This window comes from Pseudopodoces humilis, chromosome 2 (genome assembly GCF_049639895.1).
Source record: "Pseudopodoces humilis isolate 2021_Gansu_Grassland_sample_001 chromosome 2, ASM4963989v1, whole genome shotgun sequence".
Lineage (NCBI taxonomy): Eukaryota > Metazoa > Chordata > Aves > Passeriformes > Paridae > Pseudopodoces > Pseudopodoces humilis.
Genome location: NC_142201.1, coordinates 102614887 through 102686975, shown reverse-complemented (window position 1 = coordinate 102686975; position 72089 = coordinate 102614887). Strand labels below are relative to the sequence as shown.

General features: G+C 43.4%; 1 protein-coding gene across 5 annotated transcripts; it reads left to right on the top strand.

Moving 5' to 3' along the window:
- Positions 1 to 40243: 40243 nt before the first annotated feature.
- On the top strand, positions 40244 to 58683 carry LOC102102817 (transforming growth factor beta activator LRRC32-like). 5 transcript variants are annotated; one of them, XM_014253637.2, is made up of 4 exons: positions 44110 to 44152; positions 47106 to 47374; positions 47527 to 47617; positions 51318 to 58683. In XM_014253637.2, exons 3-4 carry the CDS (start codon positions 47531 to 47533, stop codon positions 53256 to 53258), a joined length of 2028 nt encoding a protein of 675 aa, XP_014109112.1. In that variant the 5' UTR covers positions 44110 to 44152; positions 47106 to 47374; positions 47527 to 47530; the 3' UTR covers positions 53259 to 58683. The 5 variants fall into 5 exon arrangements, with proteins under 5 accessions (XP_014109114.1, XP_014109111.1, XP_014109113.1 ...); XM_014253639.2 differs by lacking the exons at positions 44110 to 44152; positions 47106 to 47374 and adding an exon at positions 40244 to 40347; XM_014253636.2 differs by lacking the exons at positions 44110 to 44152; positions 47106 to 47374 and adding an exon at positions 40361 to 40629.
- Positions 58684 to 72089: the final 13406 nt, after the last annotated feature.

Genomic DNA, 72089 nt, shown 5'->3' with positions numbered 1-72089 from the left:
GCCGCTTGTCCCTTCTCTCTTTTCCCATAGGCTGAGGTACTTGAGAGGTACAGGATTCCCGGAGCGCCTGATACCTGGGATAGCTTTTCCCCCCACCCCATGCATAATCCCTTCTTAATTCTTAACTTTTGTGGAATTGATGGTGCTCTTTCAGTGCCTCTTTGATCTTTTAGTGGAATCCATCCCATTGTTTCTGTTGTCTCTCACTGATAGCTGCATCTTATCAGCAGACCCACAACTTGTTTGTAAAGACAAACCCGTCATTCCTCTCAACGTGTTAGTCCTAAACATAAGACCTGCTTTCCACCTTGTTCTGTTGTTCCAGGCCCTCATCAAGCTCTCTCCTTTTTGTTCCTCTTCCATTCGGTCTGTTTTCTTTTGCAGACATGACCCAAGCCTATGATCAAACAACTGCAGGATGTTCTCTGTCAGCAGTCACAGCCAGAAACATGGGTAAAATCACATCTCTCATTTTCCAGATCCTTTGGAGTCATTGGATGCTGGCGTGTCTTTGAGTGGCTGCTCACCTGCCTCTGGCCTCAGGCACCTGCCATTTCCCACCACACGGAACTCCACCTGCAGCTTGCACACTGAGCTACCTGTGCCAAATGTATTCCTTAACAGTTAATTTCCTAGTCTGGGATTTTGAACATTCTCCCAGTCTACAGCCACATTTCCATATTCTTTCAGTTAAGCTGATAAACCCATTTGACCTGCCAAAAATGCATAAAATGGTAAGAGGATAAGAGAGAATTTATCCTCCACACACTACTTTATTTTTTTTTTTTCAATATTCATTTGCGTTTCTCAGTGAGTGATAGAGTGGAAATCAAATGAGTGCCACTAGGGCTCCCTCCCAAGGGAACAGAGAGATGAAATGTCACCATGGGTTGATAATTGAAACATGATTGATTGGATCTTTAAATTTAATTTAAAATTTAAATTGTTATCTGCCCAAAATAGTTGTCATTCTGCAGTGCCACAGGGCCTCTTCCTGTCTGAGCAACTGGCCATTTGCCTGGCCAAATAAACAGCAGAAAGGTCTAATTGTTCTTTGTCAGTAGATGAATTAAGGAACAGAAGGTTAAGGAAGAGGTGGAAGGATGTCAGCTGTTGTGTGCAATGGGTTTCCGGAGCACTGCCGAGTGACTTAGAACACTCTATCTATATGTCCTGGCATCTCAGGATTGGAGCTCAGCTGCATATCCATGTTAAGAGAAGAGGAGGATTTTCCAAAGAGGATTTTGATGAGCTCAGAACAACACTCCTCATAAAGCATCTTAATGAACTATTTACTGGCTGCTTGGCCTCTGTGCTTAATTCAATTGATCTGCATCTGGGACAGTAGTCTGGTAGGCAAGAAAAGCACAACTGGAGTGATAAAAAAGGCAAGAGAAGACAAAATAAATAACCTGACATGGCTAAACAGCAAGGGACTGAACAAAGCCTAAAGTGGTCCAAAAGTGTAGATGGGAAACTTGTTGGAAAAATGAAGCTGAGACAGGCAGTGTGATAAGCAGAGAAGTGTGGGGGACATTGAGCCAGCCCACAGTACACCCATCCCTCCATGGAGGGAAGAGAGCTTTCCCCAGTGTTTCATGTTAATTTTATGTTTCTCATTGGTTATCTCCTTGGAACTGCCCTGACCTACAGGGCATAAAAGATCAGCTTCTCTGTAAGCCCCTTGGCATTCATTCCCAGATTTCTTGGTGCAAAGAGCTGGATTAAAAGCCTCCAAGAGATCAGATGCAAAGCCCTGTCTCTCTTTCTCCTGCATCATTCTGACGAGCTGATTTTCATGCAAACAGCCTTGTTAAAGGCTCAGAGCAGAAATCACAGTCGCAGCTAGGCAGAGGTGCAGGATCTCTGCATCCCACTGACCCCCAGCCATTACAGAGAGGTACCACCAAATTGTGCTGACTCTGCAAAAGAGGAGGTGCCCCACTCTCAGCATTCCCTTCAAATTCTTCCAGTCTGGAGGGGCCATCCAAAATCACAGTGACAGTCCTTATGGTCACACTCCTAAAAGAAAACACACGCTTTACAGTGTGAAAAATAAATTGTGAGGTGGGCCTGTATTCATCTGGGGAATAGCACAGCAGAGACAGGCTGGGTGAAATCCATCTAAGATAAATTTGTTACTTTGCTTTAGCTGCCACTCTAGTAATGTTCAACCTGTTGGGTTGAACACAAAGGTGACAGTCTGATGCCCCTGGTCACAGGCTGCTGTGGGCAGCAGCTGGTACTGATCCATTGGTGTTTGCTCTGTTGGTGAGAGGAGGGAAGTGGGAATTCACAATCCATCAGTGAGGTCATGGTCATGTTGGAAAGTGCTACAAAGGCAGCAGGGAAGAGACGACAGCACACAGAAGGTGAAATATGCTTGTATTTGTCTTTTTGCAGCTTAATATGAGTGTGTTTTGCATTTCTCTAGCCATTTTCACCTTGAAGTTGAAAAACTCTTTTGTAGTCTTTAATAATAGCAGAGCAACCATGCTCTTGTAAATGTTCTGTTTCTGCCATGACAATATTCACAAGTATGTTCAAAATGAAATTGTCACCTTCAGTTTCAAAATTACAGGTTCTCCTGCAAGATAGTCTCATGACTGCCTCAGTTGCACATTTATTTTCCCTGTCCAGGCTTGGCTACTCAGCTCCTGTGTTCATTGGTTCTCATTCATGGTCTGTAACAGCTAAGAACTTCTCATGGGGTGCAGTGAGGGTGTGGCCCATAAAACCACTCTATCACTCCCCTTCCAGAGTGGTAGAGAAAGGGCAGAGCAGGGGAGAGAAAATCTGCCAAAACAGTCATGGATCAAGATAAGGGTAGAGAGACATCACTCACTCATTACCATATCTGGCAAAACAGACCTGATTTGGTTTAATTTATTATCAATCAAATCAGAGTAGGATAATGAGGAATAAAACCCAAAAACACTTGCCCTTTATTCCTCTCTTCTTCTACTCTTCCTGAGTTCAGTCAAGGATCAACTTGACTGGCATAGAGTCTTCCAGCTGCAGCAGGTGGATCTCTGCTCCTCCATGCCCTCCACGAGCTGCAGGAGCACAACTGCCTAACCATGAGCTGAGCTATCGGCTGCCAGGGAATCTCAGCTCTGGCACCTGGAGCACCTCTTTCCCCTCCTTCTGCACTGATCTTAGACATTGCAGGGCTGTTGCACTCACATATTCTCACTCCTCTGTCCGGCTGAGGTTGCCCAGTATTCTTTACTTTCTTGAATGCTTTGTCTGAGAGATGCTGCCAGGGTTGCTGATGGGCTTGACCTTGGCCAGTGATGGATCTGCCTTCAAGCTATCTGGAAGTTTCTGGCCTCTTCTCACAAAAGCAACCCCTGTAGCCTCCCCAGTATCAAAATCTGTCCACAAAACCCAATACAGAGGAGTTGTCAAAGAGTCTGAAAATCCATAGAGCAGAGGGAAGACTTCCCCCTAGGACAACTGCCCTGATTTTGGGTCATGCTGCTTTGTGGGTCTGCACTCAGCCTGTGCCTGTGCTGCACCTGAGGTGCTGCAGAAGTGAGCCTCTAACCCTCTTGTTGCAAGTTAGTTTGGGTTTAGAACCCTTCTCTCTGGGAGAGAGCAAAAAGCCAGCATTACTCCAACAACTTTGAGTACACTGATGCCAAGAACATAACTTCTGTTGACTGAACAGAAGGAAAGCGGATCTCAGATCCTTCCAATTACAGCTCAACAGACTACCAGTAATTTTTCTTACTGGCCCTCACAGTGATAAAGGACAGATGGTTGCTGATCTTCCCACTATTCTGCCTTAGCATTCACACTAACACCCAGACATATCTGGTCATCTACAATAATACTTGTCTGGGAGGGGGCAGGTACCTTGGAAGTGATGTCAGAAAAAAAATCCACCCGTGAAACAGTTTTCCCAGTGTTAATGTCTGAAAAGTAGGATTTATATAAGACTAAGAGCAGCCTGTGTTGTACAAAATGTGCCATTTCCATCACATTTGTCAGAAAAGCAAAGTGAAGGACCCGAGCATGCATTTTGTATAAGATCTCTCTGACTCTACCTAATGTAAATTCAGTAGCCATGATGGACACAAGGAAGGATGAAGTGTTATATTGTGAAAGGTGGTTTTCACAGTATTTGAGGGAACAAGGAAGAAAAATGGCACAAGTAAGCAACAAACACTGCTATGAAGAGCTGAGGGTGGCGAGAGCAGGATCTGTAAGGACAGCCATGGTTGAAAACCAAGAGGGTCCATGTACTGCTGACCCAAGAATAGTTCTTGACTTCTGAGACTGCTTTTGAGAGACAAATTTTCACTTTGTACACTCTGGTAGTCAAAGGATATGTAGGTGTGTTTGACTTAGCCGTTTGCTATTGCACTTGTTTCTCGCTACAGTTGTCTATAAGAGCTGCCCTGCTATGCATCCTTTTCCTACAAATCTGCAGAAAGAAGCAGATGATTTATATTAATGAAATTATTCCATGACAGATGCTATGAAAGGACATTGACTGGACAAAACTAGTGAGAAACAGTGGGCCGAGTGTCTTTAGTCATTCATTTAATTAATTTCATTTAAGACTTTTCTTTCTTCAAATAAGCATGTCTTGGTTTGAAAGACAGGTGTCTACCAAGGGAGGTGGGAATGTCCTTTGAAATGGAGAATATGACCCCCTTCCCTCTCTATTATTACAACTTTGAAATTAAGGGGCTTTCAGGCAAAGATACAAGAAAAGGAGTAACATACTAGTATGTCTATGTATAACAAGGCAACAACATGTATAACAAACAACAACAACAACGGTAACAACGACAAAATGTGAACTGTCTCTGCTCGCTCTTCCAGCACTTCTCCCTTGGGTGCAGTTCCGGGCACAGCCGGCAGGGGCGCTGCTGGCTCCCGTCCGGGCAGGGCAGGCGCGATGATTCCCCCGCGGCTGCAGGGGGAGCTGTGGCGTGAGCTCGGTCACCTCTCTGCACACGGACAATGGCAGATGGGCCTGGAAGAGGGGATGGGAAAGGGGCTTCCTTTACAAACCCCTACAGGCAGCTGATCCGGTGCCCCCTCTGGAAAGCAAAGAGAGCTGTAGCAGGAGCCTCACAAGCAGCAAGCTGGATTGGCAGGGTGGGTAACCTCACCCAGGGCAGCCAGCAAGAGGCAGCAGAAACACTGCAGCTGTACCTGGAACCCTGGGGCTTCCCAGAAGGCAGGGGATGAAGAGGAACAGTGGGGACTGGGCAGCGGCAGCCTGGCTCCAGAGCACGGCAGGGAGAGACTGCCTGGGAGAGGAAAAGGGCTTGGGATCCCCAGTTTTCCCCTAAGACACCATAGTAGATGGTGAAAGTCTTTTTTTGGTGAGGTAAAAGCAAAGGCTCAACCACAGCAGGGGACCAACAGGGAAGGGCTGGGCTCCGGTATCAGCAGCGAATTCCAACCCCCTGTTCCCCCAAGCAGCAGCTCAACTGTCCTCCTCTGAAGCCAAGAGAGCAAGAAGAGCCAGCAGCTGCCCCAGCCCCCTTTTCCCCAGCCCAATTCTCGAGGTATCTCTGCTCCTCTGAGAGAAACCCTCAGATAAGAGTAGCCATCCACACTGTTCCCAAGGCAACTTCTTTTTGTTGCTCTTAGGTACCCAGTTATTCTCTCTTAGCAACAAAATAGGAGAAACTTCCCTAAGGGAAAGAAAATAAAAGGAAAAACCCTAACCTCCAATAAAGCATAACATGATGATCTTATGTGCCAGGTTCAAGACAAATCAAAGGAGAGACTGAACCAGATTACAAAATGCATAGAAACCACTTCTCCCTTGGGAACTGAGTAATTCAGAGTTGAAAATAATTGAAAATAGTGTCAATATTAGTAAAAAGTACCCTATGTTCCTGCTCTATTCATATTCTTCTTGAGATACTTGTCTGAGACTGGTGGGGGACTGGGGCTGGGTAGACTCTTGGACTGACCGTGCATAACCATGCTGATCTTGGTACAGAAATACAACATAGTTTCCCCAGCTCCCACCTATGTGTGGGTCTGAAACTCTGTTATTGTCCTGCCCAGATCACAATGTGAACAAGACCTTGGAAGTACAGATATTTGATGTGTGCAGTGAATAACTTGGGGTCTGGGAGACCCAAATACATCTCCTCTGTGCTGCAGGAGAGTGAAGGAAAGAGATTTTCAACTTTTTGCCTTGCAAATTAGTCATTTTTGTAATTAATGTTTGCATTTAGTTTTGTGAAATCCATGTCTCCTGAAAGGAGAACTCTACTAAAACCACTACTGATCAACTCCTTCCATTTTGGTAGAACTCAGCATCTCTGTTTTCCTTAGAAATCATCTCCCTGCCGTATACAAGCAGGAAAGTCATCCTTAAGTAGGTCACTGGCTTGTCAGGAACTTGGTCCTCTGTGTAGGTTAAAGGGAAGAAGTTAGTCCCATTCCTGGGACTATACCTCAAATTTGTTTGAATGTACAATAAATAAACTTCAACTTGGTTACCTCAAAATAAGAGCACAACCTTTTTCTTTTCCCTTCTAATGGAAAAGAAAATTAGCAGCAGGAATATTTCAACATAAAAGAAATGCAGAACAAGTTTTTCTTAATAATGTTAAGCCTCACCTAAATTACAGCTGGAAAATAAAGGGTTTGGGTAACAAGGAGAGCCTTTCTTGGGGAAAAACCCAGTCATCATCCATTTCTCTTCTGGGAGCAGCCAGGCAGGTGCCCACAGGCCAAGTGTGCAAGCAGCAGCAGTGCATCGTGCTAGCACGGATGTTAAGGGATATCACCGGCCCTCTCTCTACTTAAAAGAGTGTCCTTATAGGATATTCAGTAAAATACAATTACACAAAATGCTTTCAAAAAAGATTTTACAAATTCAATAAAATAGAATTATTCAAAAGTATTTTTAGAAGATTTTGCAATATAATACATTGAATTTGAAAAAAACAAATGTTCAATAAATTCTGAGTTATTTTACTATGTAGAAAGTTTATTTCCCCCAAAATGAAGGAAGAAGGAACAGAAAAAAAATTCCCAAACTAGAAACAAGCTGCTAGGTCCTAAAAAAGTAAGTGAGTGAAATAAGTGATTGAACACAGAATCTTGGAAGGGTTAAGGTTGGAAGGTTTAAAGATCATCTCATTCCATCCCTGCTGCTATGGGCAGGGACACCTTCCACTGGACTAAGTTGCTCCAAGCCCTGTCCAACCCGGTCTTATCCTATCAAAAAGGTTTAATTGAAATCTCAAAGTGTAAAACACATATATAAATTATTATGTCCTAAAACCAACCAACCAAACAAACAAACCCAGTGGCTTGTATATATGAAAATGAATAAAGCTAAAAATTAGATGGAAATTATTCCACTACATACAGCTGTATCAAAATCAGAAATGACCTCTGCCCTCTGTGTTTGTTCATGAGTGGAAAAATACAAGAGAGGACTCTGAAAGGGAAAAATGAATTCTTGTAACAATTTACATGACAATTCTGTGCTATTAGTACATGGACTGATTAAACTGTTACATTTCTTCTTGCACACATTAGTAGAAGAAGCAGATGAAAATATTCTTGCTCCATGCTTATCTCCCCAGAGCTGGGGTGTGAGTTGATAGATTAACATGAAGGACTCTTACAGCATGAACTGTTCATTGTTGTCATTGGTCCAAGAGAATGACCGAGCCACAGGAGCTGGTGGCAGAGTTGATCCAGAAAGCCAGGACCCAGAGCTGGGAGTTGGCGGCATGTGACTTTGAGTGCATTCACCTTCCAGTTGAGATAAACTTACAAATTACAAAAATAATGTTGGAGCACCTGCTTCAGGAAAATGAACCACTGCAGTTTGCCCTGGACAGCTACACACGTGAAATTTAAATTCATCGGCTGGCCCACAAAATTTTCGGAGAAAACGTTCAATTCATCCTTTCCTTAAAAAGTGTTCAAAGTAGAAAGCCTTTGAAAGCTCTAACCATTTTTACAGACGTGTCTGGAGCATCCCAGAAGTCAGTAATGACTTGGAAGGATCCTCAGACTCAGTGGTAGGAGACAGATGTGGCCAAGGTAGAAGGTAGAAGGATAGCCTCGAGTAGCTGAGCTGGCCACAGTTGTTAGAGCCTTTGAGAGGTTTCCTGAACCTTTCAGTTTGATTACCGATTCGGCTGATGTAGCAGATGTAGTGTCCAGAGCTGAGCAAGCTGTTCTAAAGGAGGTCTCCAACATTGCATTATATGACTTGCTCTCAAAATTGGTTAATTTAGTCTCCCACCGAGAACAACCGTTCTATGTGATGCACATCAGGTCACACACTGATCTGCTGGCGTTCCCGAGGTCAACAGGAGGGCTGATGCTCTTGCTGCACCCGCAGAGATGGCCCCACTCCCAAATATCTTCGAGGAAGCAAAGATCAGTCATCAGCTCTTCCACCAGAACACACCCGGCCTAGTTCGCCAATTCCGTCTCACCTGGGAACAGGCTCGGGCGATAGTGGCTACATGTCCATCCTGTCAGCAACACGCACTCCCATCCCTGAGCACGGGAGTGAACCCCAGGGGATTAAACAGATGCGAGGTGTGGCAGACGGATGTCACTCACATCATGTCCTTTGGCAGGCAAAGGTATGTCCATGTGTCGGTGGACACCTTTTCTGGTGCTGTCTATGCCTCTGCCCACACAGGGGAGAAATCTGCAGATGCCATGAAACACCTGGTGCAGGCTTTCTCCTTCCTGGGTATCCCCAAGGCACTCAAAACAGATAACGGACCCATGTACAAATCCATGTATGTGTACCTCTGACACCCAGAGCTCTTTAATAAAAGCACCTTCATATAATCATTTAGTGTTTATGTGTTCCTGAATGCTGGTACTGCCTCCTCCATTGTCAGGATAGTCTCTTCCGATAAGCTGCTCCTCTGATTCTGAAGATTCGGAGAGGTGTCCCCCCACAGGTCAGCGGTGTCTCAAGTGGGTGGAGTGATAACGCCTAGAGGGACACTGCGACAGGTTATGGTGTCAATTAATGTGACTGACAGCATTCTGGCACCCGGCGAGCAAGGCCTGTTGGGTCCAGGCCAGGCGGGGAGCAGATGACAGCTGCCCTGTCCCGGTCCTTGTCTTGGTGTCCTGACCACAGTCTGCAGCTTCACGCACTTGCACACCTGGAAAGACCCCACCTTGCAGAGCTGGCTCCAGCTCCAGGGCCTCCAACACAAGAAGAACATGGATTACTGGAACAAGTCCAGAGGTCAGAAAGATGGTCTGAGGGCTGGAGCCACTCTGCTCTGAATCCAGGCTAGAAGAGCTGTGGGTGCTCAGCCTGGAGAATAGAAGGCTCCAGGGAGACCTTGGAGCCTTTCCCAGGGCATAAAGGAGCTCCAAGAGAGATGGAGAGGGACTTTGGGCAAACACCTCAAGCGACAGGACAAGGGGGAATGGCTTCACACTGCCAAAGGACAGGGCTAGATGGGATATTGGGAAGGAATTCTTGTCTGTGAGGGTGGGAAGGCCCTGCACAGGTTGTCCATAGAAGCTGTGGCTGCCTCATCCCTTGGAAGTGTTCAAGGGTAGGTTGGTCGGGACTTAGAGCAACCTGGTCTAGTGGAAAATGTCCCTGCCCATGGCAGGGGGAATGGAACTGGATAAGCTTTGAGATCCCTTCCAACCCAAACCCTTCTGTTATTCTTTGATTTTATGAAGACTGTGAGAGCTGGCATCCCTGGCAGCCCATGGGGTGTGCAGCAGCCCAGGCCTCCATGCTTATCCCTGCTTTGTTCATGCAAAAAACAGTTTATTGCTTAAGCTGAAAGAACTGAGCATGTAACTTATTTTCATGCATTCCAGTAATTTAACTGAGCTTTCTTTGTCAGTCATTTTTGAGTACTTCGTGGCTGATGCACCAGCATTTTATTGGTGCTTTTACCAAGAAACAGCAGAAGATGGAAAGTCATGTGGTGCTTTGGAGGACTCGGAGCAAGAGGGAGGTGAAGAGACAGATCAGTCACAATTAGCTACCAGAAAGCATTTAGTAACAATAGTGTGTATTCCCAAGCAAGTGTTTTAAAGGTGTGGTGTCAAAATTATCTTTACGCTTACTTCAGTCATATTTTAAGCAACTGAACCATTGGAGTGAGTATTATAGCATTGAGGAACACATTGGTGTCGAGTTTCAACGGGGATTCTGATATTTCCAGGTCTCAAAGAGACATGAGCAGTTGCTGTTTGCTAGAAAAGTTTATATTGTATAAAAGCATCAGTCTCAAAGGCAAAGACTTAAGAGGGTTAAAGTATTTGCTAAAAGCTTTTGGCATAAAGTCCTGAGTTCTGAGCAGCAGCTCTGTGGTATAAGGTCCTGATGTTTGGGGCAGCAGCTTCTCAGTGTGGAGTTATGTTGCCCTGGGCTGCAAAAGCAGTTGGTGATGATGATGTCTTCTTCGGATGTTTCTCTCTGATCCCCAATACAGGGAATTAAATTAATAAATCATCCAATCAGCTAAATACATGATTCTAAAACAATACTTTCTACACCAATCTGAACGTAATTTTAACATGCGAAAACAAATGTTCTTTTTACCTTAATCTTACGTATAGGGTATTATTTGTTTACGTGAGTAATTCTATCTGTCCTTATCTCAGAATGCAAACTATATTTTCATTATGTCTAGAGCTAAGTTGGATTTGTGAAGGGTATTATCACTGAACTTTAAACTGGATAATAACACTTTTCACTAGCTAACAAAGACTCTTAGGACACTTAAGCTATATTTTTACTTACTTAAAACTAAAACTTACACTTTTACTCTATATCTATGGCTTAATATATTTTTAATTATTTTCTGTCTCTGTGGAGCTCAGAGAGGCTTTTATTTTAGATTCCAACACATTGGTTCCTGGTGAAGTGGCTTCAGTCAGGAACAGATCATTCCTCCTTTTCCCAGGGCAATGGCTAGGACCACCAGCCAGTGGTGCAGAATGGTAATTTTTATTACCACATCATTAAAACTTGCTGTGTTCAGGAGGTTTTTTATGGACATGAGCTGATGTATCATCATGAATTTGTTGCAGGTATTAGCTTTATAATGAGAGGGGATAGGGCTACATTACGATAGTGTCTGGTGGGCACAGGCAAGCTCTGGAGATCAGAAACCTCCTGGAAGTGAACAAATGATTCTGCAGTTATTGACGTAGGTTCAGAAGCTTTAAAGCTTGCACCACATTGCAAAAGTCCAAAGTGGTGTTACTCAAACTAATCCAGAATTTCCCTTAAGTACAGGAACACAGAGCTATTATGCATTAGAGAGGGATTAATGAATATAATGGGTAATCAGGATGAAAGCGGAGAGATCCAGAGACAGAGCACAGTTGTAGGTGGAGTTTTCTTGGCAGCTGGGGGATTACCTATCACTGCCCATGCTAAATCAGCTTACTGCTTCAGGCTCTTGCATGTGCTTAGACTATTTTTTAATCATTACATTTGACGCCACAAAAACTGCGTCAAAGGGAGAAATGAGTGGAGCCAAGTATTTCTTATTTGTGTCCTTAGCACATTTATCTACTCATAAGCAGGTCCATGGTTAAAATTTGCTCCTAAGTTTGACAGGCCTGAGCTGGGTAGAGGCCTGGGCTGGGTAGAGCTGATTGACTTCTACAGTTTGTACATCCAGCATGTTAATTGCTGGTAGCAGTTGGTTAATGGGCAATATGGGGAGGGTATTTCCAAAATCACAGAATCACAGAAGAGTTTGGGTTGGAAGGGGCCTTTAAAAGGTCATCCAGTCCAACACCCCTGCCATGGTGTCTTGGCTCAGAGACAAATTTGAGTAAAAACCTGCCCTGGGATGAGCATTTCACCTAAAGAGAAGGGCTCCAGTAATCCCTTTTTGCTGATGAGAGGACTGAATACCCGTGGGTGAAAGTGAAAGAAAAAGTAAAGCTGTTTATTAACAAAGCAAGATACCTGCAAAGCACAGGAAAAAATAATTGAACCTTACATCCCATCCCTACCTCACTGTGTGGCTGGGAGGCAAAGATGGCAGCTACCCTTATTTGTCTCAGGGAAGGGAAGAGAAAAAAGAGTTCATGCAGCATCTGGGAACCTGTCGGATTTCTGGTGTGGGTCTTCTCCTCACAGCAGGCAAAGTTGGTGGAGTTTTGTGTCCCTTCTTTCACTGTCTCAGTCTTTTCCAGGGTTTGGACCATCCGTGGCCACCCCCACAAGCCCCTTGGATCAAAGAACCAAGGCAGTTCAAGGAAAAAAACCCTGAATACCAGAACCTTCTTGCCTAAATTGGCGAAATTGATCCAGGAAAGGCAACGAAGTAACAATCTGTGTAGCTACCAACTTCAGCAGAGCAAGAAATTGAGCCAAGCCCCCGCCCAGGGTTCTCAGGCTCTGGGCTGGGCCCCTGGTTCATCTTAAAGATACCACAGCCATTTCTGGGCATAAAATATGATTAGGGAATAAAGTGTCATCATAAAATCACCTCAAGACACATGGGCAGAGATACTCTCAACTAGACCAGGTTGCTCCAAGATACATCCAGCCTTGAACACTTCCAGGGCTGTGACAGCCACAGCTTCTATGGACAACCTGTTCCATTGTCTCTCCACCCTCATGGTGAAGAATTTCCATTCAATATCCCATCTAACCATGCCCTCTGTCAGTGTGAAGCCATTCCCGCTTGTCCTGTCACTTGAGTCCCTTGCCCAAAGTCTCCCTCCAGATCTCTTGCAGCCCCTTGATGCCTTGGCAGGGACTCTAAAGTCTCTCTGGAGCCTTCTGTTCTCCAGGCTGAACACCCCCAACTCTTCTAGCTTGGATACAGAGCAGAGGGGCTCCAGCCCTCAAAGGTTCTCTTTGGCCTCCACTGGACTTACTCCAGTAGCTCCATGTCCTTCTTGTGTTGGGGACCCTGGAGCTGGATGCTTTCTTTTCCTCTCAGCATGGTGTGGCAGCATTGTCCCCTCTCTGATAAGGATGAGTGTACAGTAAGACTCCAGGTGGCATTCGTGATCTGCAGATTTGGTCAAGCAATGAGGAGAATAAGAATCACAGAATTACTAGGTCTGAAGAGACCTTCAAGATCATCGAGTCCAACCCATGCCCCATGTTGGGCGTTAGGTGTCCATCCTTTTGTCCCTTCTCTTCTATGGAATTTTTACCCATTAGTTGCAGGAAAACCTTATGGCTGGTACTTAGTGGATGCTTGAAAAATACAGAGTTTGACTGGGCCTGGGGTGGGGGGTGGGGGCAGGTAAAAGAGAGGGTGGGGGCAGCTGCAGAGGTGCTGGTTTCTTTGGCTTCAGAGCAGGACACACACTCAGAGCAGTTGTTGCTGGCAGAAAGGATTTCACCATAACCCAGGTGGAGCTGCTGCTGCTTTGTCTTCTCCTTCTCCTTCTCCTTCTCCTTCTCCTTCTCCTTCTCCTTCTCCTTCTCCTTCTCCTTCTCCTTCTCCTTCTCCTTCTCCTTCTCCTTCTCCTTCTCCTTCTCCTTCTCCTTCTCCTTCTCCTTCTCCTTCTCCTTCTCCTTCTCCTTCTCCTTCTCCTTCTCCTTCTCCTTCTCCTTCTCCTTCTCCTTCTCCTTCTCCTTCTCCTTCTCCTTCTCCTTCTCCTTCTCCTTCTCCTTCTCCTTCTCCTTCTCCTTCTCCTTCTCCTTCTTCTCCTCCCTGTTAATGTAATTGTTATTATTGTTATAAATTATTCTCTTGCCCTGGTAGGTTCTCAGTAAATTCAGTGAAATGGTCGCAATTTATGAAGCTGTGTGAGTGCTGATTGTAGCAGTTGGGAAAAATGGATAGTGTTTCTGCTACCACTCCAAAGTGTCTCTTGAGGAAACCCCTCTGGTGGGCACATACAGTCACTGTGTCCAGAAGTCAGACACCCCAGGGATAGGTCAGCAAAGAAAGACGGAAAGGGTCTCCTGCATAGTATTCCAGAGAGGTTTATTGCAAACCCCACCAAAGGGTTCCAGTGAAAGAAAGACCAAGACTTCCTACAGGCTTTCAGGTTAAGTATGGGGTCAGGAGCCAATAGTCTAGGGGCACAGGGGTGGCAGAGGGGCAAGGCAAAGGTCACTGAACTATAGGAAAAGAGATAAATCTACCTAGTGTGGTGTAGCACCATGGGGAAGCCTTTTTGTCTCATCCTAAGCAATCAGGCTTCCTTCAAGCCTGTGGCAGATTCTTCCAGGGCATCTGCCCAGAAATTCCTTTATTAGGCTCAAGGGCTTCCTCAGCTGATAAGTAATTTTTTTTCATCTGAATGCTTCATACTGTTATCAGGAGGCAGCATCTCTGAATGTCACTCCTTATTTTGCGCACCTAATGCAATCACAGTGCACTGGCATAGGCCAGGCTGTTGCTATAAATATTCCACACTCAAAGGTACAAAAATAACATTTTATCTCAGCTCTGTTGAAAGCAGGAACAGCAATGACAAAAGTTCTCACAAACTTCAAAAGCATTCATATAAATCAAAGCAAGTATACTTTTTTTTAAACCAAGGTGTTTCTTAAAACAACCATATCAGTCATATCCAATATTAAATTATGTCAGAGCAAATTAATTTCCTTTGAAAACATGGAAAACCTGAGTTTTTCAACAGAAAAGAAACAGCAGAGATGTGTATTTTGGCATTGCTAAAGGTTTTTGGTTTTTCATGTCATTTAAGCAAATTGTGGCAGTAGAATTTAGATTGGCCATAGAATTTAGATTCACTATAAGGTGAATACTAAACAGAGCCAGAGAGAGCAGTTGTTGATCTTTATGTCAAGATACAAAAATGCATTAAATGAAGTCCCAAGGGAGTCAGACCGAGAGCAGGACTGTACAGTGTCTATCCCATTAGCTTGCAGCTAACACAGCCTGCTGGATTTGCAGAGAAGTCCAGCAAAGAAGCATGATATGTGGTAAGGAGACTTGAAATTCTTCTGCTGTTCAATGAGGGAAAAGAAAAGCAGGACATAGAAGCAGGAGTCGCTGATGTCAGTAAGAGAAGCAATGTAACCTTCCCCCATACTCATTGATCACAGGACTTCAGAGCAGAGGCACCCAGCCATAGTCCCAAGGACTGGCACCTCCCAGGTGTTTCAGGAGGGAAAGGAAAGGCAGAGCACTGAAAGGTGCCCAGATGTTTTTCTAAATGAGGGAGATTGCATGTTCAGAACATCTATTTCTGACATGCTAATAAGGAAGATTCAACTCACTGCAGGAGGTTGCCCTGAGATGTTGTCTCCATCTTTGGAGGTCTTCAAGATCCAGATGGATAAAGCACTGAGTAAACTGGTTTGACCAGGTCAGACAGATTCTGTGTGGATGGGGAGGCTGAACCTGAGACCTCCTGAGTTCCCTTACACCTGGGTCATCCTATAGGCCTATGAGATGGAGCTCAAAACTGTTGTTCTGTTTCAAGCTGCCACTGTCCCTCCCTCACCTGCCACCCATCCTCTCCCATCTTTTCTTGCCCTATTCCACCTCCACTTATCACCTGGGCTCTCTCCTCTGAACTCGCACTGGTTACCAGCCACCCTCAGACCTCAGCTTCTGCTGTTCCCAGCAGCACATAACTAAATTCCACAAATCAGGGCTCTGTTAATGCTGAAATCATCCTTCTTCCCATCAGAGTATTTAAATGGAAACTGCTGTATCCCATGTGCTTGCCATCTCTCCTCTCCCTCAGGGGCCTGGTGCTGCACCAAGCTCAGCCCATCTTCTGCCCATGGCATGAGGCTTCTTCCCTGGACAGACCACCTGGCAGGAAGGCTCCCAGCTTCCTGGGTCACCTGTGACTCCTCAGGTAACAGCCTTGAAGGAGTAGTGTTGAGAGCATGGTTGTGAAACAGAGGGAAAACAAAAATTGCAGGGTGACATCAGCCTTTTAGGAACCCTTCAGTGACACCCAGCAGAAAAGACAAAGCACAATGGTCATGGCATGGGGCTGCAGGAGCAAAATTGGAGCAACATGTGAAGAGCCAGCCGGGGCCAGAGAAAAGCTTCTGTAGGTGAGTTCATGGCAGGGGTAACACCAAATAATCAGTTTTTGAGGTGGATGAAGTGATAAAATCATTGGTGTATTTGGGGATTCAGGTCACTGTGTGAGATAATGATGCTTTTGCTTTGACTCTGCTTCTCAGTGCTGGTAGCACTGCTCCATTTTGGGGGCAGTTAATGGTGCTGGGCACATGTTTTCAGAGAGCTCCCATGGTTGTCTTCATGCCTTTTCCCAAGCATTAACACTTAATTTCCAACTTGTTAGTGCATTCCCTGCATAATTCCAGCACACAACAGCTCTATAGTGCAGGATCACAACAGCTCTTCGCAAATCAATTTGGTTACCTTTCATATTTGCGTCATGGGAAATTTTCCCCCTTTTTCCTTTTCCTTCTTTGCCAGAAGCATGACAAACTACATGGGATTCAAACCAGATCCAAACTGTCTTCCATTTATTTTCTGTCCTTATGAACAGTATCTCTATTAACCAGGTACTGAGAAGAGACCTTTTTTTTTAACCCATAGTAGCTTTGTTCCTTTTTGGGTTTTTCCCAAAAAGGATATGGGTAAGAGTCAGTAAGTAAGGATTATTCAAGGAGGAATAGCACACAGAGATGTCTGAAGTGGATGGAGTAAAGTCAACAGACTTCTGTATACTCTCTGTCTTGGTTTAAAAGAGAGGTGTCTGCCAAGGAAGGAATGGAATGGAAAAGATTACCCCCTTCTCTCCAGATTATTATAACTTTGAAATTATGGGGCTTTCAGGCAAAGATATGGGAAAAGGAATAACAGTACTTTACTAGAATATAAATAACAAGACAAATAAACAACAGCAGCAACAACAAACAGAACCAGAATCCCAACCACAGCTGTCTCTCGGCTGCCAGGCGCTTCTCCCTTGGGTGCAGTTCCAGGCACAGCCGGCAGGGGCGCTGCTGGCTCCCGTCCGGGCAGGGCAGGCGCGATGATTCCCCCGCGGCTGCAGGGGGAGCTGTGGCGCGAGCTCGGTCACCTCTCTGCACACGGACAATGGCAGATGGGCCTGGAAGAGGGGATGGGAAAGGGGCTTCCTTTACAAACTCACCCTGGGAGGGAAGCTGTGCATCCAGTGCCACTCCGGATGGTGAGATGGCTGTGGCAGGCACCTCCGAGCGGTGGCTGGAACAGCAGAGGTGAGCAGACAAAGTGTAAAAAACCTCCACAGCTGTGCCAGAAGCTGTGGGGAGTGGGTCAGACATGGAGTATCAGGTTAAAGTGTATCAAAAAGCCAGAAGCAGAAAACAGCGGGGCTGGGCAGTGGCAGCTGGGCTCCCACAAGCAGCTGGGAGAGCTTGGAGGGGGCAGGTGTCCTGGGCTTTCCCATGGGGTCCCTGAGCAGGTGGTGAGGGTGCTTTTCCAGTGAGGTTGGGTGTTAATAAGGTCCCGGTTCAACAGTTGGTCTAATGAACAAAGGCTTACCCACAGGAGGAGAAGCACTGGGGGAACAAAAGCTCCACAGAGGCAGCGAATCCTCAGGGCAGCAATGGTCCACCACCAAACTCCACCAGTCTCTGCTCCAGTCCCCAGACAGAGAGAGAAGCCAAGCCCAGTCTCTCACTCCCCAGCCAAAATCTTGAGGTATCTGCACTTCCCGAGAGAAAGCCTCTCAGCTACAAGAGTGCAGTCAGCTGCATCCCTCCTCCTCCTCCTCAACTACATCTTTTGTCTCTCTTAAGTACTGTTGTTATCATCTCTTAGGCAACAGATGGGATAAAAGAAGAAAAATCCTGGCTTCCAACATGGTACAATGGCACAAAACAATCCGGCTTTGCTTCATACCCATGTATACATAATTCACATTATGTGGTAGTTTGTGGCATAGGAAGGGAGTCTCAGGCACAAAGACGCAGCAGCAAGCTGAGGCGAGGGCTCTCATGATGGGAGACCTTCAGATAAATGTGGACACTGATAAGCCCCTTGGCATGCAAATATTTCTATATGGATGCAAAACTAGACATACATTGATCTGATTTTTGGATTTTTCTTTCATTTTCAAATGAGAACAAAAAAAAAATCAAACCATGGTTTTCCTGCAAAACAATAATAGAATTATAGAATCACAGGATAGTTTGGGTTGTAAGGCACCTTCAAGATCATGAAGTCCATCCCCCTGCCATGGGCAGAACACCTTCCAGGTTACACCTACACCAGGTTGCTCCAAGCCCTGTCCAGCCTGCCTTTGAACACTTCCAGGGATGGGGCTGATCGGCTCCAATGCTGAGCTAAACATCACCTCAGAGACTGATTCAGTGAGGTGGGTGTTATAGATGACAATATAATATTGGCTTTCATGTTCATAGATTAACTTTTTGTATCACAAGTATTTTGATATAATACTTATTTTATACTTAATTTATACTTACTTCTAACTGCTTTTGTGTAGTATAATCTGCCAGTTTACATATACACTGTATAGTTTATATGAATGGTAATGTAGTAAATAAGAGGCTTTATAATAAAGACTTTAGCACACTCTTAAAAATAGAGACTAAAAATATCTCTGTGTAACTAACTTAAAAATTGGTGTAAAAAATTAATTTTCCTTACATCTGTGGACTGATGTCTCCAAGTGATAAGGATGATGAAAACCAGAGCATAAGCATCCAGGAAGGTTTTATCAATACTCACACTTGGGAAGTGTGAAACAATAGGATGAGAACACGGGAAGACCTAATCTATAGAATATCCTGTAGGCAGGTCAGAGGTTAAAAAACAAACAACAAGGGATCCTGAAAATATCAAGGAAGTTTGAATAATAAAACATATGAATATGCATGAGCCTCAGGAATGTCACAGTATAAAGAGAACACTGTTTCTAATCTACATGGTGCTCTCTGGCTAACGGGCCAAAGACACCCCAGCACTGGATATTTTTGTCCCTTCTTTTATCCCTTATTAAACTTTTTAAAAATTCTAAAGTGTGAACTTTGTTCTTCACATGGGTACTTGCTTTATTCAGCTCTGAGTACATGGGGGATCACTTCTCCTAACACAAACACCCAGCACTTTTACACAGTACAATACATGGTTAAATTCATGCATGTTCATTACATTCCTTGGTATAGGCATGGTTATACAAATTAATTCCCATAAATCATTAATATCATTAGCATATGCAATGTGCAGGTGCAGTGTACCCTGGTGATCGCACTGAGGAAGGCTCCGAGTCTTCCTCAGGGGTCGTTCTGATGAAGGCTGGCAGTCTTCCTCACTTTGCACTGTTCACCTTTCTGAAGCATGTGCTTCAACATTTTCTGCTGACAATAAGTTTTGTTCCTCTTGGCAAGATGCATTCTGTTTCTCTTATCTTGACAAAGCTAAGGTGCATCCTGCTTCTTAGGCTTGTGATTAATATTTGCTGACTCTTAATAGTTAACTCATGCTTACATGTTCTGTCACTCCAATGCCTTGTAAATTGTCTCTCTTCATCTTTTTGTAGGCTCCACTGAAGAAGCCTGAGCTGATGGAATGAGGAGGAGCTTCAGAAGCGGGGCTGACATCCCCAAAAATGAGGTGTTGTAATTTAAGGGCAATAAGAAGTAACAGGTAAGAAAATTTGTTGCTTGAATAGAGAATAAGATATTTTGCAGTGCTGTTCTGGCTAGCATAATATTTGGGTATTGTAAGTATTTGGGGGTTTGTCAGCAGAATGTCTTCATTCATCAGCAGAGTGCCTCTTATGGTTCAGTTATGCCTGGAAAAACCAGTGCTCAGAGCCTTCAGCTTCCTCTGCTCAATGTAATTATTATTTTTGTTTCATGTATAACTGAGATGGAGGTGTGGAGCAGAAAATGCATTATGGGAATGCAATGTCTTGTTCAGGGCAGTTGCATGACCCTGTGGATATTAGGATAATGTCATTGCTGCAGATAACAAATAATATTAGTTGGAAATGGTTTCCAGCTGTTAGGCAAAGTTATTATATTGTCAGATATGATGAATGAGGAAAGTAGAAAAGTATTTAGCATCCCATCTTGGGAGTTATATTCAGTGATGATATTCTTCATTTGTTGCAGGCCTCTCAGACATTTGAACAATGCTCTCAGGCTCAGGGTTTGACTCTTGGTGTGGGGTGCTGTGCAGGGCCAGGAGTCAGACTCAGTGATCCTTATGGCTTCCTTCCAACTCAATGTTTTATGATTCTGTGAAGATGCCAGTTGTTTCTGCAGGGGTTGAATCTGGACTGCATCATCATCTCAGGGAATGAGCCATGAGATAGCACAAGGCTGCCCCCATATCTCTGTTGCACACCCCAATGCCTTTAATGAGCTTTGAAAGGTTCTGTTAGACAGGTCCTGTGGGAAAGACATAGATTTCAGTCTGCTAGTCTCAGAAAAATCCAAGCGTGTCTCAAAAGGGCAGAGATTTGCACTAGACTAACAACCTGCTCTGGAGGAAAAAGAAACTGAATAAACTTTAGAAGAACAATCACAATTTCTGATGCTTGATAGCATTGCCAATTGGCAGTTCATGGTGGTTTATTGTCTGTTGCTTCATATTGTTGCTTGTTGTTTTATATCTGTTGCTTCCCTAGTGCAGGAGCTGTGAATCAGGCTGTTGGATGTAAGAAGGGGTTGATAGCACTGCATTGCACACAGACATGGTTTCATCCAGCTTTAAATTAAAAAAAAATTAAATTTTTTAAATTTAAAAATCCTTTTAAATTATATTTTACTTTCCCTGCAGGTCTGCAGTCCTGTGAAGTGATTTTGTAGTTTCCTTGACAGGGAACAGTGAGGTCCAGGGTCACCTCTGTCATTTGTAGGAAAAATAACTTTTGTCACCCAGGAAAGTCTTAAATGGAGGAATTAAAAGGTTGCATCTTTCATGGTGGAGAAAAGTGTAAAGAAACATGGTAATGCTCTACTTCAGCTTTATTTAGTGCATTCATGGCTTTATTTAGTGCATTGGTGATTTAGTCACTGACAGATAGAGGACAAACTAGAAAATTATAAATATAATAGCAAGTTGACTAAAAGAATCATGGGAATAGTCTGAAATATATTAACAGTGTATGTCCTAGTTCAGAGAACCCACAACAGAATGCCTAAGGCGATGACGCGTTAATTAATCAGAGGAGTAAAATAATAAATAGAATAAAGGTTTCATTCCTCCTTTGGAGTTTATCTGTAGTATTGAGGGGATGATGTGGACAAATGACAGTGTGATGAGGCCAGAGGGATGACCAACACTTCCACAGCAATAGGGTACCCCAATGTCTGGAAATTGGCACTGAAGTCTAAGCATGTGGCTTGTCCAGATGCCAGGCAGTCACAAAAGCAGTGGTGTCCCATGTTTTTGTGTCTGTAAGCCAGTGAAGAGGTCAGTGGGATGATGGGCCCAGGCGTTCGCAGTGCAGGGATCCAGGTGCTCACTGCTAGCTGGATGCTCACTCTTCTTGTCACCTTGGCTGGGTAATGGGGGAGGTTTTAGGTGGCAGGGTAATGGTCATAAGTATTCCAGTGCTTAAAGGGGCTCTGAGAGAGCTGGACAGGGACTTTGGACAAGGGTCTGGAGTGACAGGACAAGGAGAATGGCTTCATGCTGGCAGAGGGCAGGTTAAATTGGATACTGCGAATAAATTTTTTCCTGTGAGGGTGGTGAGGCCCTGGCACAGGTTGCTCAGAGCAGCTGTGGCTTTTCTATACCTGGAAGTGTTCAAGGCCACTTGGATGGGTCTTGGAGCAACTTAGTCTAGTGGTCTGTGTTCCCGTCCATGGCAGTTTGGTGGAATTGGATGATCTTAAATCTCTCTCCCAAACCAAATCATTCTGTGACTCAACGATGATTCCATAAAACAGGCTGATGTTCAAGATATTTTCCTAAAGAAATTTGCAGAGCTTCAGTGAGGAAAACCCTTATTGGACCAAGGCTCATAGAGCTGAGCACTTTTCAAGATACAGCTCAGCCCCTCTTGTCTCTAACTCATAATTAAGATGATTTGGATTCTCTGTTGGAGATGTGGAGTTTGTCTGTAGATAGTATGGTCTTCAGCTCTGGGCACAAAAGCCAAGGATTTGACACACCTTGCTTTGGGTGTTCACCATTCCGAGTCTCCCCATATGGACTGGTCATTTGGGATCCATTTTCTGGTGTATGGGGAAAAGGCACATTTAGGGCCATGCATGTCCTTTGCCCCATTCTGCACTGAGGAGAAGATGAGCCATGATATGGAAATGCCCACTTCTTCAAGGGAATTCAGGGAATTGGCTCAGGAGCAGTCCATCAGCCTTCTTTTTTTTGCAAGATTCCAATCTTTGATGCTCAAAGCCCTCCTCACTGTTTTTCATACTCAAGCTGTCGCTGGCTGGATACTTGAAGTATTTCCCATGTCTGTTGCAGTAGTGTTCTGCTGTAATTGCTGAATTTCAGAGGAAAACGAAGAATTTCTTTTGACTTCCATGTTGTTTCCTGGTACATAAAATACAAAAGACAATAATTTTCACTGTAATTCTTTTGGCTGATGGAGGTCATCCTAATGTCTTTTACCATAGGAAGAAATGTTTCATGACATCCAAAGACACTGTAACAAAAAAGTAGGAATGAGCTAGTGACTCCAGCTCAGATAGACAGACCCTGGCACCTTACAGCCCTTACACATCTTTATTTTACACAATGTAGCTCTACAGTTGTATTATTCATATAAACTCGTGGTGCTTTTTGGATTTGTCCAGAAAGCTTAAGACACTGTGTACAACTCTTTCCCATTTATTTTGCATTACGAGTTTTTAAAATTCTGGAGGTGCAAAGACTTTCTTCCTTGTCAACAGAAATACTTTATTTGTTGCTTATAAAGATTTAATGCAGAAAGGACTATTCTCCCAAAACCTATGGAATATGCTTATTTGCTGCAGAAAAAAAATAGCAACATTTTGGAAACTTCCAACAACTTTGATTCAAGCCACAAAAGAGCTGCTGCACTTTCATGGGATCAAATTCCCTGGGAATTTGTCTCTTTTCTCTAAGTGTGTAAATTGTTACTAAGATAATGTTTGTAAGAAAAAAACACCCCTGTATTTGTTAGGTTTAAGCTAAAAAAAAAAGGAGAAATTAGAACTAATTAAGGTTTTATGCCTTTCCTTGGTTTCCTTATCCTGGTTTAAGAGGGAAATAAAGTGCACTTGGAAATGTTTTGTGCATGGCCATGAGTAGTTCAGAGTAATGGTTGATCTCATGCAATTTCCAAAATTTATTAAATCTCTAATTTCCAGATAGTTTTACCTTTCACCTAGAAACTCATGTCCATAACCATATAGGAGGGATCCATTTAATATTACAAGTAAATAGATTTTCTGCCACTCCAAGATTTAAATGCAACTGATATTTTCTTTACTCTCTACCTCTCATCTAATCTAACCTTCTCCACTTCTCATCCTTGTTTTCTTGGGTTTTTTTGGTTTCTTTTTCCCCAAACTGGTAAGCTTTGAGGATGTAATTCATATAAAAAATTCTGTGCTATTAAAGAACTCAAGATACTTTATTGTACTGAAATAAAATTCCCAGCATGTGAAGTCCTTATAATTAGCATTGATTTGAAGTTATTTGCAGACATATTAGATCAAATTCTCATCCCTTGGAGCCTGTTGACATGGATTACAAGCATATTTTTCCATCCCGGACCCCAATAGAAAAAATAAATGAAAATGAAACACTTAATTAGTCTGAAAAATATTTTCCTATTAACTGAATAGTTGCAGCAATAACTCACTTGTAACTTGGAGTTAACATAGTTTTCTCTTTCCTTAGTGTTATCCTTAGTGGGAAATGCATAACTCCTGCAATAAATCAACGGGTACAGCTACTGCTGATACTGATCATGTTTGAGCATGCTGCCCTGCTCCCCAGAGATGGTCTCTGGGAAGTTTTCTTGGCTTGATTCCTCACATTTATTTAACCCACATGTAATTCTCCCAAAGGAGCATCTCAACAGTTCTGAATCCCTCTCACAGCAGATGGAAATGGTACAACCATATACTCAGGAGCAGCAAAAGAGGAATTTCCACTACCCAGAATTTGTCATATGGTGGAAGTGGGCTGTTGTGTCAAGGCCAATGGGAAACTCTGAAGGAAGATTGGTCGTTTCTTCCCACCTGATATTTTTTATATAAACCTGCCCTCTCTCTTACCCCTTGTCCTGTCACTCCAGGCCCTTGTCTAAAGTCCCTCTCCGGCTCTTTTGGAGCTCCTTTAGGCACTGTCAGGGGCTCTAAGGTCTCCCTGAAGCCTTCTCTCTCCGCACTGAACATCTCCAGCTCTCCCAACCTGTATCTGGAGCAGAGCTGCTCCGACCCTCAGGATACCTTTGTGACCTACTCTAGACCTGATCCAATAGGTCCGTGTTCTTCTGACGTAGTCAGGTGGGGATCAGTCTTTTCTCCCAAGTAACATGCAACAGGACAAGAGGAAAGAGCCTCAAGTTGTGCCAAGGCTTGGGTTGGATATTGGGGAAAATTTCTGCTTGGAAGGGGGTGTTCACCTTATCTTCTTCCCCTCCATCCTGCTCCCTACTAGAACTGGCCATGATCCCACACAGGACTAAACAAATGCCTCAGGAATAATTATCCCAGCTTTCCCCAGTTAAAAAACTTACTTAGCACACCATTGATTTGGAATTTCGAAAGTTCTGTGTAGGAAAATGCTAATTTCTTTTTATGGAGATAAAACCCTTGGTATCACTCTTCAGGTCCCCTGTTTTACCAAGCATGCACAACCAGTTCTTAATAAAATAGTGGAATAAGGGCAGACTAATAAATGGATATGCTGTGAATATGGTGAGTGACATACCTGAATTTTGGTGCCATAAAAATGCATTCCCCTACAGCATGTGAATTTTATATAAATCGCGCCCAGAACTCAAATTGTAAGGACAAGAACAGAGAGGTACAGGGGCAGGGGGACAGTGACACCCTCTTTCCCCCACTGTCTTTGTGTTTTACCTGTGCACCAAGCATGTACCATCCTGTTATAAAGGTGTGAAGGACTCGGTGATTCCCAAACACAGAGTCAGTCTCATGCAGCTCATGCCACACAGCCTCCAGGATGCTGTTCAGGTGAGCAGCTCCAAATTTATAGGCAGAGATGTGAGTCTTCTGGGGAGTGGGTTTAGAGGTGGGTGTCAGTGGGTTGATTCATGGGGCAACTCATCTGAACAGCCCAGACTGGGCAGATAGGGAAACTGAGGCTGGTGAAAAGCCATAGGATCCACTCAAGGTGCAGGTGTGGGTGATCCCAGCTCATACAAATCTGTGAGCAGTGGGAACCTGGAAGTTGCTGTTTCATTTTTTATTTTGCTTAGCTAAAATTTTTCAGTTAACGTCATTATTTTTAATTTCCTCACTTTGTCCAGAGATGTGCATAGAAATAAATTTCAACTGCAGGCACAGGACTCTCTGGAGAGCTGCTGGTCTGCAGGATACAGGATGTTCACATCTTCTGGCATTCTAGCTCCAGGATTTCACAGGCTTCCCTACTGGCATGGAGGAGGCTCCTCCTTCTGTGCTCTAACACTGCCACCCCCCTGGCACATCAATATTCCAGGGATGGGGAAGCCACAGCTTCTCTGGAAAACCTGTGCTGGTGTGTCACCAGCACATTTAGAAATTAGGAATTTCTTCCCAATACCTAATGTAAATCAGAGAATCATAGCATGGTTTGGGTTGGGTTGGGAACAGCTTTTAAGGCTCATCCCAAGTCTCATCCCAAGACTCCTGCCATGAGCAGGAACACTTTCCATAGGGACACTTTCCACTAGACCAAGGTTGCCACAGTGGCTGAGATGGTAGGAATGCTGTGAGCTTCCTGAAGAAGCAACCTGAGAAGGATGGCTCTCAGAGGCACAGGCACATTCCTCTCCTGGCCCGGCGAGCAGTGTCCGGCTCGGCAGCAGCTTCTCCCAGGCCACACAGGGAGGAAAGGACTGGAGCTCTGGCTAGTGATTCCACAGAGAAATCAGCCTTTATTACAGAGCAGAGCCCTCTGTGAAGGGAACCAGCACAGAAGCATTCCAAACAATAAAACTGGGGTTTAGATAGGGAAAGAGAGGGCCAGGAAGAAACTAGTAACAAATAGGATACAAGTAACTTGGTAGAGTGACAGGGAGAAAACCAATGAGATACAACAAATCAACATACAGATTGCAAAGGTCTCTGGGTGCGACACTTTCTCATTATGAGCAGTATCCTGTTCAAAGGTTGGCTCTCCAAGGGAGCACCACAACTCCTTTGCTGGCCAATTCTTTGGCCCACACACAAGGTGTTCCAAGTCTTATGCAAACTGGCCTTGAATATTTCCAGGGATGGGTATCTACCACCTCTCTGAACAACCTAAATTCCCAAATTTTGTGCTGTGACTCCAGGGACATCCAATGAAGCCACCAGGGCTCAAAACAAACAAGACAAAGTGGCTCTTCATGTGATGTCCTTGGGTTCTGCAGCCACCCATGGCCTTGAGGCCTTTGGCTGCCCATGACCCCTGAATGCTCAGCCACCTTTGACCACTGAGTCCCGTGGCCTCAGGATCCCTTGGCCTCCCATGATTCCAGAGTCCTCAGCCACCCTTGACCAATGAGTTCTGCCATTGCCCTGACCCTGGTATGCCCTCAATCCCCAGGTCCCTAGGTCGCCTATGGCCTGCATTCTTTGGTTGCTCTCAACCTCCAGGTCTGACATCCAGCCTCAAACTCTGGCCCCCCTGGGCCCCTCTGTGCCACACTTGAGCTCAGGTCCCAGGTGCCCTTGATCCCAAGATCCTCAGCCACCCTCCATAACCCTTGACATTTGTGTCCCATGTCCTCTCTGGACTCTGGGGTCCCCAGCTGCCCTCAACTCTGGGGTCCCCAGTTGCCCTTGGCTTCCCTCAACTGCAAGATACCCAGTCTGCACTCAACTTCTGGGTCCCCTGTCATGATCCACTAACACAAGTGGGAATCATGAGGGGTTCGTTTGATCTCAGAGGGCAAAAAGGACACAAAGGGATTTCAGTTTAAATCATAACAGCAACAATACATCTTTATTTTAGTGCTAACAACATGGGTTATGCAATAGATGAGAGGGAGAGAAGGGGGGGGATGGGGGGGAGAGAGAGAGAGGGATAAAGAGGCAAAGTAAAGAGAGAGAAAAGGACGGGAGTTTAGCTACCAACGGATGAGATGGGCTCACCGGTGTCTTCTTCCGTGGGGAGATCTCTCTGCAAGAAAATAACTTAGAAAGTCACTTTTATAGTCTGTTTCAAAGTGAGGGGCAGTTGTCCAAGAGGTGGGGAGATTCACAAGCCATTGTTATAAGATGAATTTGGGTGGCTTTTTGCTTATGTCATATCTTGGTGCCAGATAAAAATCCAGAGCCTCAACAGAACTATTGCTAAAACCCAGACAGAAAAGAGATCCTAGAGGTGTGCGTGTACAACAATCACTGCATTGCTATGATTGGTGAATGAACTCCGGCTCCTTGGGCTTGTGCCACATCCCCAGCCCCAGGGCCTCAATGCTCCCACCAAGTACCAAATCTCCATGGGCTCCTGAAGAGGATGAAAAGCTGGAGGCAGGCCAAGTTTTGGGCATCTTGCAGGAGTTTTCTGAGGGCTGTTCCAAAACAGGGGGCTGGGCTAAATCACAGTGCTGAAACTGTGCGGACAGTTGCCATCAGAAGCCATTTTCAGATGGCTTCAGGGAGGGGTCATTTTTCAAGGCTAAGGGAGTGCAACTGCAGAATGAAAATCTACTGTTGCTCCCTTAGTGGAGCCAAAATAGGGTATCCTTCCCCACTGAAGTCCACAGCATCAGCCAGGCAGACTTCCTCTCCTCATCCTTAAACCTCTTGTTTCCAAGTCAGTCCCAGGGAGAAGCTGGGAGACTGGGTTCTGTCCAATGATTAGGCAGGTCCCATGACAATGAAGGGCTGCTGGGCCTGGCAAGAGTGCTCAAGGTGCCAGATTGGATGTGTGAACTGATGTGAGTTGGTCATGGCAGGTACCTTGAATGGTCCATGAGGAGAAGCAGGAGCTTCCATGAGTTCATTCAGTCAAAGCAGATACAGGGCCGAGGACCAATTCTGACATATCCACATAGGCCTGATGCCCAAATGAAGGTCACAATATGATGCTTAAAATTCCAGTTGGTCTTCAATAGTTTTTGAAAAATAAATTGTTAAAGCTTTTTCTGGTACTGTTTGAAATTGCCAAGCTGCAGACATTCTGCAGTTTTCAAATGGAAAATGGTCTGGTTTTCAAAGTCTGTTTGCCAGACACCTCAGCTACCTGTCTTCGGGGCTGTCACAGTCACTGATTCCAAAGCAACCCTGGAGACAGTTTGCTTAGATCCAACCTCCATATCTGATTTCCTCACTTATTTTTTGTTCAAAAGCTTGAACTGAAATAACATTTTGAAATCTTGAAATGCTTCAGGAAACCAACTAAATTTTCTCCACTCTAGTCAGAAAAGTGTGGGTAGGAAGAGAAGGCAGCAAACTGACTCTGCATAGCTGAAGCTCCAGACTTGAGGCCTTCACTCACCAGGAGCAATGTCTGAGCATTGCAGAATATCTGATTGCAAATGTGCTGAAACTGACATCTTTAGTAACCATGGTTTATTGAATATTTCTTCTGCTGTAGTACCAGATGGCTTAAACCATGGAATATGAGCCTGGTTCTGTAAATCATAGAATCACAGAATATCCTCAGTTAGAAAGAACCCACTCAAGTCCAACTCCCAACCCTGTGCAGGACACCCCAAAAACTGCACCATGTGCCTGAGAGTGTTGTCCAAAGAGTCCTTGAGCTCTGACAGCTTTGGGACCATGACCATTACTTGGGAAGCCTGTTCACCTGACCTGGGTGCCTGACCACCCTGAGTGAAAAACATTTTCCTGATATCCAAATTAAACCTCTTGTGACTCAGCTCCGTGCCATTCCCTGGAGTCTTGTCACTAGTCACAAGAAGGAGGAGATTGACACCTGTCCCTCTGCTGCCCTTCATGATGATGCTGAAGATTGTAATGTGGTCACTCCTCAATCTCCTCCAGGCTGAACAGACCAAGAGACCTCAGCTGTTCCTCATACGGAGCCTTAAGGCCCTTCACCATCCTTGTTGCCCTCCTTCAGGTGCTCTCTAATGACGATTTTACTTCATAATGCCCAAAATTGCCTCCAGCACTCGAGGTGAGGCTGCCCCAGTGCAGAGCAGAATGGGACAATCCCCTCCCTCACCCAGCTGGCGATGCTGTGCCTGATGGTCCCCCAGGACATGGTTGGCCCTCCTGGCTGCCAGGGCACTGCTGACTCATGTTCAAGTGGCCATGGACCAGGACCCACAGGTCCCTTTCTGCAGCACTGCTCTACAGCCTCTTGTTCCCCAATCCATATACACAGCCCTGTCCCAGCTGCAGAATTTGCAGAATCACAGCATGGGCCAGGTTGGAAGGCACCACAGTGGGCCATCTGGTCCAACTTTTCTCCTCAAGCAGTGTCATAATAGGGTTTTGTCCAGACAGTTCTGGAATATCTCAAGTGAGGGAGACTCCACACCCTCTCTGGATGATCTGTTCCAGTGCTTGGTCACTGCACAGGAAAGAAGTTCTTCTTCATATTCAGGTGGAACTTCCTGGGCATCAGTTTCTGCCTGTGGCATCTTGTCCCATTGCTGGGCACCACTGAGCAAAGCCTGGTCCATGCTCTGACCCCTCCCTGCAGACACTGACAGACATTGATGTGGTTCCCTCTCACTCGTCTCCTCTCAAGGCTGAACAGCCCCAGCTCCCTCAGCCTTTCCTCGTAAGAGAGATGCTCCAGTCCCCTCCTCATCTCTGCAGCCTCTGGTGGACCTGCTCCAAGGAGCTCCATGTCTCTCTTGTCCACAGGAGCCCAAAACTGGACACAGCACTCCAGATATGCCTCACCAGGGCTGAGCAGAGAGGCAGGATCACCTCTCTTGACCTGCTGTCAATACTTTCTCTTCTTCATGCCCACTGGGATTGCCCCATTGGCCCATTGGCGAGTGGATGCCAAGGCACCCACTGGCCTCCTTGGTCCCCAGGGCACTTCTGGCTCAGGAACAGCATGTTGTCCACCAGGACCTCGGGGTCCTTCTCCACAGAGCTATATACTCCTGTGCATTTGAACTCTGCTTTGGTACATTGTTACTTTAAAAAACAAACCTGAAAACTGTTAGTCTAAGCAGTTCTGATTTTAAAGGAAGTTCAGTCTTGGCTCTGAACATGCATTTTGTGACTTGTGGCTGTTTGCGAAAAGGAGCATCACAGGAGCACAGCACTCCTTGCCAATCCTTGTTTTGAGCTGTCTGGGAAATCTTGGCACCATGTCCCAAGAACACAGTATGGAAATAAAGCTTTTGTTTAACCTACTTATGTGGACTCCCCATGGAAGTGATTGTCTGCCTGGCCAGATCTGTAACTGTGACTGCCTAAACACTGTCATCACATAGAAAGCACTGGGGGGAATAACTGCAGGCTGTTCTGAACATAAGGTGCTGGAGTTTATTCATGGAGAGATGTCATTGAGGTTGCTCTGATTGACTGAAACACAGCCAGGACAAGAGGGAAGTATGACCCTCTCCTCATGGTGGGTTCAAGCCTCAGGTCTTGTTTGTAGGCTAACCCCAGGAACCCCATTTCTCACACAATGGAGGGGAGAGATTAGCCCAAAAGCCCTCTTCTCTTTACTCCTGCTGCTGTAGCTTTGTCCTTGTGGCTGATATTATGAAGACTACAGACTGTGCACACTGGGGTCTGTGTGTGTGGAGAGGAACAGGAAACATGAGAATAATGCCCTGACTGGGTAAGGTTAGAAGACAAAAAGTTCTTCATTTAGTTAGGATGAATCTGCCTTTGTTGCCCACCCGTTGTTGTCCACATGTGCCCAGCCAGCAGAGAATGGGCAGGTGGAAAGAAAATTAGTGAAGAATCTCTCCAGTCAGGAAGTCCTCCAGCCGTAATGAGACAGTAGGTTTCTCATCCTGAGAGGTCTTTAGCAGATCACTCCCCCTATTTGGAACAACAGGAGGCCCTAAGCAATGAGAGGAGCAGCAAGCCTTGCATGTTACTTCTGTGGACTCAGAAAAGGAAAGGCACGAATGGATGCTGCTCAGAAAGCATTGGAGATGCCTTTGTGATTAAATGGCATCTGCTTGATACCTTTCCCTGGCACTGGAGCCAGCTAATAGACTGCCTTCCCCTTCCAAACACCCAAATTACATGTTCGGAGTATCCGTGTCCCCGGACATGCCCCAAGTTTCAAAAAGATTGTTTAGGGTGGTGTTTGTTGGGCTAGGGACCACTGGTGGTAGCAATTTAACAGGTGAATCCAGCACTCAGGGACTGGTGACCTGTTCAGACAGGGTCACCACAGAAAGGAAAAAAAGCACTGCCCCAGTCACTGGACAATGTGCAATAAATGGTGTGTTTGGACAATGTGGAATCACAGATTAGAATCACAGAATATCCTCAGTTGGGAGGGACCCACATGGATCATCAAGTCCATCTCCTAGCCCTTCAAAGGACCATCCCAAGAATTCCACCACGTACCTGAGAGTGTTGTCCAGACACTTCTCCAACTCCAGCAGGGTTCATGTTGTGACTATGTCCCTGGGGAGTTTGTGACTTTGGGCATAATCTCTACATTGCCTAAAGCTGTGCAAGTCCAGAGACACAGTGTGCTGATCCCTTTACACAGCTTCAAAACAAAAAACAAGTAAATATGTAATCAGGATGATAATACATTCACTGAGTGGTGAATTAACGTGTTGTTGAGAAGTTACTTTTGTTCACTTTCCTCTGGACATAGACAAGGCCCATCAATATGAACATCACCTTTGCTGTCCTTCTCACTTTAATAGGTCATCCGAAGAGAAAAGGCTGGAACACCATGTTTAGGCAATACCTCTGATATTTATGTAAGTCATAGGAGGTTCAGTGTTGAACACATTTGCCCTCAGTACCTCACACCCCATGCTGGACACATTTCTAGGAGGTGTGACAGACTACATGGCAAATCCCTCTGCTCTTTGCAACTACAAGGGGAAATGAGTTTAAAATTACTTGAAAATAAACCCCACCAAGGGTGAATGAATATATTTTCTCCAAATTTTCACCTTCTGTGCCTCTCTGCTGTTACATACTGGCTTGGACATCCATGCTGCGGCAATTGTTTTTGTGCTGCCCTGTATTTGCCATAAGAAGTGGTCCTAGAAAAACATTTTGCTCTTGATTTTGTACAACTCACCGAGTTTCAGCAGTTTATAGAGAGGAAAGGGACACATGGAGGCACTTCTGGTCTCTCCAAGGTGGAAAATTATTTCATTATAATCTTATTATTTTCATGCCAAAGTATTTTTTCTGAACTAAATTTTGACCAATCACAGGAAAATCTTCAGCATTAAAAAGACCAGATAAAGCCAATGGAACAATTAACTACTGCTTGCTTCTGTAACATCAAACACAAGGTACAAATCTGATTAAAGTGTTTTCTGCAGTGTATGTGACTGCATACATATATGTACATATACACTCAAATGTGTGTATAGAAATAGATTTGCATGCATACACTTAATCAGCACCCATTCACCACGAGAGGGCAGGCAAAGAATATGAAAATAATTTTGCTATGTGTTCCCTGCACATGCCAATAAGCAAATCATTCAGTGGCCAGAAAATGTCACCACTGTTTTCTTTAATCATCTCTAATGACTTTCTTATTATAGAATCACAGAATAAGTTGGTTTGAAAGGAACCGAAATAATCTAGTTCACCCCCCCGAAATGAGAAGGGACATCTTTAATGAGACCAGGTTGGTCAGAGCCCTGTCTAGCCTGGCCTTGAACACTTCCCAGGATGTGACAACCACAGCTACTCTGGGAAATCTGTGCCAGTGTTTCACCACCCTCACAAAAAATGTTTTCTTAATGTCTAAACTAAATCATCCATATTTTAACTTAAAATGATTACCCCTTTTTCTAGTGCAACAAGTCCTTCTAAAAAGTTTTTTATCCTGAATCTCCACCCTTAAAACAACCTCGTAGAGCACAGTTTGATGGCTATTTTTTGTTTTGTTTATTTGTTTAGAAATTCTCTGCATTTTTCAAGGATGAAATGGTCTGAGCTAAGAGTGGTTCATCATGGTTAACCCTAAGAAATGGCACAGGCGAAAGGTGAGAAACTTTTTCAGTGCTGTGCCTAAAACCTCTTTCATGGATGGCATGGGTGTTGGCATGTGTGTTGGCATCTGGAGAAAGGGAGAGGTCAGTAGGAGCTGTATGTCTGCCCACTTTTCATTGGGCATAAGTGGGTATTCTCTTGTGTATGGTAAAAGAACTGGTCCCTTATTAAGTATGTCTTACCTGAGAGCTGAAATGACTGAGATCTAAACTTAGCATGTATAGGTTTGTCCATTCTCATAGTCCTGAGTCCTGGGAACAGCTGATTTCATCCATTAAGTTGTGAAGTGTGCTATCAGCAAGAGGGACCTTTTGAAAATGTCCAGTGAGCAAAGAAGAGCTTCTCTTCTTTTCAGTCATGATATGGAGAGGATAGAAGTACAGTAATGTTGATGCCAGAGAGCAAATCCAAAGAAGCACACCCCTTCATCCAGGAGATACTTATAATATGGCATAGACAGACCTTCGAGATGGGCCGTGACATCTGTAATGATCACTGTCTAAAACATAGTGCCTTTCAACTGAGGAGGAAAAGGGGTGTACAATCTAACCCCAGATTAAGCTGCATCCCAATTTCTTAACAAAGATCTTTACATTTTTATATGACTTATAGGGGTACTGAGACTCTTCATGGAGGAATCCTATTCAGGGCTTTGCTCAGTGGGATGATGGATGTCAAACCCTCAAAGCAACAACAGAATGGCAGACTCACTTAAAACACTTTTAACACATCCAGAGATACCATCCCCAACTGGCTTCTCTCAAGGAAACCTCTTAAGGAATTGATATATTCAACCTAGGCCAAAAGGCTGAGATTTACACCAGCAAGAGGTATACCCACAACCAAAAAAAAAAAAAAGCCAAACCCAAATTCTCTCTTTCCTGACTACAGGAGGGACTAATTTCCCTGAATCTATGTCTGTGTTAGTCATTCACCACTCCCTTGTTCACAGGAGAAAGTTGGAGCTCCTTGTGGGTGACTCAGCTGCTAGAGAATGAGATGAATCACAAGCAAGAAGTGCTTCTATTTCCCTCCATGAGCTGTGGAGGTTATCAGAATCAGTGTCCTTTGATAGGTACTAACCTTGTGCATGTATACATTTGATCAGAGATATCACATCTTTTTCATCTATGACATAATTCTGGGGTTACAATTTTCTATGAGAAAAAGGAGACCAGGAGTTGACTCAGCTCTTCAAACCTTCTGCCATCACTTCTACCCATCAGGGAGCTGGTGATACATTTTTGAGCATAATTATCTGTGCTTCTGTGTTGCTCCTATTTCACCGTTCCAGTGCACTAAACTTCCTAGTGGAAAAGTAGCCTGTGCACTGGCTCTGAAGTTTTTGCTGAGTGCATCCCACCTCTGAAATCTGGAAGATGTTCAGCAGCAAATTAGGTTTCAGTGTTTGGAAAAATCAGATAGATGAGCAGGATTGTTTCCTTCATATTGTTGCCCTGTGCCTGCTTTCTCAGTCCATTGAAATAACTCCAACATTTCCCTATGTCTCCCAGTGTGTTCCCAGCTTCATTCTTTGGTCCAAAGGGGTTGTTATGATGCCTTAGGATTTTAGTCTTTATATTTTTTAAATCCTGTACTGTATTAGTGCATAACTCTAAACTCCATATAAAGTGTTAGCTAACTGTCTTCACATTTTGGTCAGACAAAAGAATCCCTCCAGGTCTGAAATTCAAGGACACCCTAGTCTCAGGCTCTGAAAAATATAGACAGAATTGAGTTGCAGGGGGAGCAAACTGGGGGTATATAATTTCTTTACCTGAATCTGTAATTGGGGGATTAACCCCTGCTATGCAAATGGACCAAATTTATAATTAAAAAACTTGTGACTGTTGTTCATCTTGGGTGTAGCCTCTCTTGGAGGCTTTTGACTGCCCCAGGTGTACCTATTTACAGCCAAAGTGTGCCTTTAATAAATACCTACTTTTCATTCTTTTAGTCTTGTCTAGCTTCTGTTCCAGGTAACCACTCCAAGGCAACAGTTAGATGGTGCAGATACTTTTCTCCTTCTACAGTATGTTCTACCTGAAGCAGTGCACACAAGGACTATCATGACAGACTGTCTGCACAGCAAGGACCATGCACAGGGTTTGAGTCGGGGTTTCAATAATTTTCCTTCATGGAAAAAAAAATTCCAAAATATGTCATTGGGGGTGGAAGTTATATTATTCAAGAAAAGTTAACACACTGTACAGGAAGCAGAGGCATTTTGGAAATAACACACCTATGAGCTATAAAAAAAATGTTGATACAGTGGTAGAACAAGGGCTTGTTACAAGAAGGATCAAAGGGTTTAAGGAACATGACAAAAATAGAGCATTTCCAATCAATTTCTTCTCTCCCTAGGATTATGATTGAAAATTTATTTTCTTTTCAACGCTTGTCTAAAAAAAACAACATGGAAGGAGCAAAATCATGCTCTCATCCAACTGAGGTGATATCCTGTTCTGCATGATCTGAAAATTACCTATGTCATCATCAGCTTCAAGGCCTTGTACTTAGAATGACAGTAATCCTTTCACTATAGCCTCCCTCCAGTAATATATCACCTAGCCAAAATAAAGAGATGGGAAGGATGGGGACGAACAAAAGGAAGCAACAAAAAGGGGAAATTGATTACTTCAATGTTGTTTGATAGTTTAAACTGATTTTCATAAGGTCTGAGTCAGTAGCAGGGACTGAAAATGCCAGGCATGAATGACATTCATTCCCTCACCCAAAAAGAAACCAAGTGAAGGAAGAATGGATGAAATGTCACTCTTTAAATGTAGCAGGAGGTTTATGAAACACAATCTTTAACCCCATTAGCACACACAACAGAGAAAACTCTTCTGCTGCTTGTTTGGCACCACCTAATTCATAGATCCTCCTGCTATTGCAGTGGTAGAGCAGAGTTATGAGAAATATTTGCAATAGAAACTACATCAGTCTCTTTTGATGTGCATTTCAAGATAAACCAGGTTTGTCCCATGGAGCACAGTTTCCCAAATCTGCTCACTAAGCTTTGGGATGTTCAAATACAGCCCTGCAGGCAAGTGCAAACAAGGCAGGAGCTCTCTGTCCTTATTTCCATCTTCTTGAGACATTCAGCTGGCAACTCTGCTTGCAAACCATACCTCAAAGTCTTGCTGCGCAGTGGTATATGTCTGAGGTGCACAGGGGATGAAAAATAAAACCAGAGGGCCCTGGAGACAGTTTTGGCCCCTCATAATTCACATGCAAATTCCATTTTCCCCATTTCAACCCTTCAAAAATTATGGGACTGAAACTCCTGTGATACGAGTTTACTTGTCTGGAAGTTTTGCCCACGTGTTTTCCCTCTCTGTTTTTCCTTACTGCCTCACTGCTGCATGCCCCAGCAATCCCTACATCTGGGGAGATGTTTCTGTCACAGCTTATTTTTATTATCTTCTGTGGTCTCTCAGTCTGAAGAAGACATCACCAAAGCCACCTCATCTTTATCCTGCAGTAGTACCGACTTACACCCGGAGTTACCACAATATCTGCCACACCAAGTGATGCACAACATTCCAAAACACCCCACAAATGTCTTGATCACTGTGAACTTTACGTTCTTGCTCAATTTTTTGTCATTGCCCACAAAGGTATCAAGCAGTGCCTGGGGACTCTGTCGCCTAAGAGTGACAAGATGAGCCAGGACTACGCCCAAGACTGTGCTCATCCTTCAAATCACTGATTTATAACATGGGTGCAACTGACTGCTTCACAGCTGGTCATATCTGTCTGGGTGAGTGTGAAGGGTCCCAGGAGAACTGGACATGCATCTTTTACCATGCTTTTGGGATGAATTTCAGAGGTCGCTGGTAGCTGATTTGGAGCTAGCTAAGGTATTGTCTCTTTTGCAGTTGTACATGGAGCTGTCTGCATCTTGCAAGGCCAATGTCTTCATGGCCTGAGGTGAGGTGGACCTGAGGAAAATTATGTCTGGGACCACAGGGAACTGAGCCAAGCCTAGTCCAGGGAGATGCCAAGAGCAGCTTCATCTTTGAGTTCAGCTGAAGACAGTACCCGAGGGCTGTAGGCACCATATGATGACACTGATATGGGACAGGAATCACAGCTGACCAGGACAACTTCCCTGTTCTGCTCACCATCAGCATCAGCACCAAGACAAGCCAAAATTCCAGCATGTGACGCATCATCACATTCCCAGTGTCAAACTTGCCTTAATACCAACTGGAATACAAAATGGGGCCAAAGCAAAGCCCTTGGACCTCTTGTTCCTCATGTTTGTTTTTTTTTTTAACAACAAGCTATAAGCAGAGTAGGAGGAAATGGAGCATAAATATTATACTTTGTTTAGTCTTGGGAAATATAATTTATAATTAGAGTTGGGCATCCTGTTGACATGACAGAATCTATTTCAAGAGTGAGGTGAGCACATGGTCAAACTCTAATCTTTTGTAAATGATTAAAAACTGCCAGTTCTTTTCTTCTTGTCTTCTTTCTTTGGTCTTATTTTTATTTTTTTTTTCTTTTTAATGTAATTTCTAGAAAGCAAGTGGGTTAACATCAGTTCAAGATAATGATACTTATAGGGGCAGTGATGTCTTGAAGTATCTCAGCAGCTGGAAATTTTGTTTTCTCTTCATGCACTTCTGCTTGCCTTCATGCCATCCCCACCAACCAAGCCTATTCACTTCTACTATGGAAGAGTGGGAATCCATGAGACTTGGAGGGTGAGGAGAAGGTAAAGATTGACTTTGTGTGACCAGCACTGGCCTGTGTGCTTTTTGTTTTGAAGTGGTGTTTGCCAATTGCCACATCCTCCTGTCCTAGTACAGAAGAATGTAGGATTTTTGCATGGCAGGTACCAGCAGAAATTATTGCAGGACTGTTGCTTCCAAGCAGTTTTGGGGGCAAGATCCTACAAGTCTGCAGGGTGTGGTGTCCCTCTTAGAGTCCTCAGGTTCTTTCATGGGGTATGCATGGGTACATCAATCCTGTCAGATAACCCAGCTCCTCACATCAACCACATTGAGGGTGAGGTCTCTCATGGGCACCCTTCCCCACCAAACCAGATTGTTCCCTTCAAGCTGTGTGTAGTCCTTGGGTTTTCTTTAGGGCCTGGATGATGCTGGCTGCTTCTGCTCTGAACAGTCCTCCCACACTGTTCTAGAGCAGCTTTGCACACTGTTCCCACCTCACTCAGGGCACTCTAAAAGAAAGTGAAACAATGATCTCAGGGTAGTGGGGTCGCCATCCAGAGGTAGATAACTGAGTTACATACCTGGAAATGTCCAACTTCCCTTAGAGAAGGGCTAAGTTTGTGTGGGTCAGGCCAGGGATCACTCCCTGGGAGAGATATCTTTAGTGGGAGAGATGTAACTGGAAAAGCCACTTAGGTGTCACTGGAAATAAACCATAGACTGACCCAAGTTTCTGCTGCCCACACCCCAGAGATGGAGTCTAACAGCAGCAGGATCTGTGGGAATTATTCCTGCTACTTCCATTTAGTCTGAAATTTCATGTTGGGAGACTTCCTGTCCTTTCTGTGATGGAGTATTTTCCTATTAGCTAGCCATGCATCACTTGGGAAATACAACTGGATCTCCATCTCTAAGCAGCAGGTCCACAGTGATCCTCCAGGCTTGGCTACTGAGACATCAAGATGGCCATCAGGTTGTCCTGTGGTGACAGAAGGGGGTACAATATGTGCTTGTTCCATGGTGAAATTCCTTTGTCAATCCATCCAAATAAGCTATTGTGGGCTATGAGGTGAGTTTAGGTCCATAATTATAATAGTAACAACAACAATGCAAATACAGGTGTAGCTGTATATAGGCAATAGCCAAGGCAGTAATAAAACCATTGTTGTTTCATTTGTTACCATTATGTACATGTTGCTATTAAATTGATTAGTCTTATTACAATCTTATGGCAACAACATGAGCAAACTGTATTTACTGAGATATTTAACAAACCATATTTTTCACATCTGTAGATGTTTTCATCTTGAATCTCCCAGTATGGTGCATTTCTGAAGTAACTCTGACTCAGAGGGCCTGGTGTGCTACAAAGAATGAACCTGTCCCAGAGAAGTAAAAGCTGAAGCCTGCAAATGTTTATCAGAATTCACAGAGCTGTTTGGCACATGGTATAAAAGGACATAGTTTTCAGCTGATTTTAATAAGCATATCTGGGAGATCAGGACAGAATTGATGCTGTCTGGGAGAAGGGAGTCAGCACCTCATTTTTTTTGGGGTGAAAATTCTTGGCCATTGTTGCATATCTAAGTGAAAAGGGGATAAAACACATGATGCTGAAGGAAAACCTCTCCTCTGAGGGAGATCACTCAGTTGAGCTGTTCCCTGCACATGCAAGGGAGAAGGTAGGAGGTTTGCAGCAGTCCCTGGTTTGTTTTCTTTGATCCTTGGTGCCTGTGGGAGCTCCCCAGCTGGGTGGCCCAGGGGAGGTCTTAGCCTGGCTGGTGAAGCCAAGGCTCAGTTTGGTCCCAGGACATCCACTGAAGAGCTGGCAAAACCCTGACAGAGGTTTACAGTGCTGCAAACAAACATGCAGAGCCCAGATATCAGGGCACATGTAAGCAGATGAAGACAACACAGACAATGTGCATGTCCCCCACCAACTTACACAAAAGCATCTGAAATAAAAGAGAGCTTCACACACAAAGTAAAGAAAGCGAAATTCATCCCACAGCCCTTCTTAGAAGGTATTTATGTTATTACCCATTCAAGCATTAAATTGAATTTATCCTTTCCCCCAAGGCTGTGTTCAGCCATCCCACTGCTGTGCCATGAAGACACAAATGACCTGTTAGGACACCAAACATGATGTGCTCGCCCTACTCCCAAACACCCTTTTCCTACACACCCCATCCTGCATGGACTTGAAATGTAAGGTTTGCATCCAGCTCAGTGCCCCTGATTTACTCCAACCCCTGGGAATCTCCAGACTGACAGCAGTGGGACAGGCACGAATGACTTCAGAGAAAAGCACGTGTCCCCAAAGCGTGTGGAGGGGATTTTTTGTGGCATTCACAGACTGTTTCATATGTCAATACGAGAGGACAATAATTACCAGCTGAGAAACTGCAGGAAATAAGCCAAGGCTGAATGAACAAAATGGAAAATAAAGAGAAGCACAGAGGACACAGATATTTTAAAAGTATTACAGAGGTATGTATTCATGTGCTCTGGGGTGCCTGGGAATATATAAGAGCTTATGACTGCAAAGGAATGAATTCAAGGACTAGTCTATGGGGAGTATTTTTTTTTCCCTGTGACTTCAAACTTCTCTCAGTGCTCGCAGAGTTTTAGTCAGCTGGCATGCAACAGAGGTACGACTTCCCCAAGGAAACTCTTCCTCGGCTTGCGCTGGAAAGGCTGCTGGGAGAGTCAGGGGAAAAAAAAGCTGCAAGCAGAGAAAAACTTCCTCCTCCTCCTCCAGCCAGAAAGCAGGTATGTGGAGATGTGTGTGAACCCAGGAGCCTGCTGGAAACTTGCACTTTTAACTGTGGGAGAGATGAGGGCTCTGGTGACTGGGCTACAGCCTTTAAAACTAACACAGATGAGGAAGGTACTGTATAAATAAAATGTTCTGTGTTTATGAATGGGCTGAGGAACTGGCTAAACATGCTGTGTAGATGGCTCTATCCACCCAGTTGTATATTTAATCCATCAGGGACTTGCACTATATAAGTTAGATCATTTATATTAAGGAGGCGCCAGTTTATAAAAGTACAGTTTTCATGTACTGTATTTGTTGCTGCTCTGCATGTTTGCAGGAATAGAAAATGGGGAGATGATTGTTATTTTTTCTTCACAGGACCTCGGTCTATTTATGGTGTTACTGCATTATAGCCTTCTGAACTAGTCGTGCTGCAGAGATCAGCATTGTACACTAATTAAATGCCACTCACCCATCTTTCCAACACTGAATCCTAATATAGCCTTGGGAAAATCACACAGTCCCTGGGTAAAATAGGCAAAATGCTGTTTGGCTTGTCTGTTCTTCCTCCTGTCAGTACTGTCATTGAGCTCTCCCTGTTGGAGCACGAGGTATGAGATGGCAGGGTTATTTTGCTGCTCTTAAGATGCTGACAGCTTGAATGTCACCTTGGGTGAACGATGATTTACTGAGATGGCATGGCTGCATCTGGACTGTTATCAAGAGAATGAATGTTTGGGCAATATTTGGAAGTAGTAAAGTTTTAGAAAATCGTTTGTATAAAAATCACAGGAAGTTTTCTAAGGCTAAGCCCAGTTGTAATTTGGATAAAAATATTTTTGATAAAAGACAAATATGCTTCCCTTAAATAGAAGCAATAATTTGGCTTTGCAGTGATAATTTGGGGTTTTTACTAAGATATATTAATTTATACTTAAAAATAAACATCTTAGTGACTGTATCAGTGCTTGGCCTATTACTAATACAATTATGGGTGGATTCAAGGATTGATATCAGTATTATGTAAATAAAATCTATCAGAAATCATTTTCCTCACCTCATTTTGTCTCCTACTGGATCTTATAAAATGAGTGCACTTTTTCCCAAATACTGACCACACTGTCTATAAAAAATAATATTGCTGAATTAAAAGCAGATTTTATGAACTGGTAAGAAAATAGTCTGGTTTGGTTCCTGAATCTGAATTTTGTTCTCCAGGAAGAGTATTTCTTCCTTAGGTAGTTTAATCTGGAAATGCCAGTACATGTCACTTTTTGCTGATATAAGAGTTTTCATTTTTCCATCTTCCTCTGTCCCTTTGCCCATCCCCTCTCACACAAATTCTCCAGGCTTGTGGGTTTCATTCAGTTCTTGTTCATTTACATTTTCTTTCCTGGAGAGAGTAGGGTGAAAAAGGGTGAATAAAATAGGGAATCTGGATAAAACCTCAATAATTGGAAATGTTAATTTTTGGTGGGGAAATGCTGTTGGCTGAACATCTGATAAAGATTCCTATGGGGAGAGGACAGAAAGAGAAAGAAGGAAGGCAGCAGCTTCAAAAGACAGGAGAAAAGCCTTGTTGGGTTTACAAGAGATGGAGGAATCTCTATTTTGATCTGTGGACTTGACACCAGAAAGACTAGGGGCTGCATCTGTGTGTGAGATGCCAAGTGCAGTGCAGATTGTAGGAGCAAAATAAACCAGGATAATCAGTTTCTGGATATGTTGTAGAGTGCCAGAAGCTGGAGCTGTGCCTCCTTCTCAAAGTCTGTGGTTCAGGATGGCATTGGCTATTCTTTTTAATAGGGTTAATATTAATGCTGTCTGCAGCTCCCCTGTGGGATGAATCACCAGAGAGTTATTCCAGCCAAAAGGGAGCAAGACTTGTTCTACTCCTGCATTTACAGTTCAGATCCCCTTTCTAAGGCAGGAACTTGCTTTATTTACTTCTCTAGAGAGTTTGATTCATAGAGGACACAGGATTCAAACAAAATCCGTGCTTTAGAAAGCAGCAGCATTATGGATGGACAGACTCCCAAAGGTCTGGAGACTCAAGACACAAACAAGATATTATCTTGTTCCTCTGAAACCCCTAGAAACCTGCAGCAGTTTACAGAGTAATTGGTAAGGGCCAGCAGCTAGGGTTTGCTTTTCCTTCTTGCTCTGTGCCATGCTGGGGAAAGGGTTTGGAGGAGAGGAGAAGGCTGATAAGGTGTCCCTCACTTCAGGTGACAGAGGATGAAATTCAACTGGCATTGACAGACATTGAGCGGGTAGTGACTGCTGAGACACTGGAAAATGACAGGATTTCACAGAGCTGCAGGTGCAAACCCTTTGGCATTGTTGGGATGGGACAGCCCTTGCTATTTTGTGGGCAAAAAAGCTTGATTCTCCAATCTGTGTGATGGAGATGAGGATGGCTGGGGCTTTGAGCAGCCTGGTCTAGTGGAAGGTGTCCCTGCCTATGGCAGGAGGGTTGGACTATCTTCAATGTCTCTTTCAAACTGGGCTATTCTCTGATTCTATGACCCAGTCTCTGACTGATGCAGGTGACACTTGCCCTGCAGAAGTGTCTTACTAAACCCATACCATGCTCATGTTTCACCACCACTTTAAGGTGTAAACTGCTGGGTAGCCCAAAGACAAAAATATTGAAAATTCGGGAAATCAGCCAAATGCTTTGGAGTCTTTGAAACTGTTTGCTGCCAGATATATACCAGATATATACCAGATATATACTGGATCCCAGCAGATACAGTATATGCAGCAATATGTGCTTACAGCCAAAAAATTCAGCAGCTCATCTGAAAATGCCTTTATGGAGGCCTTTATCCCTAATTCCTGCCTCATGCCATGAAAATCCATCAAGGGTGTTGTAGCCAACAATGGACCTATATCCTGCCAGTAGACTGTAGTCACACTCTCATTAGTGGATGACTGCAAAAAGAAAAGTTATTTCTTCCAGAACAGGTTTACAGATTCTGGGGTTTATATTTATCAGCCGTGAATTTTAAATATTTAATCCTCAAGACTGTTTCCCTAAAGGTGCAGAGACAGATTTAGGTGCAGGGGGCTATAACCCTCCAGGAATGTAACTTGCAGACACATAAACCCAAAATAAACACACTGTCATGCCCCACATACACAGCCAAACAATGGCATGGCCAGTAAGTTACTTATTCTCCTGAGCAAACCCCCAGCCTGATCCTGACAGTTTCTCTGGCTGCCCCAAGGAAGGGCTTCAGGACATTGCACAGTAGCTGACTCTGTCCAGAGCACAGCTGGGCTAGGACCCAGCAAGAGCCTGGGGAGGAGTGGAGAGGAAGACAAACAACATAATTTAAAGCAGACACTGTCCCTGAAAATGCCTTCATTCTGAAGTTATGAGTGAGCATCTAGGTGTCCTGAATGGGTGAACATGAAGCTGAAGAATAGTTGATTCGATACCAGGACTGAATCAATTTCAAAGAGCTGGATATGCTTTTTAAAGAGATGATAAGCAGTGTTTGGGATGCAAGAAACCCTTGAAACAAGGTAAATGTGAAAGAGTCTCTCTTTTTACCCCTGAAGTCTCTAACTTAACAGGAAAGAGTCTTGTGTGGAAAAGGATCAGACCCTGGGGAGTGTGGTTTTTGTTCTGTGTGTTCTCTTGTATTTAACTTGGTACAGGAGAGCATCTCTGTTACTTGTCTAAGCAGTAACTAAAATTATGTTTGGGGAAAATCTGGAAAGTGCAGCTTTTATTAGCTGCAAACAACATCTGTGAAGTAGTTTCAGGATTAATGTTGTGATAGAGATGGAGGTAAACATTGTTCTGAAGTGGAAACTGGGAATAAATTGTTATTATTCCATGGTTTGAAATGTGTACTGGGGAGAATTACTGGTCTTCTCTGCCTTCTCTGCCTTTCCTAAGTGGACATACTGCCATGGTTAGGGTACACTTTTTCTAGAATTATTTGACTGACTTACTAATACTCCTTGGGGATGATGTGGAATTAAACCACCTGTATTTTTCACCTGGGGTTGGCACTGGATGATTTTGAAGTGCTGTGATGGAAAGCTGTGGATTTAAACAAGGTTCAGAGCTCAGTCCTGCTCTGAGTTATGCAGGGGTTTCTATCACAGCTTCCAGTGGGAGCAAGCTGGCACTGATCACGAAGCTGCTTCAACTCTGGGGAAGCCTCAAAGCAATAAAAGCTCCTTTCAGTTGAGTAGTTGCTACTGCTGCTCCCAAACTGTTTTTGTAAGCCATGGATAGAGAGATCAATGCCAGCAGGAAGGGTTTAGTGTCAGTAGACATCCTCTCTTACACCTGTAAGAGGTGTCCTGTAACCCTGAGCTTGGCATTGGGAGAGGGTGGGGGTATGCTAAAACCTTCCCAGAGGGTAGAAAAGAGGGGGATGCACTAATGTGTCACACTAGAGGTTGCTGAGAAGGATCTAAAGGTTGTTCAGAGAAAAGCTAGGCAGGAAAAGCTCCTGAGCTGGACAGCTGAACTGAAAACTACCCTAGGAAGGGAATCTCCATGAGCATCTACCATGACAGCTCAAGACGAAGTAGCTTCAGGTTGTGCCAGGGGAGGTCCAGTTTGGATATTCGGAAAAATTTCTTCACCAGAATGGTTGCCAAGCACTGGCACAGACTTTAATTAAAGCCAGGGCAGTGGTGGAGGCACCATCCCTGTAGGGATTTAACAGATATGTGGATGTGGCACTTGGGACATGGGGTAGTGGTGGCCTTGGCTGTGCTGGGAGAACAGTTGGAGTTGATGGTCTTAGATGGCTTTTCAAAACTAAGTGGCTCTGTGAGGACAGTCCATGTTGTCTTATGCTGGAAGAGACCACCCCATCCTCATCCTGATGAGCTTCAGGATGTGACAGGCATCTTAGAAACACCTTGAGGGACAGCATGCTTATTACAGATTTGCCTGACACAGCAAACCATTACATCAATTTTTTTGTGTGTTCAAATACATCAATTTCCCAGTTACTTTATAAAATTAAAATTTAGTAAGTTTCAAAGTATGTTAAGACCCTGGATTATGTTAGGTGTATTATGTAAGAGGCAAAGAGACCTTTTTTTTCACTGACAGTGTGACAAGGGAAGACATTGCAGAGAACATGGGCCACGTGCTGTCCCCAGGGTGGTCCCCTGTTGTGGGTAATATCCTCAGCTTAATTCATTGTGTCTGAACAGAAAGGATTTCCCTTTGAGGGCTCAGAGAAAAGCTTTGTAATCATTGGTATGTTTGTCTTTTATTACCACCTCAGCAAACTAATACTCAAAAATAGATTTCTCGGCTGCTCTAAGCATGGGGAATGAAGAAGGAGAGAACAGAAACATTATAGAGGGTGATATCAGCAATTCCTCTTTCCACTGGATGATTTCAGCATATTTTGCCAACACTGATTCAATGGTAGAGAATTAACATCCTTGGTTTGGTTTTAATGGGGAGGAACTTCTGATCCCATTACTGAGACCCATTCCTTGGGGTCACAGTGCATCATCCATCACTGGGGTTTTCTTGTGAAATGGAAGGAATATGCAGACTGTACACAGAGCAGCTGTGGTCTAATCCTCCCCAGTTTATCTATTCCTAGAATACAGCTCTGTTCTCTGGTTGGGAATGGGCAGGTTCCCATCAGGAACTTGTTGGCTGTTCAGTGACTGTCAGTGCTGTGGAGGGCCATCAGCTGCATCCATCAAAGTGACTAAGCAGAGGGATCTCCATCAGCTGAGAATGATCCAGTCTCTTTTGTTTCCAGCTTTTCAGTGCTCTGTGGGTGGAAGACACTGAACAACTGTACATTGATGACAGTGGCTTGTGCATGGGACTGGGGTTGCATTTGGAGCTTTTTGAAGCAGGAATACTTGCCTTTGGCTTTGGTTCTGTTTTTCCCCATTGTCCAGTGACAGGCCTCCCAGCGCTGGTTGCTCCTTTTGCAATTCTCTGCTCTTTTATGGAGTGCTTTCCAAACAGTTGAACTCTTACAAATTCTCTGTTTCACACAACTCCATTCTATTTTATATCTGCCTCTTTGTAAAGCATCTGTCCTTGTCCATGGCAAGGGGATTGCCAGATGACTTTTAAAGGTCCCTTACAACCCAAGCCTGAGAGAGTTCAAGAAGCATTTGGACAATACTCTTGGACACAGGCTGTGACTCTTGGGGATGGTGCTGTGCAGGACCAGGGGTTGGACCAAATTGTCTTTATGGATTCCTTCCAGCTTTATGTATTCTGTGATTCTGCGGAACATACGGTTCTACGATCTCCTAAAAGTGTATTTAAAAGCCTGTCCCTACCTGGGATGTGTAAAATGAAAAATCTCAGTCCACTCCTTAAGCGGTTTGCATTAACTTTACAAGGATATACATGTAAAAGCTCTTTGACACTCTGGGATAAGGGGAGTATAAAATGTTGTGGATGGAAATGAAAACTGTTCCCACTTGTGGTTGCTTCTGAGCGTCACCCATTTGCTTTGCTCAGGACATGGCACCCAAAACTTCAGCCCAGTTGAAAGCACCTGTGGCTGTGTCTATGGGGAGGGTGAAGATAACTCGGTCTTCAGAAGTTTTCTTTCTCCAAGAGGCCAGACACCCTGCCCAGCTTGAACATCTGGACTTTGTTGAGTGTCCTGGATATAATTTAGGCAGCAGCTGAAATCACACTGGGGAAAACCCATGAAATGCCTTGGACCTTCAAGTCCTCATATTGATCTCTTTCCACCAGGCTGAAAGGGATGCAGAGCTACACAGGTGGGTCACTAGTGCTGTATGTTCAGAGATGGCTTAATTTATTGCACTGCTTGTGTCCTTCTCCATGTTAGATGATGACCCAATGCCAACTTTTGCCTGTGCTGACCACTGTGTCCCATATGAAATCTAACTGTAATTATTTTTACCCACAGAGCCATGAAACTGTACATTATCTTCTTCCTGGCAGTGGTGAACAAAGAAATCTCTAACTTCCAACTTTCAGAGGGGACATCCTGTGAAATGGTAAGGCTGTCTCTCTACTTAGGCCCCTTGAGATCCTGAATGAGGTTGGGACCCCCTCCTTACAGGTACTGCACAAGCAGCTACAGCCCCTGAGAAGGGAAATCCCCATGACCAGGCTTCCTGTCATGGCAGAGGTGGGATTTGCAGGTTTAGGGGATGCTGAGCAGTCTGTCATCAGGCTGTGTCCTTGTTGTAGTAGCACACAAAGGGGAGGGGGGAAGGGGCGAGAAAAAAAGGGTCATTATCTCAGATTTTTTCCTGAGGAGGAGCTGGTTAAAAGAAATTTGACTTGATTTCCCTAAGATTGTACAGGATTTCTGTGGTTAAGACAGAGAAAGAACTTGGACTTGAAATCATCTCCTTTGTCTCAGTTGTTCTTTGTGCTTTAATTAAAGCATCTTCTGTGAAATACTTCTATACTAGCTCTTTTGTAATAACAAGTAGAGTGACCTCCTCTGCCCTGACACAGCATTTCTGCCAGGGAAGTTGTACCTGACTTCTTCTGGAGCAAAGAGAAATGACAAAGACTCTTGCTCCAGTACAAAATCTGCTCCTTGAATTTTCGCAAGAACCTGGTACAATATTATAAATGTTATTTGCAGCTGAATTTTCTCCCTCCCCTCCCCAAGAGCTTCTGACTGTACTAGGATGTTTAAAAATACTTTTTCCCCCTTGAACATTGAAGCTGTTCAGCACAAATCCTCAAGAATTTCCAAAATAGGGAAAAAATAATTTGCTAGCTGTACACATCTCCCTTGTGGGACTCTTTCCATTCCTGTCCACCCTGCCATATTGCTGCACTTCCTGAATTCCAGAGAAATTAAGACCTAGTGTGTATATAAAAAGATCTTGGGAAGGTGACTGGGTAGCTCAGCTCCTTGGCTGGAGACGGGACACTGATGAAGCCACAGTAAACAGGACAGCCTGGGTCTCATGTCATAGTCACACAAAGGCTGGGGGAGACATGCAATAATCCACATAGTTTCATCCTGTTTCAGACCAGGCTGATGGCTGAGAAGTAAACACATGCTTGCTTGCACTACTCCACTGTAAACTTATTTCATCAAGCCTACGACACAACTAGGCTGGGATGAAGTCAGCCCTGACAGAAAACACGCTGCAGGCCGGGCCCAGGGTGCTCATCTGGTGTAAATCAACAGCTCAGCCTTGCTAATGCCCATGCTGATTGCCTTCCTTCACTGGGCATTTGGTGTAGGTCCAAACACAGCTCAAAGAAAGAAGGAGCTGCTGGATTAGCTGGTTAGCTGCCCATTGACAGTCCTGCACTGCATCACAGCCTCACTGTTTTAAACAGTACTTTCCCTGTGGTGACACCTTCAGAAGAGCAGACGCTCAGAAATGGAAACTTTAACCTCAAATCTCATTGAAGAGGCATGAGTCAGAAACCTGTGCCGCTTTCTGAGTCACCACTGATGGTTCTGTTGCTGAACTAAATTCTCAGTCAGGAGGTTTTAGGAAGTAAGCAGTCCCTACCAGACCCCTGACATGGGGGTGAACTGAACTGATGATACCAGTTCTGGCACATCTATCAGTTTGTGAGACAACAGATGTCAGGATGTTCTTCCTAACATTATTTTCCAAGGATAGGCAAAGCTTCAACTGTATCATATTTTCCCTCCCCAAAAAAGATGATTTTGCTAATTCATGTTAATTGGCAAAGGAGGAGATTTCAAAAACTTTATAGGAGGGAAGGGATTTTAGGAAATTCTCTTTTTCTTTGCTTTGACGTGATGCAAGGACAGGTGCTTAACCAGATGTCATAGGTCAGCTGATGTGTGGTACCTGACCAAAATGATAAGGTTTGATTGTGTAACTAAGCCTCTACCTGGGTAGCTCTTCTAAGAATGGTCAGGGACACCATACAAGTATAAGTCAGTGCCACACATCCAAGGTCAGTGCCAAGTGGCTCCAGCCCAGATTCAAATGTTCATGAATTGATAAAGGAGAACTCAAGGGCAGGCTTGAATCCAACTTCTTTTTGTAGGCCTCTTACAGAGGCAGCTGACAACTTCCACCCAGTGCTAAGCAGTGAAGAACTGGAGTTAGAAACCAAACGATTCCCAGATTTTGAGCTGTTGGGTCATTTTTTTTTTTGCCAGCATCTTAATGGGACCAAGTGGTCTTCACCCTCCAGTACTTCTTGACAATGTACTTGAAACAAACTGATGGCAGCACTGGCAGACAAAATGAAGTCAGAACATGAGACTGACAAAAACCTCTTTTCCAGTCTCAGGCTACCAGCCAATTGGACTAAGGGGTGAGAGGAGAGATGCTGTTTGCTTCATCCCACAGAGACGTGCTTCATCTTTTTTTTTTTTTTCCTACTGCTGTGAGAGTGAAATTTGTGCAGTTTGAGCCCTGGGGGAGAAAATATGGTGCAGAAGAGACAAGATAAGAACTTTAGTGAGGATCAAAATAGTCAGTGAAAAGGAAGGAAAGTTTAAAAAGAAAAACTAGAGGAGAAATGTTATGGGAACAAATGGCAGGCAGTGGGAGGTGTAGGTTTTATTAGTCTCTTTTATTACTGGGAGGGTTCTTTGGATGCAGATTAAAAGCCAAATCATTCAAGATACGTGGTGAACAGTGTCTGACCTCTCCCCCATCAACTCCAGTGAAAAGCAGATTGTTGGCATTGACAGGAGTTGCATCAGGACTTTGGTAAGGTTCTAGGTGCCCAGGGGAAATAGAGGGTGCTCAGCACTTGCTGGGATCTGGCTGAAAGTGTGAGAAGAAACTTGGCATCTGCCTTAGGATGCAAAGCAGTTTCTGCTTTTTCACTCTATATTTTTGTATCCTCCTGGCTTCTTCCTCTTCCACAAATAAGTAAGAAGAGACAAATAAGTAAGAAGAGGTTTCCTGCCCTGCTATTCATGCCTTGGAAATAAGGCCAACTTTGAGCATAATTTAACTCAAAATGAGGAAGTATACAGTGACCTTGCAGGAAAGAAATATTTTCAGGGAGAAGCAAGAAAATTTCCTTTTTTTTTTTTTTTTTTTTATAGCTGCAAGGGATTTGAGTGAGTTGGAGGGAAAAAAGAAAGGGGTTTAGGTTTTACTAGTCAATGTACTAGGGATCTTTGGGAAAAATGTGTCATGGGAAGCACTGTGGAGCAGCTTGTGTAAATCTAGAGTTTAGATGAGCACTTGCACTTCTTATGAAGGAGAGACAGGGTTTGTGCTATAGGATCCTTATAGGTTTTTATACCTTTATACCTCCTTGCTCTGGAACCCATGTTGCCAGCAGAGTGAAGCTCTTCCAAGTACTGCTTTCTACTGCAAGCTGAGTCTACAAAATCTAATACAGTGCTGAAAGTGAGAAAATTAAACACCTAAACATCATTAAACAAAAATGAGGAAACAGTGCTTGACTACAGAGAAACTTGGGACTGTTCAAATGAGTCCAGAAGAAAGGTACAAAAAGGAGAACTTTTAGTAAGTATCACATGCAGATTAAACTCTACTGTTTGAAGTCAGAAATCTCTTTAAAATGAAATGAGTGCTGTTAGCTGAAAATAAGCTAATTGGGATTGTTGCTCTTGCTGTCTGAATGCTCAGAAAAACTGATCAGTGTTTCAGAAGAAGCATCTGTCTGGATGCTGAATGTTATTTTTCTTATATTTAATGCAAAGACGTTTTTCATTTATCATGTGACAACTCCTTTTCTCTCTTTTTGTGGCAGGCAAACTCTCAGGCATTTTGCCACAACAAAGATCTCCACCAAATCCCTCATGAGCTCCATCCAAATGTAAACAAAATAGATCTGTCGGGAAATCTGATTCAAAGCATTCCTGAAATGTCATTATCACTTTACACTTCCCTTCAGTGCCTGGATTTAAGCTCTAACCAGATAAGTTTCATCATGCCTGGAGTCTTTGCACAGATGAAGAGTTTGCTGGAAATAAATTTAGCCAACAATCACTTATATGAGCTTGCTCAAAATGGCACAGATGGGATTGGACTCTTACCCAAGGTGGAAATACTGGACTTGTCCCACAACAGTCTGTACAATGGGATGGCTGAGCATTTCATTAAAGAAGCTCCAGCACTGCAATATCTTTCCTTGGCAGACAACAGTATTATAATGATCTCACAAAAGATGTTTCAGGGATCTCCCAATCTTGTGGAGATAGATCTTCAGAGCAACATCATCATGGAAATAGAAGAAGGTGCTTTTGAGACTCTAGTGAGCCTGTCCAAACTCAATCTCTCAAAGAATTCAATTACTTGCATCTCTGATTTTAACCTCAGGCAGCTGAAGATACTTGACCTTAGCAGGAACAGCATTGAGACCTTCCACACCACAAAATCAGATGATGAATATAGCTTAAGGTGTTTGGATCTGAGTGAAAACAAACTGTTTCACTTCCCAGTGTTCCCTCGGGTAAATAAGCTGGTAACGTTGAATTTATCAAAGAATTTAATCCAGCTCACTGCTGAATCCCCTCATAATAAAATGGACTATGTGAAAAATGAATGGCTAAATGCTTCTTTCCATATTTTTAATCAGAAGCAAAGTAGAAACAAAAGTTCTCTTTATTTATCCCAGCTTGAATATTTAGATGTAAGTTATAATGAAATCAAATCCATCCCAGATGAGTTCTTTGAATCAATGTTGTCCCTTCACACCCTTAATCTCAGTAAAAACTGTCTCCAGGCATTTGCAGTAAGTTATGACAGTGCATTAATCTCTTTAACTGTCCTTGACTTGAGCTACAATGCTTTACAGAACCTTCTCCTTGATGCTGATGCATTGTCAAATTTGAAGGAGCTCTATATTCAAAACAACTATCTTCAAACCCTGCAGTTTGACATCTTCTCAAATCTTCCCAGCCTTAGACTGCTTAATCTACAGGGCAATAATATCAGCCTTTGCAGCATGTACTCAGGATTAGCTAAACAAAGACTTGCTGGAGAGGAAAGTGGTTGTGTATCATTTGTCAATTCTCCTGCCCTTCAGTACTTGCACCTAGCTGACAACATGCTGAAAATCCTACCAGCATACAGCTTCTACAAGACTTCTCTGGTTGTCTTGGACCTCTCCATGAACCCTGGACTGAAAATAGAACTTAAAGCATTATCAGGTCTGGAAAAGTCTCTGGAATGTTTGTATTTATATGGTAATAACCTGATAGATTTAAATATTGACTTGCCTTGTTTTAGTCACCTTAAACATTTAAACCTCTCTGAAAATCAGCTGAACTGGCTGCCTAAGTGGGGCAGTGACTCTCCACTAGAAGTTCTGGACCTACGGAACAACAAGTTCAGTACATTACAAAACAGCAATATTTTAGCATTAGAAAATTCACTTAAAAACTTGTATCTCACTGGGAACCCACTCAGCTGCTGTGGAAACATCTGGCTTTCATCAATGATCCAGAACAAAAATGTCCAGATCTCCAATGTGGATCATTTAATGTGCCAGAACACTCAGAATTTTGGGTACCAGAATGAAATGCACATCAGGAACATTAGACCAGAAGACTGTGAAAAAGAGGATCTGAAGAAAATCAGCTTCCTTATTGTATTAACATTTGTGTTGGTTTTATCTGTGATCATCATTGGTGTGGGTTCATTTTTTTGCTTCCGCAGGCAAAACTTTACCCATCAGTTTAAAGCATAGTAACACGAAATGCCTTGAAAAATTAAGAAATCAGGTGCTACACTGACAGTGTGTAGAAATTAAGGGTAAAATTCTCATCTTTGATTTTCAGCTGTGGATTTTAAATGCTTTTGAAGTGCCCCTGAATTACACCATTGGTATGGGTTGCAGGGACTGGAAGGAGAATTTGCCATGTTTTGCAAATCCACTGTTTAACTCAAACAGGAGAAATTTGGCCCTTGTGTGCAATATATATTTAACTGAGTTTAATGTGAAGAAAGTCATCTCTGGGGTGAAGGCTTTTTTTTTTAAAAAAAAAAATCCTGGAGCATGAATTTCAACCAGCTAACACTGAACTGAAATGATTATATTTCTAAGAAAAACTGTTGGGAAATGACGGCATATGGTTGCATTTCAATGCAGGAGAATAGTATATCTATTTTTAAAGGCCACGGGAGGTTAGACTGCAAAAAGGTGTTTTTAAGATACCAGTGTGAAATAATGCATAGGGAACACAGTCCTGGGCCATTGCTCAGATCTGTCTTTCTACTGTCTTTCCCCAGAAATACATTATTGACTAGAGGATGTACTGCAAGAAAAGTTCTGTTGGTCCTCAATCTGTGTTTAACATGGCTAGCCTGGTTTTGCTAAAAGTTGACACTGACAAATGTTATGTCCCATACTCTCACTGACAATTCACCCTTGTGAAGGGAACATGACAGTGAGTGGCAGCCTGACCTGCTAGCAGGGTGGCTTTGAAAAGGAGCTGTATCAGGTCTTCTGTTAATGCCAGGAACTGTCCACTCAGGCATGTAACAAAAATAGTGGTCAAACTGAAACCTGTCGAGGTAAATAACTCAAATTGCTGCTCCATTTCTGTTTCTTTAGCTAGTGAATGTCAAAACTACCACACTACAAAAAGGTGCATAATTATATTTTTAAGTGGCTATGTGTGAAACTGGCTGGTGGTTTTCATAGTGTAATTTTGTACAATAAAAACAACTTTGAATTTTGTAAAAAGCACAAGGCTGTGGATATATTAAAGCACCAGCTTGGAATGCTCCACAGATAATGAGAAATGTCTTCCTATTTTTCTGTGGTATTTGGACTCCACCTTAGACCTTTGCCTTCTGGTCCTGAAGCAGAGACAGCTGCTCCATATTATAGAGTACAACCAATGGAGAATAAAGAGATGCACTGGAGATGTAGGCAAGAATTTGTAACAGATTGCACAGAAAAGTTGTGTCTGCCCCATTCCTGGAAGTATTCAAGGTCAGATTGGATGGGTTTGGAGCAATCTGGTCTAACAGAAGGTGTCCCTGCCCATAGCAGGGGATCGGAACAAGATGATCTCTAAGGTCCCTTCCAAACCAAACTATTTTGTGATTTTTGTGATCCTAAGAATTTGAACAAACCATCATCAGCAATAGGCCCTAACATCTACAAAAGCCAATGGCTCATGTACTTAATCCTGTAGGAGAAGGCTTGCACAAGCAATGATCCCAGGGATTATTCGGAAGCTCAAAAGTAAGCCAAGCTGTATGCCCAGATGCTGATTTGCCACAGACTGAGTTCATGCTTTTATGTTAAGCATGGCAAAACTATTTCTCCTGCTGTGAGGGCCAGTATTATCTTGGCTGCTGTGACTAGAATTAGTTAATAACCTGATGACAGAGCCAAACCCATTTAATTAACGGTTTTAACACTGCTATTGTTTTACTATACAAAAAGGAAGTGCTTGTTATTACTAAACATCTGGGACTAATTAGGCTTCCATTGACTTCCCTGGGAGCAGAAATAGTCTTTGGAGGAATCAGAAAAAGAAAAGTGCATTATGGCTCATTTTGATATTTTTGTTAGCAGCATAAGCAACCAAGTAGTGGTATGAGCCTGCTTAAGCCAATTCTTTTACTCTGGATGAGACGAGAAGCATGAGGGGAAGAAAATATGAATCAATTTACAGAGAGGGAAAACAGGGAAAATGTGAGCTCTACATTACATTGTTCAAAATTATTCAAAACAGGGATATGTAGATGACAGCCCCACCTCTTGTCTCTCCTGTGTGTTACTGAGTCTGCAGGAAGACAAAATGCCAAAGTACCTGATGCTGCATCAAAGGTAGACATCACTAAGACATTACACATCTTTCCACCAGTCAGCCCCATTGTCCTAGTAGATTGGTGTCATGGTTTAATGAAGCAGAATGTGAACCCTGTCCCAGTGGAATCAGGACAGTGTGCATGATACAGCCTGTAATTTTGCAACCAAAACTGACACCCTCATTCATTGTTTTTTCATAAAGTCCTTACAAGAACCTCTGTTGATGCAAAGAGCTCCTTCTGTTAAACCAAGGGATATCCTCCTATGATTCTGTAATCTGCATCTATAATAGGGCATTTGGGATATATGCAGTCAATGCAAACTCTGTTTTCTTTAAGTTGCCACATGCAACAAATGGCTTCCCTGCTGCAGCTTTTTGCTGCAGGACAGGACAATAGAAACAGAATCCTAAACTGGTTTGGGCTGGAAAGCACCTTAGAGACCATCTCATTTCAACCTCCCTGCCATGAGCAGTGATGCCACATATTAAACCAGGTTACTCAGGGCTCCATCCAACCTGGCTTTGAACATTTCCAGGGGTGGGGCAGCCACAGCTTCTCTGGGAAACCTGTGCCAGGGCTTCAGCACCCTCACAATGAAGAATTTCTTCTTGACAATCTAGACCTCCCCTCTTTCAGTTTAAAACCATTGCTCCTTTTCCTGTTACTATCTGCCCATATAAAAAGCCCATCTCTCTCCTCCTTAAAAATCCCTTTAAGTACAAGAAGGCAGCAATGAGGTCTCCCTGCAGTCTTCTCTTTTCCATGCCGAACAACAATAGATCTCCCTTAAGTATTTCCTACCACAGTTTGCTCTGTTTTGTTCCTGAAACAATCCTCTCTAGTGGGATCAAGTCTATGTAAGTACTGGAAGCACTAGAAACACTCCCAGAGAGGGTCCCTATGAACTCAACAAGTCATGATTCTTGTTGGTCATCCATGGAAAAACAAGTCTCAGTTTCCAGAAACTTGATTTTTTTTCTGCAAAATCAAGACAAAGTAACCGCCTCACAGGGTACCAGTCTCTGGCCACAGATAACTGCTGGGACCCTGCTCAGCCCTAAACTAGCCATGATGGGTTAGTGTACATGAAAGTAATTGCCTTCTAATATTTTGGGAACTCAAAGCATTTCCTCTCCCTGTCTATTCCCCATGTCATTCAGTACTCTTTTATTTGCCTGTGGAGAAACAAACTGAAATAAAGTATCAGTAACCAGGGAAATGGTGCTAAACTGAAATGGGAGGAAGAAGAAACTGAAAACTCATGGAAGAACTTTCTGAGGAGGACCTGTCAGGCTATACATTCTTTCACAAGACATTTGGAGGCTGGTGCAACATGACATTAAGCAAAATTTTGGCAAATATAAAGGAACAATCCTGCAACACTGAGTCTCTTTTCTCCCAAACTATTGATCATGGCTGTTCTACTGTGTTGTAGAGCCAAGTTAGTTCCACAGAGTCCCCCCTCCAGTCCATTTCTAGCAGCTGTCGCATCAGACACACATTTGGGAGACAATGGGAGACCTGATTGCAGTCTTTCCATACCTAAAGGGGGCTTACAAGAAAGAGGAAGAGTGGCTTTTCACATAGGGAGATTGTTTCTTCTGGAGATGAATAGGTCACACGAACGCTGCTCGGGGTGTGGTGAAAGGAAGAGAGAGTTTATTTCTTCTCCCAGGATTTATAGGCCTCTGACCACGGCCAGGGATTGGATGGTCAGGATAACACTTTCCCACTGCACTGGCCATGAGAGATGCCCATCACAAGACGTGTAACAGAAAGAATGTACACATATCTATGTTTACAGTTACTGTCCTGGGAAAGTCCTTAGAAAACTATGTCAGCAAGCTCAGAAGCTGAGTTTTCAGGGCGACAGGAGACAGTGACAGGAAAAGGGGGAACAGCTTTAAAATAAGAGCAGAGATGTAGATGAGGAAGAAGTTTTTTACTGTGAAGCTGGTGAAGCCCTGGCAAAGGTTCCAAAGAAGTGATGGATGCCTCATCCATGGAAGTGTGCAAGGCCAGGTGGGATGGAGCTTGGAGCAACCTGGTCTAGCAGAAGGTGTCCCTGCCCATGGCAGGGGACTGGAACTAGGTGTTCTTTAAGGTCCCATACAACCCAAACCATTTGGTGACTTCATTATTTTCCAGTTCATAAACAGTATAATCTATGAAGAAACATTCTGGAAGGTGACTATAGAAGAGATTCCTCTTCACTGTTCTTGTTTACTGACTTTCCCAGGAAAAAGAGTGGAGAAGGGAGTCCCTGGTCCTGAAGACCAGTGAAGGAGAGACTTCCATTTTCAGATAGAAAACCCACGGAAGAGGTTTTGAATGGGCAACCAGGCTGGAGGTATGGCACAAGGAGGAGAGAAGGGGAACGAGAATAGCTAAACCAGGAATTCAGAATCCAAGTTACAGAATCACTGAATGGTTAGGGTTGCAAGGCACCTCTGGAGATCATCTAGTCCAACCCCACTACTAGGGAACGTTCACCCAGAGCATATTGCACAGGATTGTGTCCACATGGGTTTTAAAGATTTCCAGAGGAATAGACTCCACAGTCTCTCTGGACAGCCTAATGTAGTACTCTGTCACCCTTACAGTGAAGAATGGAGAAGGAATGGTCAGGATGAAATTAGAACCAGAAGCAGGAACTAGGCTTGTTCAGCCTGGAGAAAAGACAGTCTTGAGGGGAATTATTTTGTCATTACTGGATGGACAGCTACAAAGAAAAGCATCAGCTTCTCCCAGGAGTATTCCTTGAAGGGACAAGATACAACTGGTGAGAGCTGCAGCTGGGGAAGTTCACATTAAACATAAGGGAAAAATTCTTCATAACGAGTGAGGTCAGAGTCTGGAAAGGCCTTGGAGACTTTCAAAACTCATCAGGGAAAGGCCCTGAGCAACTGCTTCTGACACTGAAGTTGGCCTGGCTTCAATCAGGGAGCTGGACTGGAGTTCTGCAGAGGACCCTTCTGTTCTGAATTACTCTCCAAATCTTTGGAAAACAAGAATGGGTCATGCACTTAGGTAAAGAATTGAACAGCAGAGAAACAGAGCCTGTAACTAACATCTGTTCCCTGCACTGAAGCAGTGGAAGGGATTTGGCAGAAGTGTCCAGAAAGATGGTAAAAGTGGCTGATGATGTCAGATGTCAACAGAGCTAGTCAACCCATGGAAGCCTGAGTTCACATAATCTTTCCCTTCTTTCCCCCTCCCGAGTTTTATAGCTCAAAATGAAAATTAATATTTGCAAAATTCTCCATGAAAATTCTGAAAAATACGAAGTTGGAAAATGTGTCCTTTGTAAGACCACAGCTTCAGTTTTGATTCAGATATTTCTACTGCTGAAAGCACATACAATAAAATAAAAATTAAAAAAAAATCATTGCTACAATCAATTTGCTTTTATTAAATTTGTTCTAGAGAAGATAAGGAAGTATTTCAGTCACATCCCTCACAATTATCACTATAATTAAGCAGAGAAAATAAATCAAAATAAAATAGGCATAAAATATTAGGCGGTTGAAATTATAGAAATACTTTTATGTTTTAAAATACCAATTAGTGCTGTGACAGAGGAAGAACATAAAATAAAATAACGGTAGTTACCTTTGGAAATTCCAGGAGAAACCCATCAGGTAAGGTTTTAGTTCAAAAATATTTTATATTGTAGACATTCCTTCCATTATAGGTATTTACATTGTAATTCATGCTTTTTAAAATAATATTTACAAGTTTTATGTCTCCACTGCCTTTCACTTTAAAATGTTACAAAAAATTCTGACAAGAAGTATACATTGAAGAGTTTCAAACCCCCATTTTCACTGATGGTTTACTATCAGAAAATACTGTACCAGACTTTAGCATAAGTTTCTTGCCTCACATATGTGATTCAAGACTGTGTTTTCTTTAACATGTCCCTCTTACACCACAGGCATCAGGCAAGTAATTGAATTATTAAAATGGACCCATCATCCTATTCTTTCCTCTTTGGAAAGAATGATGCCCACTGAGATGAAAATCCAGAAAATCATTTGGGTACTTTAATTGCCACTCTAGATATTTAAATCCAAAATAAAGATCTTTACAGTCCTTGTTTAGCTGCTGGTTCTTCCACCTCCTGCCTGAAGTCTCTAGAGGACTGTGTTTGATGTGGAAATTCCCTGTAAATTTCTGCTTCTTGGGATATTCAGAAACACCACAAACAGCACAGAACCATTTTCATATGTGTGTAAGCCCCAACAGAACTCTTATTTTGAACTTTCCTCTACCAAGTCTCCTAAGTGGATAGATATTGCCAAAGCATTGCTTCTGGATAAAGCTCTGTAGGAAGTGTAGCTGGAAATGGAGCTGCCATGATAACTCCATGTCTAGAGGGCTAGTCTGGTTCTCTCCCCTACCCTCATAGGTGTTTTCTATTATTTAAGTGCTGTCCTACTTTCCAGGGCAGGGGGAGTGCTACATGGATCCTATCAATTTATCCTCAGTTTTGTCTCAAAATGCAGAATGTTGTTCTCCTTAAAGGATATTTAGGTAACCTCTGGAGAACAGAACTATTCTCTCCACACAAAAATCTGGTTGCTGAGACTGCAGAGGGGAAGCGCTTGAACAAGTCACTTGGGAAGTACCATGATCCCATATTTCATGACGTACTAATTAAAACAATTCCTTTCCTGCAGAGGAGGACATTAAGTCATGATGTGTCCTATGTGCTCGGAACACTATGTTATAGGAGGAAAGAGAAAGAAAAACCACCACAACCTCCATTTACTGTTTCATAAGGAAGGCTGAGGTATGTGAACCACCAGTGGTCAGTTCTGTCTCACACTATAGCCCAGATTACAGCATTGAAGTCACTGAGGGAGGTTAAAAAAAAAGATACCATCATGAAGGATTATGACAGACATCTGAATTCCCATATGGTCTCTACATCCACAAGCTGGAGACTCAGTTTCTCTGGGACACCCACAGCCCTGGTACAGAATGAGCCAAGCCTCTCTTCAGCTATATTGACAAGACCTCCACAAAGAGGTGTGGAGGGTTGTGAGGGCTTGGGTGGTGAACAGATTGTAAGTTGGCCACAAGCTCATATAGTGATGTTTGCATTTATGTGTAAGCATCTTAGAAACATGGAATTATTTAAATTGGAAAAGACCCCTAAGGTCATCAGGACCAAGTGTTTCCCCAGCCACTATGGCCACCACTAACCCATGTCCCCAAGTGCCACATCCACATGGCTTTTAAATCTCTCCACAGATGGTTGTCACCACTTCCCTAGGCAGCCTGTTCCAATGCTTTCAACTATATTTCAATGCACTTTCAGTGAAGAAATTTTCCCAATAACCAATCTAAACCCTGGCACAACTTGAGACTATATTCTTTTCCTATTATTTGTTACCTGCTAGAGGAGACCAACCCAAAGGATGGGGCTACACCATCCTTTCAGGGAGCTGGAGAGGGTGAGAAGATCCCATTGAGCCTCCTTTTCTTCAGGCTGAGTCCTTCTGCTCCCTCATACACTCCTCATCAGACTTGTGCTTCAGACGCTCCCCCAGCTCTGTTGCCCTTCTCTGGACATGCTCTAGCACTTCTGCGTCCTTCTTATCATGAGGGTCCCAAAACTCACCCCAGGATTTGAGGTGTGGCCTCAGCAGTGCCCAGCACATCCTGCTGGCCACACTATTGCTGGTACAGGCTGGAGCTTAGTCTTACCCCAGAGATAAAGGCTTGAATCAATTGTCTAAACATACGCGCCTAGCTCAGTCTATGGCAAGAAACTAGTGCCATTGGGGATGTTCCTGGTGTTTGGGCTGTATCAATACAGAATTTGCAGGTATGATATAGGAGAGAGAGGCAAATGAGCTATACTTGACACTCAGCTGGAGCCCAGGCAGCAAACCCCAGGGTAGCTCAAAGACAACTGAACACTTATTTGTGGGTATCTAGTCAAATGTTATCACTGTTGGACAAAAAACTCATAATTAATTTGAAAAACAGATGTTCCAACTGCTTTGCTTTAACTGTTGATATGTTATATCTGATTTCTGAAGTCTAATATCAGCTTAGCCTCTTAAAACTGTAATCAAATCCAAAAATCAAGACCAGATTTCAATGAGGAATATTTTGCACAACTGTCTGCCTGTGCACATCCAATGTCATATCGTTATCTTTTCTCCCCATCTAATTGCTTCTCCATCCTCCTGCTTCATTAGGCTGCTCACAAGGATGCTTCTGAGTAGATGAAAATGCAATGGCATTACCTGTTTGTGCACTACAGAATGTGTCACTTCATTTGGTTTGCATCACACACTTGCTGCTGCTCTTCAGCAGACCTCTGGATTCCCCCACACAAAGTATTCTCAGAGGTCTCCTAGCAGAGTACCTGAGTGATGCACAGTTAAACAAATCACTTACTGAAGTCTCTGGAGCAATGCTTTCAGCATCTCATTACCCAAACAGTGTTGGTGTTTTTTATTACCACTTCTTATTTCACATCTTGTTCGGATTTTGGTCTTGTGCAAGAGTTTTTATAAGAATAAAGATCTATCTCAAAGAAAGATATTTATTTGGATGAAATAAAATGAGTAGATCTCCCTATCTTCCAATAATAATAATAATAATAATAATAATAATAATAATAATAATAATAAAAATATAATAATAATAATAATAATAATAATAATAACTTTCTTAATAAAGGCTTAAAGACATATCTAAGTTTTCCATACAAACACTCAAAACTCTTGCTTTTCCACTGCACTATTTCAGATATCCCACAAATCTGAAACGCTGTGCACATCAGGAAGGTATGACAGTTATTTTCTGGTTAAACCAGCAGTTTTTGAAGATGCCTCAGCTGTAAATGAAAGAGGTTAACTTACAATCTGTTCACCAGCCAAGCCCTCACAACTCTCTACACCTTTCCTTGCTTGTGAAGCAGTTTAAATCATCAGTTTAAATCATCTACATGTTTCTCTTGACAAATGGACCAAGCTAAGACTATGTCCAGTAGCATCTACATACCAACTAGGGATAATTTATTAGTCACAAGACACAGTTCCATGGCAGCTGCTCCTATCTGCCTTTTGCTGTCTTGCTTTGCAGAACACCCAGGTGGGGTTCCTCAACATCCCTTTATGTCTCAAGAATGAGGTTATAAAACCTGGCAAAGTTTTCCAGCCAGACACTGTGAGACAGTTCAGAGGGGCCCCAACAGCAACTGGGAAAGGTGTTAAAAATGGGACCTTTGCAGAAAAGTTATGAGAATTGTTTCACAGTGGAAGGGAGAGGATTAAAGAACATAAAAAGAAAAGGATGTTTTAAACATTCTGAATCAGCAGGGAAGAAGGAACACACACATAGAAAATGAAAGTCAAATGTTGGGTGGATTTTTGCAGTCTCACTGTTGGCAGAGAAGTAAATATATGTTGGGGTCAATCCTGAACCCGAGGAATCCAGCAGAGTCTGTCTCCTGGAAAAGGATACATCCATGGGGAAGGAAGCAGATGCTTTCTCATCAGTTTGGACTTACAGGTGTAGGAATGCAAATTATTCAGGCATTCAGTGGCAACTCTCACTATCCTGGAGATCAGCATAAGTGCCTGAATAAAAGTTGTCCCAGAATAATTAAATCAGCATTTCCAAATTCCTGCTTGGGAGCAGCCCTTTGGTACAATAGCTTCTGTCACATCAGTAAAGGCACTACTGTTGGTGATTTTGCCCTGCAAAGGGTACCAACAACAAGTAGGGGACTGATGGTGACCCATGCTCAGCAAGTTCAATGCATCCAGCAACTGTTTGGACTCAGCTCAGAGGACACTTTGGATGAAAACTGGTGACACCATCAAAACTGAGGCTTTGTACAAAATACCCACTCTTTTAATGCATTTGTTTTTCCTCCAGCTATTGTGTTTATTCCATCTTGACCACTACCTTCCTCTCCCTCTGTTTTTCACTGGATTGCTCTTATCTGTTTCAAGCTGTCTGTCCCAAGCAGGACATAAACTCAACAAAATTTGATCCCAAGCTGAACTTTTGAGCTGTATCATATTTGAGTGGACTGAAGATTAAGGCAAGGGAATTTATGCACACATATTTCATCAAGAGGTGAGGCCTCTCTTCCTTGTTTATTATTTCTAAAATATTTTACACTTTAGAAATAATATTATTGACTAGAAAAATAACCCCAAAGCCCTGCTCTAATTGGAACAGTAATTTCAATGCACCAAATTATTATAGTATCAGCCAAATCTGTGCTCCAAAGGATGCAAGCAAACATGAATTATGGGCTGGCACTCAGTCAAAAATGCAGCTATTGTTCTCAAAAACAGGATGCAGACCAAGGGGAAATGGTGTCTAGTCCTGACTGTTCATAGCATAGGAATAAAACCCCCACCATAGTCCTATTGAAAAGGAAGAAGGTCAGATCTTCATGGGAGAATTATTTTATAGAGACATTCCCCTGAATCTCTTGATTTCCACTCTGGATCATCAGGCATAGATGAAAGCATTTGCTTCATCCATCACGTTGTGGAGTGTGTTATCCCTAACACACAACACATGCAGAAGACTTGAAAGCAGCAACTGATCACTTATAAACTTGGAAAGTACTTTTTAAGCCATATTTTTCATCAGAACCTGGGTAAAATTAATGCAAAAATCAATGCAGTTTTTGAACCTAGGTAGAGACATTCCTCTGGTGAGAACTTGCCCATGTTACAGTCATCCTGAGAGTCCTGAAGGGATCAGGTGTGTTCGGTGTGTATCAAAACACATGAAGATCTTCTTGTCAAACAATCAAAAATAGGTGAAAAGAAAAATAACCTGGCTTCTTCCACATATGGGGAAGACCTGCATAACTTCCTCTAAGTACACAGAGAGACTACAAAATGTGTCTCCATTTACAGCTTCCTCATCCAGTAAATATCTGCTTGCACACAGTTCTCACCTTGCAAAGTGTGTTGGTAGCACACACACTGTATTTGCAGGGAAACACATTTTTCATTGGCCAGGGGTGAAATTGTGCACAAAGTGGGGGCTCTGCACTAACCTCAAGGTGTATTTGCTGAATTTCTTTCAATAGCCATTTCCCAGATACCCCAGGACTGGAGCTAAACTTGAGGCTTCCAGTTTAATAACCAGAGCAATGATCTGCTCCTTGGTCTAAGTTCAGTTGAATGGGACTACCCTGTATTGTTCTTCTGGGAGGATGGCTGCCCTCCTCCCTCCCTTGGGTCAGGAAAACCCATGTGTAGCTTCCAAAAGGGTGCTGGACCGTAGGTTGTTGTGAGAGAGCACCTTTCTGGTTTTTAGCAATACTTAGATGCATTCAAGAACAGGTCCTCTTTGCAACAGAGGGAAGGAGGGAAGAATGGAGCAGGGAAAATAAGCCAGGGGGCATAGCAGCAGACTTGAGAAGAGCTTGCTGCCCTTCTAGGATGCTTTTGGATCCAGAGGTAGGGAATAAATCATGCCAATCCCAGACTGGGCCTGGTCACTACTACTGTTTTTCTTTCATTCAGTAACATATGTCACATAAAATTTCTTTATAACCCAACCATGTATCATGCTGTGAGAATATTCCTCAATTTAAAAAACAGCCCCTTGAGGAGGGTTGCTCAACAACCTCCTATGGCAGGGAAAATGCTTCTTGGGAAAGGTCTTGGACAACCCTTGCCAGCAGATTCATCTTCTTCTTTGACCTCACCAAGGGTACATCTACACAGATGGGTGCAGGTTGTGTATTTGCTCCACCTGAGTGCTGAGCTGGTCAGCCTCAAGCCAGTTCTGGCTGGGATTTACATGTCTTCATGTGCCAGAGCTCCATGGAGGAAATTTCATGCGTACACAGCCCTGCTGTGTCTCTTTACACTGATAAACCCAAAGAAAGGTCCGTCTGAAGAGCTGGGAGGTGATGGAGCTGTGCTACAGCGTTTCCCTCTGTTAAATTAGGAAAAGCCCTCATTAAGCTGCAGCCATCTCACTTCCTGGTCCTCTTGGGCTAGCAGTGATGGCTCAAGTAGCCAGCTAGACAGCTCTGACTGTTCAGATCTCTTAGTGCTGTTTTATCCAGTGTAAGGAGGCCATCCCAGACGGGGCAACAGAACATGCTAACATCTCACCACACCCAACTTGGGGATGGTCCAGGCATTGTTGCTAACATCATAAACCCACGAGAGCTGGAATGTTTGGCAGCTGGCATGTGAAGGATGAGTCCTTGCTATGTATCATGAATGATTAGTTAACACAAGCATCCCCATTTCCCTTTGAGGTCTTGGAGAAAGTTGTGGTCCTTGTAGGATAGCAATGCTCCAGTGAAGAGCTAGGTTTGGTGCCTGTGGGTATTTATTCCTGAAGGAATAAATAATGATGGGGACAGTTTTGCAGTCAACTTACATAAATGAGTGGATGTCCTGCCTAAGGACTGGGTTAGGTGCAGTCTCTTCCTTCCCACTGAAGAAGAGTGACCCAAACCTTGCCAGGCTTTTTGTTGCCTCTGCAATATTGTGGTTACACTCCAGTGAAGCAAAGAGGCCAGGAGGACAGGGCTGTGGCTTAAGCAGTCCCTGAGAACAAACCACAGCCCTTTGCTCACTGTGAGCTGGAGATGGGAGGTGGGCTGGGAGGGTGAAGGGAGGCTGTACAGCAGCCCAGGGGAGAGAGAGGTTGTTGGCTAATCCAGCAATGTTGTTCATGCAGAATCTTCGGCTGCCTGCTCCTGACTGGGGATGTTTAACAGATAAGCAGTTCCCTGATCGTCAGCTGTAGAATAAGATAATCGATTTAACAAAACAAATATTACATTTTTCTCACAATGGAAGTACTGTCCCTTTTGGGGTGGCTTGGAAAATGCCCAAATGAGCATGAAAAATCAGGAGTGCAGACAGAGGTCATGCAAAATAACATATCCTCTTGGGTACTTTTAGTCTTCAGCCTGTACTTGCAGGGACAATCTGAGCATCCTGGGGTGCATGTGAACACAGTGTACAGGACAATGCTTTTAACTGTTTTTTCTGTTGTCACCTTTTTTCTCTACTCAATTAGCAATCATGTTTACAAAGCAAAACAAACAGCTTTTCTTCTGGAATTGCTTTCCTTTGGTTGTGTCCCTGCTCTCTGTGCAGGTGGCTCTCACTTGCTGCAGAGCTAACAGGGCCTCTTGGTCATTTTTCAAATAAAATCTGTCTTGAATCATAGTGCACATGAATTGTATTGCTGGGAAGGCAGTAGTCTGGAGGAGAGCAAGTAGCTGTCATCACTGGGTAAGAATGGAGATTACAGGCAATTAATCACTATTATTTATTGATTTACAACATTTAAATTAATTAACAGCCTTTGAATATCTAAGGTCCTTTCTTCTAAGGTTGCCAAAACTACCACACTCCAGACACTAATTATTAGACTGCAAAATACTGCAAAATCCTGAAACTGAGCCTTGCAGGAGTTAATTAGGTAGAGCAGTGTAGGTGGAAGCTGAATGTAGAAGCTGTGAGTCATGGTCTCAGCTGGTATCCTTGTATTATTTGCATTGCTTGTACTGTTTGCAGACCTCTGACTTCTGAAACCCAGCAGCTTTAGCCAGCTCAGTAGAAATAAACAACAATCTAGAATTAACATCAGAGGAATAAATAACCTAAAGAATAAACAATACATATAAAAATTACCTGACAACCCAACTGTGAAAGGTTCTGCGTGTTGGAGACATTGCTCTTCACAATAAGGTTATTTGATAGCATAACCAAAATAGGGGCACTTGGGGTTTCAGTTCTGCATCCAAATGGAGGATGGCAAGAGTCCAGCCAGGGCACCACTGCCAAGTCTGACAGAGAATTTGAGAACCCATTAAGGAAACTAAAGGACTACAAAGGGAACTACAAATTGAAACCTGATAAGGGACACTATTCATGCAGGAAAAAAAAGTGCTTGTATATGAAGTATTTTCTTTAGGACTTCTAATCCACTCATGCTGCAATGGAATGAAAATGCATCTTAGAATTTCAATTCACCCGCCATGGGCAGGGACATCTTCCACTAGACCAGGTTGCTCCAAGACCTATCCAACCTGGCCTTGAACATTCCCAGGGATGGGACAGCCACAGCTTCTATGGACAGCCTGGGGCAGGACCCCACCACCCTCACAGAAAAATTTCTTCCCAATATCTCATCTAAATTTGTCCTCTGGCAATGGGAAGCTGTTCTCCCTTTTCCCATCACTCCAGATCCTTGTCCAAAGTCTCTCTCCAGCTCTCTTGGAGCCCCTTTAGGCACTGCCAGGGGCTCTGAGGTCTCTCCAGGGCTGTCTCTTCTCCAGGCTGAATACCCTCAGCTCTCCCAGCTTGTCTCCAGAGGAGAGGCACTTCATCCCTTCAAGCATCTCCATGGCCTCCACTGGACTTGCTCCAGCAGATCCATATCTTTCTGATGTTGTACCCCAGAGCTGGAAGTAGCTCTGCAGGTGGAGTCCCACCTGAGAAGGACAGAGGGACAGAATCCCCCCTCTCCTGCTGCTGACACTGTGCAGCCTGGGATATCAGCCTGGGATATAAGGGTTTTTTGGGTGCCAGCACACATAGCCAGGGCATGTTGAACTTCTCATCTCTCAGCACCCTGAAATCCTCCCCAGGGCTGTTCTCAATCCATTCTCCATTTTCCTGCGTTTGTGCTTGGGATTGCCACAACCCATGTGCAGGACCTTGCAATTGGCCTTGTTGCACTTCATGGGGTTCACACCATCCCACCTCTCCAGACTGCCCAGGTCCCTCTGGATGACATTCCTTCCCTCCAGCATGTTGACAAGCTGTTACAGGGGTCAGGGAAAACAGATATTTTCCCACTCTACTCTGCTTACCTTGAATACTCTGTGTAGGTTTGGATACCACAGTATAAGAAAGACATTAAGAAACTGTCCAAAGGAGGGCAGTGAAGATGGTGAGGGGCCTTAAGGGGAAGCCATGTGAGGAGCAGCTGAGGGCACTTGGTCTGTTCAGCCTGGAGAAGGGATGACTGAGGGGAGACCTCATTGCTATTACAGCTTCCTTGTGAGGTGAAGAAGTAGGACACACTGATCTCTGCTCCCTGGGGCAGTTCCAAGGGAATGGCCTGAAACTGTGTCATGGGAGGATTAGGCTGGATATCAGAAAAGGTTCTGTCCCAGAGGGTGTTTGAACACTGGAACAGGCTCCCCAGGGTAGGTGGTCACAGCAGCAGCCTGACAGAGCTCAAGAAGCCTTTGGACAGTGCTCTCAGGCACAGGGTGTGTCTCTCAGGGATGGTGCTGTGCAGGGCCAGGAGTCAGACTTGATGATCCTTGTGAGTCCCTTCTAACTCATATTCTGTGATTCTGTTATTCAGATTCTTATTTCATTTGAGATAGAAAAACTGAGTTTCAACAGATTTCTGAAGACTATTAGACTGAACTCCAACTGCAGAAGGTATTTCTCAGTGGGATAACCATGGTTATTGTAGAGAAGCTGACATCATATAAAATAGAGTTGCATATGGTTTTGTTGAACATTTTCATATGGGTAAAAGATGATAACTTTGTGAGAGGTTACCATGGAAATGAGGAGAAATAACAGCATCAGTCATCAGCTCTACAGACTTAATTCAACCCAAGGTACCAACATTATCCCAGAACTACTTATGTAGCTTCACATATGTGTCATTCAGCAAAAAGGAAGGCTCACTGTGCATTTTCCTACTCATATGGGACAAGAGGAAGTGGAATGGAGCTTTGATCACACACCCTTGGAAACTCAAGAAGCCTCACTGCACAGGTACATGGCTCCAACAAGGCTGAGATTATAATATTTCTTTTTTTTTCTTAAAAAAAACACATCAGGCTGACCTGAAATAGTGGCTGCACCTGTGCTGTATGTCCTGCTGAATTTCATCAGGAAAATTAGCATCAATAACCACATAAAACTAGCATGAACCTGCTGATATAACTGATGACTGTTAATGGCACATGTGACAGTTTCCCTGATATTACTACTGGAGTTGCTGTCATAGGGCAGCCTCTTCCCAGGGGATAGATCCAGTGACAAAGAAGGGCAGAAGAAGTAGACATGGCATCTCAATGCCCATCTCCTGGCTCTAAGCCTGTACCCAAGCACTCTGGAAAGGAGGAGAAGGAGAAAGAGAAAGAGGAGAAGGAGAAGGAGAAGGAGAAGGAGAAGGAGAGGGAGAAGGAGAAGGAGAAGGAGAAGGAGAAGGAGAAGGAGAAGGAGAAGGAGAAGGAGAAGGAGAAGGAGAAGGAGAAGGAGAAGGAGAAGGAGAAGGAGAAGGAGAAGGAGAAGGAGAAGGAGAAGGAGAAGGAGAAGGAGAAGGAGAAGGAGAAGGAGAAGGAGAAGGAGAAGGAGAAGGAGAAGGAGAAGGAGAAGGAGGAGTGAACCACCTCAACAGAAGATGGCTTGAAAATTTCATTTGAAGGTGATACAACTTATCTGTTTAGTTTATTCTGTGGTAACTAAACAAGCAATATGATTGATGTGCTTAACCTTTACCGTAACCATATCTCTACCAGCTCTAGTCTAGACAGAGACGGTTATCCTTCAGAGCAACGTCTGCAGCCTTATCTGGGCCCAGGAATGATTTCTTAGCTAATCAGATTCCATTTATGTCTTTCGTTTTCTGGAAAACACAAACAAAAAACCCCCAAACAAGCCAACTCCAAAAAATTTCCAACCAAACAAAAAAATCACTGGAAATTTATAGCTGAAAGCAATTTTGCAGTAGTCTCAATGAAATACAAAGCAGATGTCCTCAAGAAGCAGCAGCAGAGCAGAGCTGAATAAGGTGTCAATAGCGCAGACAACTTTAATCCTTATTTCAAAGACTGAACTGAGGGTGGATCTGTGCTTCCAAACTTGGTTTGTGCTTCTTTCATAAAGCAGTTATCCAAAACATTGTATTTGGTATTTGTTTTCTTATAAACAATGCAAAAAACCCTCACTCGTTTTTTCTTATAATCTCTTCCCTTTGGCCTGTTGTTTGTTTGTTTGGAAAGACTTGTTCCCAGTTTTGACTCCTAGCAGATATGGTTTTGATATTTTTCTGAATGAATTAAGATTTATTGCATTTTAGTTTTGGTATTCCAGTCTCACTTCTACAGATAATTTGAGATTAGCAGGAGATCTGGGATTCACTTAAATCCAGATGAAGCTTAAGTACAGCTGGTTGAGGACTTGAAAAGCACTAAGAGTCAGTCTTTAAAGGAACCAGCATAATCAATGCATCATTGATATTAAAAAATGTGCAGTTTCAGTCTCAGAGTTTCCAAAATATATAGACAGCATTCTGACACCAAGAGACATTTACAACCATGTGCTTGGGCTTCAACAGAAAACAGGAAAGTATCAGAAAACAGTTATTAAGAAAATCAGTTTAATTCTCAAAATTATATTTCCCATTGGAGAAAACTGTTGCCTGTTTCATAATGGGTTGAGCTGAGAAAAACATCAAAAAGGAAAAAAAAACAACCAAAGTCATAGATCATTAATGAGTTCAATAGCTGCAAAAAATGCACTCATCCTGGTAATTAGAAACATCACCAAGCATAATAAAATCAACTATCATCCAAGGAATCTTACATTTAAAAAATATGCAGATTACAAAGCAAAACTGTTAATGATATATAAAAGTTGCATGATAATGTATTGATTAACAAAGAGCCATAAGAAATTCTGTCTTGGACACTTAAGTTATTCCCTTATTTATGTAATTGTTGTCCTCATTCCTTTCCACAATATTTACTTCCTCAGGCATTTTGCAAAGTTAGTAACAGAACTGTGAGCTTTTGGGCTCTGTGCACCTGTTATTGAAAAACCCTGTATAAAAAAGAGGTGTGGTTTGACCTAAGACCTCTGAAAGGATCAAGATGGGCCATTTACGGCACTGAAACTGAGGGAAAAAACCTCCAAACAATTTCCAGGAAGAGGCCTCCACTTTGTAGATTCTTTTAAATATTTTTTCTCTCCCCAAATCTGGCACAATTTTGCTCTGGAATCTTAACACCTTCAGGGTGACCTTATGAAAATGGTTCTTCAGATCTGGGTCCTGGCCTGATGGTGGCCAGATTTGTTCCATCATACTTCATGCTGGATAGATAATTTAAGGTGTTGGGTGTTGGTTTACAACCAACAGCGATACAGGGCTGCCTTCAGAGGAGTTGCATACCAGGAAATGATTTCACTTATTTTGGGCTGTGAAGGATGTTCATACCTCATTTTCTCTTTCCATGGCCGACAGTAGAAGTACAACTTACAGCAGGTACAGAACTTTTCAGAAGCTGAAATTAAGTGTCGTATCCAGCCATTAACACTTCATCATTTGGTGTGGGATTAAGCCATCTTAATGTCTTTTCTCCTTCTATTTTAAATCTTTCTACTGAAGACAATACAGCACCTGGTCTTTCCCTTTTATTAGAAAGAGCACAGAGAAGCACTCGCTAAGGGAGGTCCAGAAATGCTTGATCCACCCTTGGAAACTGAGTGAAGATAGTGGTGGCCTTTTCAGGACTTCCCCAATCTTTATCTCTGCAAGACTGTGTGGGATCAGTTGCTGGATCAGATTCTTCTACAATCAATCTCTAAAAGTAGCTCTTTCTCTCCAGTGGCAAAACTGCTGAGTTCAGACACAAATATTAACATCACATACACGTATATTTAATCTGGCAAATCCCACCAATTTGATTAAAATATCAAACACATATTGTGCAGTTTAGTTGTGAATACTAATAGTCTTGATA

Coding starts and splice junctions, on each gene's coding strand:
- LOC102102817 (XM_014253635.2), top strand. CDS start 44,130: ATGCAAGAAACCCTTGAAACAAG. Junction 44,153..47,526: donor CAAGAAACCCTTGAAACAAG/GTAAATGTGAAA, acceptor TTTTACCCACAG/AGCCATGAAACTGTACATTA. Junction 47,618..51,317: donor AGGGGACATCCTGTGAAATG/GTAAGGCTGTCT, acceptor TTTTTGTGGCAG/GCAAACTCTCAGGCATTTTG.